The sequence below is a fragment of the Ambystoma mexicanum genome, chromosome 8 (assembly GCF_040938575.1).
Source record: "Ambystoma mexicanum isolate Mex_15411 chromosome 8, UKY_AmexF1_1, whole genome shotgun sequence".
NCBI classification, from domain to species: domain Eukaryota; kingdom Metazoa; phylum Chordata; class Amphibia; order Caudata; family Ambystomatidae; genus Ambystoma; species Ambystoma mexicanum.
The window spans coordinates 51,859,999-51,930,143 of NC_090929.1; the positions used below are offsets into that span (position 1 = coordinate 51,859,999).

Below are 70,145 nucleotides of genomic sequence, written 5' to 3' on the forward strand. Positions count from 1 at the left end.
ATGTTCTACGCCTGGGCCTGCTGTCTATTGACACACGTAGCTCTATGTTCCACACCTGGGCCTGCTGGCTATTGACACACGTACCTCTATGTTGTACGCCTGGGCCTGCTGGCTATTGACACACGTAGCTCTATGTTCTAAGCTGGGCCTGCTGTCTATTGGCACACGTAGCTCTATGTTCCACGCCTGGGCCTGCTGGCTATTGACACATGTAGCTCTATGTTCTAAGCTGGGCCTGCTGTCTATTGACACACGTAGCTCTATGTTCTATGCCTGGGCCTGCTGTCTATTGACACACGTAGCTCTATGTTCCACGCCTGGGCCTGCTGTCTATTGACACACGTAGCTCTATGTTCCACACCTGGGCCTGCTGTCTATTGACACACGTAGCTCTATGTTCCACGCCTGGGCCTACTGTCTATTGACACACGTAGCTCTATGTTCTACGCTGAACCTGCTGTCTATTGACACATGTAGCTCTAGGTTCTAAGCTGGGCCTGCTGTCTATTGACACACGTAGCTCTATGTTCCACGCCTGGGCATTCTGTCTATTGACTCACATAGCTCTATGTTCCACGCCTGGGCCTGCTGTCTATTGACACACGTAGCTCTATGTTCCACACCTGGGCCTGCTGTCTATTGACACACGTAGCTCTATGTTCTACACCTGGGCCTGCTGTCTATTGACACACATAGCTCTATGTTCCACGCCTCGGCCTGCTGTCTATTGACACACGTAGCTCTATGTTCTATGCTGGGCCTGCTGTCTATTGACACACGTAGCTCTATGTTCTAAGCTGGGCCTGCTGTCTATTGACACACGTAGCTCTATGTTCCACACCTGGGCCTGCTGTCTATTGACACACGTAGCTCTATGTTCCACGCCTGGGCCTGCTGTCTATTGACACACGTAGCTCTATGTTCTACGCTGAACCTGCTGTCTATTGACACACGTAGCTCTATGTTCTACGCCTGGGTGGGCCTGCTGTCTATTGACACACGTAGCTCTATGTTCCACGCTTGGGCCTGCTGTCTATTGACACACCTAGCTCTATGTTCCACGCCTGGGCCTGCTGTCTATTGACACACGTAGCTCTATGTTCTACGCCTGGGCCTGCTGTCTGTTGACACACGTAGCTCTATGTTCTAAGCTGGGCCTGCTGTCTATTGACACACGTATGTTCCACGCCTGGGCCTGCTGTCTATTGACACACGTAGCTCTATGTTCTAAGCTGGGCCTGCTGTCTATTAACACACGTAGCTCTATGTTCTACGCCTGGGCCTGCTGTCTATTGACACACGTAGCTCTATGTTCCACTCTTGGGCCTGCTGTCTATTGACACACCTAGCTCTATGTTCAACGCCTGGGCCTGCTGTCTATTGACACACGTAGCTCTATGTTCTAAGCTGGGCCTGCTGTCTATTGACACACGTAGCTCTATGTTCTACGCCTGGGCCTGCTGTCTATTGACACACGTAGCTCTATGTTCCACGCTTGGGCCTGCTGTCTATTGACACACCTAGCTCTATGTTCCACGCCTGGGCCTGCTGTCTATTGACACATGTAGCTCTATGTTCCACGCCTGGGCCTGCTGTCTATTGACACACGTAGCTCTATGTTCCACGCCTGGGCCTGCCGTCTATTGACACATGTAGCTCTAGGTTCTACGCCTGGGCCTGCTGTCTATTGACACACGTAGCTCTAGGTTCTACTCCTGGGCCTGCTGTCTATTGACACACGTAGCTCTATGTTCTAAGCTGGGCCTGCTGTCTATTGACACACGTAGCTCTATGTTCCACGCCTGGGCCTGCTGGCTATTGACACACGTAGCTCTATGTTGTACGCCTAGGCCTGCTGGCTATTGTCACACGTAGCTCTATGTTCTACGCCTGGGCCTGCTGTCTATTGACACACCTAGCTCAATGTTCCATGCCTGGGCCTGCTGTCTATTGGCACACGTAGCTCTATGTTCCACGCCTGGGCCTGCTGTCTATTGACACACATAGCTCTAAGTTCCACACCTGGGCCTGCTGTCTATTGACACACGTAGCTCTATGTTCTAAGCTGGGCCTGCTGTCTATTGACACACGTAGCTCTATGTTCCACGCCTGGGCCTGCTGGCTATTGTCACACGTAGCTCTATGTTCCACGCCTGGGCCTGCTGTCTATTGACACACGTAGCTCTATGTTCCACGCCTGGGCCTGCTGTCTATTGACACACGTAGCTCTATGTTCCATGCCTGGTCCTGCTGTCTATTGACACACCTAGCTCAATGTTCCACGCCTGGGCCTGCTGTCTATTGACACACGTAGCTCTATGTTCCACGCCTGGGCCTGCTGTCTATTGACAAACGTAGCTCTATGTTCCACGCCTGGGCCTGCTGTCTATTGACACACGTAGCTCTAAGTTCCACGCCTGGGCCTGCTGTCTATTGACACACGTAGCTCTATGTTCCACGCCTGGGCCTGCTGTCTATTGACACACGTAGCTCTATGTTCCACGCCTGGGCCTGCTGTCTATTGACACACGTAGCTCTATGTTCCACGCCTGGGCCTGCTGTCCATTGACACACGTAGCTCTATGTTCCACGCCTGGGCCTGCTGTCCATTGACACACGTAGCTCTATGTTCCACGCCTGGGCCTGCTGTCCATTGACACACGTAGCTCTATGTTCCACGCCTGGGCCTGCTGTCCATTGACACACGTAGCTCTATGTTCCACGCCTGGGCCTGCTGTCTATTGACACACGTAGCTCTATGTTCCACGGCTGGGCCTACTGTCTATTGACACACGTAGTTCTATGTTCTACGCTGAACCTGCTGTCTATTGACACACGTAGCTCTAGGTTCTAAGCTGGGCTTGCTGTCTATTGACACACGTAGCTCTATGTTCCACGCCTGGGCCTTCTGTCTATTGACTCACATAGCTCTATGTTCCACGCCTGGGCCTGCTGTCTATTGACACACGTAGCTCTATGTTCCACACCTGGACCTGCTGTCTATTGACACACGTAGCTCTATGTTCTACACCTGGGCCTGCTGTCTATTGACACACGTAGCTCTATGTTCTATGCTGGGCCTGCTGTCTATTGACACACGTAGCTCTATGTTCTAAGCTGGGCCTGCTGTCTATTGACACACGTAGCTCTATGTTCCACACCTGGGCCTGCTGTCTATTGACACACGTAGCTCTATGTTCCACACCTGGGCCTGCTGTCTATTGACACACGTAGCTTTATGTTCTACGCTGAACCTGCTGTCTATTGACACACGTAGCTCTATGTTCTACGCCTGGGTGGGCCTGCTGTCTATTGACACACGTAGCTCTATGTTCCACGCTTGGGCCTGCTGTCTATTGACACACCTAGCTCTATGTTCCACGCCTGGGCCTGCTGTCTATTGACACACCTAGCTCTATGTTCTACGCCTGGGCCTGCTGTCTATTGACACACGTAGCTCTATGTTCTAAGCTGGGCCTGCTGTCTATTGACACACGTATGTTCCACGCCTGGGCCTGCTGTCTATTGACACACGTAGCTCTATGTTCTAAGCTGGGCCTGCTGTCTATTGACACACGTAGCTCTATGTTCTACGCCTGGGCCTGCTGTCTATTGACACACGTAGCTCTATGTTCCACTCTTGGGCCTGCTGTCTATTGACACACCTAGCTCTATGTTCCACGCCTGGGCCTGCTGTCTATTGACACATGTAGCTCTATGTTCCACGCCTGGGCCTGCTGTCTATTGACACACGTAGCTCTATGTTCCACGCCTGGTCCTGCTGTCTATTGACAAACGTAGCTCTATGTTCCACACCTGGGCCTGCTGTCTATTGACACACGTAGCTCTATGTTCTACACCTGGGCCTGCTGTCTATTGACACACATAGCTCTATGTTCCATGCCTCGGCCTGCTGTCTATTGACACACGTAGCTCAATGTTCTAAGCTGGGCCTGCTGTCTATTAACACATGTAGCTCTATGTTCCACGCCTGGGCCTGTTGTCTATTGACACACTTAGCTCTATGTTCCACGCCTGGGCCTGCTGTCTATTGACACACGTAGCTCTATGTTCTATGCTGAACCTGCTGTCTATTGACACATGTAGCTCTATGTTCTAGGCCTGTGCCTGCTGTCTATTGACACACATAGCTCTATGTTCCACGCTTGGGCCTGCTGTCTATTGACACACCTAGCTCTATGTTCCACGCCTGGGCCTGCTTTCTATTGACACACGTAGCTCTATGTTGTACGCCTGGGCCTGCTGTCTATTGACACACGTAGCTCTATGTTCTAAGCTGGGCCTGCTGTCTATTGACACACGTATATTCCACACCTGGGCCTGCTCTCTATTGACACACGTAGCTCTATGTTCCACGCCTGGGCCTGCTGTCAATTGACACACGTAGCTCTATGTTCCAAGCCTGGGTCTGCTGTCTATTGACACACGTAGCTCTATGTTCCACGCCTGGGCCTGCCGTCTATTGACACATGTAGCTCTAGGTTCTACGCCTGGGCCTGCTGTCTATTGACACACGTAGCTCTAGGTTCTACGCCTGGGCCTGCTGTCTATTGACACATGTAGCTCTATGTTCTAAGATGGGCCTGCTGTCTATTGACACACGTAGCTCTATGTTCCACGCCTGGGCCTGCTGGCTATTGACACACGTAGCTCTATGCTGTACGCCTGGGCCTGCTGGCTATTGACACACGTAGCTCTATGTTCTACGCCTGGGCCTGCTGTCTATTGACACACGTAGCTTTATGTTCTACGCCTGGGCATGCTGTCTATTGACACATGTAGCTCTATGTTCTACGCCTGGGCCTGCTGTCTATTGACACACGTAGCTCTATGTTCCACACCTGGGCCTGCTGGCTATTGACACACGTAGCTCTATGTTGTACGCCTGGGCCTGCTGGCTATTGACAAACGTAGCTCTATGTTCTAAGCTGGGCCTGCTGTCTATTGGCACACGTAGCTCTATGTTCCACGCCTGGGCCTGCTGGCTATTGACACATGTAGCTCTATGTTCTAAGCTGGGCCTGCTGTCTATTGACACACGTAGCTCTATGTTCTATGCCTGGGCCTGCTGTCTATTGACACACGTAGCTCTATGTTCCACGCCTGGGCCTGCTGTCTATTGGCACACGTAGCTCTATGTTCCACACCTGGGCCTGCTGTCTATTGACACACGTAGCTCTATGTTCCACGCCTGGGCCTACTGTCTATTGACACATGTAGCTCTATGTTCTACGCTGAACCTGCTGTCTATTGACACATGTAGCTCTAGGTTCTAAGCTGGGCCTGCTGTCTATTGACACACGTAGCTCTATGTTCCACGCCTGGGCATTCTGTCTATTGACTCACATAGCTCTATGTTCCACGCCTGGGCCTGCTGTCTATTGACACACGTAGCTCTATGTTCCACACCTGGGCCTGCTGTCTATTGACACACGTAGCTCTATGTTCTACACCTGGGCCTGCTGTCTATTGACACACATAGCTCTATGTTCCACGCCTCGGCCTGCTGTCTATTGACACACGTAGCTCTATGTTCTATGCTGGGCCTGCTGTCTATTGACACACGTAGCTCTATGTTCTAAGCTGGGCCTGCTGTCTATTGACACACGTAGCTCTATGTTCCACACCTGGGCCTGCTGTCTATTGACACACGTAGCTCTATGTTCCACGCCTGGGCCTGCTGTCTATTGACACACGTAGCTCTATGTTCTACGCTGAACCTGCTGTCTATTGACACACGTAGCTCTATGTTCTACGCCTGGGTGGGCCTGCTGTCTATTGACACACGTAGCTCTATGTTCCACGCTTGGGCCTGCTGTCTATTGACACACCTAGCTCTATGTTCCACGCCTGGGCCTGCTGTCTATTGACACACGTAGCTCTATGTTCTACGCCTGGGCCTGCTGTCTGTTGACACACGTAGCTCTATGTTCTAAGCTGGGCCTGCTGTCTATTGACACACGTATGTTCCACGCCTGGGCCTGCTGTCTATTGACACACGTAGCTCTATGTTCTAAGCTGGGCCTGCTGTCTATTAACACACGTAGCTCTATGTTCTACGCCTGGGCCTGCTGTCTATTGACACACGTAGCTCTATGTTCCACTCTTGGGCCTGCTGTCTATTGACACACCTAGCTCTATGTTCAACGCCTGGGCCTGCTGTCTATTGACACACGTAGCTCTATGTTCTAAGCTGGGCCTGCTGTCTATTGACACACGTAGCTCTATGTTCTACGCCTGGGCCTGCTGTCTATTGACACACGTAGCTCTATGTTCCACGCTTGGGCCTGCTGTCTATTGACACACCTAGCTCTATGTTCCACGCCTGGGCCTGCTGTCTATTGACACATGTAGCTCTATGTTCCACGCCTGGGCCTGCTGTCTATTGACACACGTAGCTCTATGTTCCACGCCTGGGCCTGCCGTCTATTGACACATGTAGCTCTAGGTTCTACGCCTGGGCCTGCTGTCTATTGACACACGTAGCTCTAGGTTCTACTCCTGGGCCTGCTGTCTATTGACACACGTAGCTCTATGTTCTAAGCTGGGCCTGCTGTCTATTGACACACGTAGCTCTATGTTCCACGCCTGGGCCTGCTGGCTATTGACACACGTAGCTCTATGTTGTACGCCTAGGCCTGCTGGCTATTGTCACACGTAGCTCTATGTTCTACGCCTGGGCCTGCTGTCTATTGACACACCTAGCTCAATGTTCCATGCCTGGGCCTGCTGTCTATTGGCACACGTAGCTCTATGTTCCACGCCTGGGCCTGCTGTCTATTGACACACATAGCTCTAAGTTCCACGCCTGGGCCTGCTGTCTATTGACACACGTAGCTCTATGTTCTAAGCTGGGCCTGCTGTCTATTGACACACGTAGCTCTATGTTCCACGCCTGGGCCTGCTGGCTATTGTCACACGTAGCTCTATGTTCCACGCCTGGGCCTGCTGTCTATTGACACACGTAGCTCTATGTTCCACGCCTGGGCCTGCTGTCTATTGACACACGTAGCTCTATGTTCCACGCCTGGTCCTGCTGTCTATTGACACACCTAGCTCAATGTTCCACGCCTGGGCCTGCTGTCTATTGACACACGTAGCTCTATGTTCCACGCCTGGGCCTGCTGTCTATTGACAAACGTAGCTCTATGTTCCACGCCTGGGCCTGCTGTCTATTGACACACGTAGCTCTAAGTTCCACGCCTGGGCCTGCTGTCTATTGACACACGTAGCTCTATGTTCCACGCCTGGGGCTGCTGTCTATTGACACACGTAGCTCTATGTTCCACGCCTGGGCCTGCTGTCCATTGACACACGTAGCTCTATGTTCCACGCCTGGGCCTGCTGTCCATTGACACACGTAGCTCTATGTTCCACGCCTGGGCCTGCTGTCCATTGACACACGTAGCTCTATGTTCCACGCCTGGTCCTGCTGTCAATTGACACACGTAGCTCTATGTTCCACGCCTGGGCCTGCTGTTTTAACTGTAGTGCGGTACCAGGCCTCGATTTCAAAATGGCTACTATTGTCGAAGATCGCACTTTAAATTCTAGTGCAATCCACATCCATTCACATGCTGCCCGACCCATAATGCAGCTTCCTTCTCTGCCCTCTATAACCTCCCCAGGCATCTGCAGCACACTCTACCCTCTTCTGCATTCTCAACCTCTTACGGGGGCTGGGGTGATCACCCCCCACTTCGCAAAGCATTCACTGACTGGCTGGGGCATGACAGGAGCACTTACGGGTAAAGGGTACGTGCCATCATCGGGTCAGAAGGCCCTTTGGGGGAGCCTTTTCTATGGATGTTCCGGGATTGGCCGCTTTTGTACCGGCGCGGTCATTGCCTTGTCTATGATTGTGCCCAGGCGCTCATGGGGCAAAGAGCTGTGTGCAAGACGCTGAATGCATCAGTAAGGAGGTGGAAGGATGAGATTGCCCGGATGGCATCCAGCCAAGGGCATTTCAAGGTGGTGACATCGTCGCGGACGTGTTGCACCACGGGGCGCCCATTTGTGTGAAAGACGGATGAGGGTATTTGGGGAAGTACTGTTGGCTTTCGCCCGGATGGCACAGCGTGGGGACAGGGGTCCAGTCCTAAAAATAAAAGTGGGGGACTCATCAACAAACGCAATGGGATGTGACATTGCCAGGAATTAGCATATCGAGGTGAAGTGTGCACGTTTCATTAAACTGGCTTTGTAGAACCACCCATTTGCCTTTCATAAAATCACACACACACAAAAGCAAGAGAGGATATTTTCTTCTAATAGTGTTTTTGAAAACATCAAAAGTCGTGCATGTTTTAAACTCCAAGAACTAATAGAAATGTTTTCCCTGGAGCATGCAGCACCGAAATGGGGCATTCCACCTTTAGTTGTTTTACTCTGAAAAAAGTGGAGGGGACTCCGTCCACCCGCGTATACCCTTCCTTTAGCCCTGCGTGGGGAGCCGTGGTCCCCTCATCCCCACTCTCCAGAGACCGCACTGGTTCACAGGGCCTGTCATGGGGCCCCGTCTGAGTCTTGGGGCCACTGCATGGAGCCCGGTCTGACTGCAGCAGGGTACTCGCGAGCCCTGCCCGGTGGGACTGGGGTATTTCATGTCGCCCTATACGCCGGTGCCCGTCTCTGTTACCCCCATGTTAGCCAGCCCCCTCCGAACCCCTGAACGCCCCGCACAGAATGAATGAACCCTCAGCTCGAAGACAGGCATTGGGGGAGACCATAACGGGCAAGGGGTGCTCACCTGGCCGTGCTCGCGGGGGGCAGGCTGGGATAACGAACTGGGGGGTTGAGCCAAATGCTGGTTATTTTAGCAGCGGTCTCTGACGCCCATCACCAGGTGGGGTTGGCTGAGCTCGGGGCATCGGTCCGCGAGGGCCCCCCGAGCCCCCGGCACTGGGTCGCGGAGCGCGCATCATAGCGCCAAGAGACCCGCGGAGGCGCATGCAGGGAACTGGGAGAGATGCATAATGGGAGGATGGCAGAAAATAAGAGAAAGGGGGAGAAAAGGCACGAGGGAATAGGGCAGGGAAAACGCAGGGATACAATGCGTAGAAAGGGGGAGACCCCGCAAAATAAATACAAGCGCGGTGTGTTGCGAGAAAAGGTCGGAATGGGTAGAAAGGGAAAAGCAACGGCAAAGAGGGGAGATGAGACGACGATTGGAAATAAAATACGGCAAACGGGCACAACGAAATGGGTTAGAAAAACTGCATATAGGAAAGAAAAAAGCGAATGGAAGGAAAACAGGTAGATGTAAGGAAGGAAAGGCCAAGGCAGCAATTGAAAGAATGCGGACATCCGATCCGAGAGTGGAAGAAAAGAAAAGAACGAGCAGAACGAGGGAGAAAGAAAGAGAAAAACGAGAAATGGAGAAATAAGGAAACGAGGGAGAAAGAAAGAGGAGAAAAGCGAAAGATACAGTGACAGAATGACTTTCCGGCCAAAAGAGAAGCAAGCGAGGCCTGGGAAGAAATGGGAAAGCACGGGATTGAATGACGGGGGAACGGGAGGTAGGGGCGGGAAACTGAGTGAAAACAGGAGATAAACTAGGAACGAGGACGGGTGGGAAGGAAAGAGAGAGTCCGCGAATAACGGGGAAATCCGCGGATCTGCGGGAAGTGGGCGCCCGCGAGAAAAAAACCTGAAATGACAGGAACGCGGCCAGCAGGTGAGAGGGAGGAAGAAGGCAAGGGGTTCCATGAAAGAAGCAGAGAGGAGATTCTGGCAGAGGCCCAGAGAAGGGAGAGGGGAAAGAAGAGACGGGTGAAATGAGGAGAAACACGACTGGGTGACTGAAGAAAGGAGAAGGGGGCGAAAAGGATGGAACCAAAGAGAAGCCAGATAAACCGCGTGGAAGAAAGACAGAGGAAAGGCGGGGAAATAAATAAATAGCCGGCCTTTCGAGGAGAAGATGAAATGCGGAGAAAGAGGTGAGGACCAGGAGAAAGAAAGAAAGAAAGAAAGAAAGAAAGAAAGAAAGAAAGAAAGAAAGAAAGAAAGAAAGAAAGAAAGAAAGAAAGAAAGAAAGAAAGAAAGAAAGAAAGAAAGAAAGAAAGAAAGAAAGAAAGAAAGAAAGAAAGAAAGAAAGAAAGAAAGAAAGAAGAAGGGTGAAGGCAGAAGAGGGGTGAGCAGGTGGAAGGAAGAGGCGATGAAGCGATCGAGCGATGCCGCCGGGAGGGAGAGGGGGCAAGCTGACGGGTACTCAGGTCTGCCCATAACGGTGTCTTTGCCGTCGGCTTCCCACAGGTAAAACACCCAGAACGTGACCCACACAGGGCCCTGGACCGCTGGCCGCATCCCTCACGGCCGAGAGGCTCTAACCCGCTCAGCTGCCCTGGGTGAGCCGGCTATAGACCCCGAGAAACGTGTCTTCGCTGCGGCAGGACCCGAACTTTGAGTTCCCGGACACGCGACCGTCCGGTCTGAGATGAGCCCCCCTTTTATCTGAAAATCCGTTCACTGGCTGTAGACGAAGTCCCGATTTTTGTAAAATCGGATCTGGTGAAAGCCTCCCCGGGGCCGCGATTGAAAGAGAGAAATTGTGAAATAAACGCAGAGGTGTTTAAATACGAACGCCACCGGGACGCACGCGCAAAAAGTCCGCGAATCCACGATTGTCGTTTTGTTTCACTTTACTATTTAAAAGACATCCGATTAGAAAGAAGGATTTCAATTCGCATTATTTGCAAGCATTTGTAAAGTGGTGTTTACACCACCCAACCACATCAAACGGGATCAGGAATATCCTTTGAATCGGTCCCACTAGTGACAAACACGGATCCCCAAGAAAGCGACACTTGGGGTACATCTGCTAAATTCCTTCTTACACATTAGAACGTGGCTTTTCTTCCGGTTTTCATAGTCATTTCACCTCCCGATTTAAGAGCCGAGGCTGTGGAAAAACTGCGAATTAACGGCTGGGCCGGGAATCCGCGCTCAGACTCCGGCCGGGAAACTCCGCACCCAAACGAATTCCGGGGACGAGGGACTCGCGGTCGCCCGAACTATTCGTACAAATGACTAAAGCGCCCCGAACTTCGCGGGAGCTGCTGCGACCAAACGCGGGTGGGTTCTTTTATTTCCCTGAGGATTTCGTTTTCTCTCAATACATTGGAAAGCTCCCGGAGAAGCAGCAGCCGACAGGTAGGTTTTGGGGGCGCAGATTTTGACTGTAGCCTCTCCTTGGCTGTCAGGGATTTCCAGGCGCGCAGCAGGGACCGGAGAAAGCGCTTTATGGAGAAGAGAAGAGCGTTTTGCCGTATTCTTTGGCCGGTCTCGCTGAAGATTTTCCTTGGGCATTTTATACGTTGAACGTGTTTTTTCGGGGTACATACGTTGCCCTTTTCACCACAGTCCCACCCTCGTCAAAGAACCCCTCCGTCCGGATTTGTCTTATGCTGGACAAGGGGCTCTGTGTCATAGCGCGGGGGGCATGGGGCGACCTGTGTGCTGCTGCAGCAGGTGTCCAGAACAGGCCCTTTCCCTCTCTCTCTCCACAAGTGGGCTCCTGCAAGCCCCCCTCCCCAGCTCTCTACTCCATGACTTCCCCTCCCTCCTCCTCCTCCCAGGGGAGGGGGCAGCTCTGAAGGTTTGGCTCTTTCTGGCTGAACAAGCCTTATCTGACAACGTCAGGGGGGTTATTACCGTCCAATTAGGAGGGTCATTCAGGCTCGTATATAAGGGGGGGCTGAGCCTCTGCCAAGGGAAACACTGCCAGAGCTCCCGACTGGAAGAGGCAGGCTTTGCGCGCGCGGAGAGAGCACTCCCAACCTCACCCGGCCTGCTCACAGCGCCCCAAAACTTTCCGCGCCACCCCCAGCAGCGCAGTAGAACCCGACTGAGTCCGTGCGCCCCAAGGCTCGGAGGCCAGCCACGGTGGGGCTCATGATGGGCTCGGTGCTGCCCGCGGAGACCCTGATGCTGAAGGGGGGTCTGAAGCCGGGCCAGGGGCTGTCCCTGGCCGAGATGATCACGTCGGACATCCTCCACAGCTTTCTGTACGGGCGCTGGAGGAACGTTCTGGGGGAGCAACTCTTCGAGGAGAAGAACACGCACAGCGCCCCGAAGACCGCCTTCACCGCCGAGGTGCTGGCGCAGTCCTTCTCAGGAGGTGAGTGCCGCCCCCGCCCCAGGGAGCCCAGGGAAATAGGTGGCCCAGCTCAAGGGCCCCCCAGGGGAGCAGCCAAGCCCGCCTCCCAAAGGGGGCAAACAAGCGCCACTCCGGGGAGGCAAGAGGGCCCAGCTCCAGGGGGCCCAGATAGCACACGCTATCCCCCTTACACTAGGCGCCCCGAGTGTCCCTTCGCGGCCCCAACTGAGCATCACTTAAAGGGCCAATGGAACCTACCTCCAAGGGGTCCACGAGGCCACCTCCAAGGGCCAACCCTGCTCCCTTCCAAGGGACCCACTGAGCCCTCTTCTAAGCGCCCCCCCCCCAGCTTTCTTCCAAGGAACCCCTCCATCCCTTCTTCCATCGATGCATCAGAGGCCCAGACATGCCTGTTTATTTATTTCAATTCTTATAGAGCGCTACTCGCCCGAAGGCCTCAGGGCGCTTCCAGGGGACCCACTGAGCCCTGCTTCGGGCTCTGCTAAACCCTTCTCCAGGGGGCCTTTTGAGCCCCCCTCCAAGGAGCCCGCCAGTAAGGGGCAAAGAAGACCTCATCCTCGAAGGCCCACAAAGCCACCTCCCAGGTGCCCTCCAACCCCTCATCCTCGCGCCCACCCACCTTTCCTCCAAGGAACCCACCAAGCCCTCATCCTAGCGCCCACCCACCTTTCCTCCAAGGAACCCATCAAGCCCTCATCCTAGCGCCCACCCACCTTTCCTCCAAGGAACCCACCAAGCCCTCATCCTAGCGCCCACCCACCTTTCCTCCAAGGAACCCACCAAGCCCTCATCCTAGCGCCCACCCACCTTTCCTCCAAGGAACCCATCAAGCCCTCCTTTGATTGACGCACGAGCTCCCCTCTAAGAGGCCCACCCGCACATGCCCCCTCCAGGTAAGCCTTTCTCCGTGGGGCCCGCAAAAGGGTTCAAGAGAGCCCCCCCCCAAAGGAGACCAGCCAGCCCTCATTCAAAGGCCTTTTTAAGGGCCTCACAAGCCCTCCTCTCAGGGGCCCATCAATGTGCCCCACTAGGGGCCCACCAAGCCCTCCTCCAAGCGACCCACTCGGCTATCCCCGAGGTCTCAATTTACATTTAATGGGGGGTGGGGGAATAACCCCAAACAAAGGGGGTCCCATCAGCCCTCAGGAGATATACAAATAACCATAGGAACTGCAGGGGAGGGTTTAGGCGGGCTCTTGGGCCCCCAGCAACTCGCCACTCCTTGAGCCAGCAGGGCCTTTTACGCAGGCTTTTGGCTGAGACTGCACCCAGCGCCAAGAAACCACGCTATGTACGTGAGTCTCCAAGTGGCAAGAGGGAACAGCATTAGGCCGACCGGCTCCCCACAAGGGCCACCCCACCCGGCTCAGGGACCCGACGTAAAGAGCAAGTGTTCATCCGGCCAGGATCCCACCAAGCCCAGCTGCAGGGTCCCACTCCGCGCGCCCCGAGGTTACATCCATTAAGCAAAGGTGGCCGCTGAGTCCCCACCTCTGGGGACCCCTTTTAGGGAGGAAATGGCTGCCGGGGTCCCGCACACATGTCAGCTCTCAGGGAAGAGGGCGCGGTTCACGGTCTGAGTGAGTGGGAGTCCCGGGCAGGGAGCGCACCCAGTATCAAGGGACTGTGGGATTTTCCCCGAGAAGGCCCAGTCCCTGCGCCCCGCCCCCCTTCTCCCGACCACCACTCTTCCATTGCCCGCTTCCCCTCTCCCAGGGCTGCCCCCCACCCCTCCGGGGTCTCTCTGAAGGCATTACGAGGCATGTAATATCAGTTGACTGCCAGAAGCAGGGCCTTTTAAACATTCATTTAGTTAAGTCGGGCTTGACCTGAGAAAGTTTCCCCGGCAGCCCATGAATTTATAAGAAGGGGGCAGAGGGGGGCTGCGCCCGACTCTGCCTTTTCACGGGGCTGTGTCGGCCTCCATTCATGCCAGTCTGCGCGCCCTGGCACCCCCATCGGGAGCCTTCTCCCAGCCCGGCTCCTGTCTTCATTTGCTGCGGGGACTAATTCGCCGCCATTCACCTCTTGTCACCCGCCTAATCTGCCCTTTGGGGCCGGCATTCCTGCGCCCCCGTTCTCCCAGGGTAATGAATTTGAAATGAGCGCCTCTGAGCGCTGTGACAAATCGCCCCGCACTGAAAGCCGCACCATTTAACCCCCATCTCTTCGGGCTCAGTTCCTGGGGGTTTTGTTCCCAGGTACCGGCTCCCCCTGCCTCTGGAGTGGACCTGTTGCGGGGGAAGGGGGGGAGGCGTTTTTCCCCTCAGCTTTTTGTGTGTTCTCATTCAGCCCCGCGGATCCCCCGTTCTCAGTGTCTTTTCCCAGGCGGGATTTAGGGGCGATTCTGAACTCTTTACCCTTCCGGAATTAGCCCTCGCTGGTGGTGCAGGGCTGGAGAGGGGCGGGGGGCGAGCGCTTGGTTTGGGGGGGGGGGCAGCTAGGAGTGATACATCGACGCTGGAGAAGTGGGGGGCGAAGGGGAAAGTGGGTACATTCCTGCTTCGCTGGAAAAGGCAGCGTCTTTAAAAGGGTTGCACAGACGTTTCTCTCTCCCGGACTTGTGCCCCCACCAGCCCAGAGAGAGGCATGAGTCATGGGGTCGGGTCCATATTTCAGTGGGGTTTTAATAGGAAAGTCAACGTTTCCCACGCCCTAATAGCGCCTGCCCCAATTCACAGAATTCCGCCGCGCCTTCCCAAACATCGGAGTCTTTTCTTTAAAAAAAAAAAAAAAGTTTAAAGCACATTCACGAAAAGGGTCCAAAGCACCATAAAAAAAAAAACTTTTATAGTAGAAAACGCAAGTACACCTCTGTCTGAGATGCACCCACAAATCGCTAGAGACGCCTATATAATAAGGTGCCCTTTATAAGACGTGAGACATATCTTAGCATCCATTTCTCTCCTCCAGCAGAGCAAGGTCCGGGTACCCCTCCTGCGGGTATCCGCCCCCCCCGCCCCCCCCCACACCCCACACACACGCACGTCAAGGAGAGTCCTAGGCGCCCTGAGACGGCTGCGGTGGCGATTTGGCGCTATGGAAAAGCAGATTAGCATAGCACATGAACAGGGCTGTGCAGCGTGAACACGTGCAGGCGTGCCTGGGTGTCCACTCGCGCACACGTGTGTATCAGCCGAGCTCTGGCCAGGTGGGGAGTCGCTGGCTACTAAACCTTCCCCGCTCAGTGCCGCAGAGAGGCCTCTCTGCTGTGCACACGAACCCTTCCATCGTGTATATTGGGCTCACTCGGAGCGTTTGGGGGATGAGAGCGGCGGGTGGGGCCGCAGGGGTCCACGCTGTCCGGCTCCGCGCTAAGACCATCTACACATACTTGGGATTTCAGAAGTAATTCCGCCCGCGTCATGCCCGCTGGAGCTCTGGGTGAGAAAGGGCCCCCGGCAATGGCCTTCGAGCTGCGGAGCTGACGCCCCACGCCCTCTGGGGCCCCAAAGGATGTCCGGGAGGGTGGGGGGGAGAGCTTAAGAGAAAATACAAGTATTTCCTAAAAATTAGAAGCCGTCTGGCCGGGGGAGGAGGGGGGGGGGGCAATATGTTTCGAGATCGGCAATGGGCAATGTATTCTGATGGCTCTGGGGGTGGGAAGGTTGTGCGCGCGGGGTGGGGGGCACCACGCAGCAGAACTGACCAGCCTCCCCCCCTCTCTCTCTTTGCAGAAGTGCAGAAGCTGTCCAGCCTGGTGCTGCCCTCCGAGGTCATCATCGCCCAGAGCTCCATCCCCGGCGAAGGCCTGGGCATCTTCTCCAAGACCTGGATCAAGGCGGGCGCCGAGATGGGGCCCTTCACGGGCCGGGTCCTCTCCCCCGACCACGTGGACCTCTGCAAAAACAACAACCTGATGTGGGAGGTAAGGGGCCCGGCGCAGGCGCGGCACCTGCCAGCGCGCGCCCACCTGTGAGGGACACGCGCCTGTAGAGGGGCGCACACCTGCAGAGGGACACGCCCTTATAGAAGGGTACACGCGCACACCTGTGAGGGACACGCGCCTGTAGAGGGGCGCACACCTGCAGAGGGACACGCACCTACAGAAGGGTACACGCGCACACCTGTGAGAGACACGCGCCTCTAGCGGGGCGCACGCGCACCTCTAGAGGGGCCCACACCTGCAGAAGGACACGCACCTGTAGAGGGGCGCACACCTGCAGAGGGACACGCCCCTATAGAAGGGCACACGAGCACACCTGCAGAGGGACACGCCCCTATAGAAGGGCACACGCGCACACCTGCAGAGGGACACGCACCTACAGAAGGGTACACGCGCACACCTGTGAGAGACACGCGCCTCTAGCGGGGCGCACGCGCACCTGTAGAGGGGCCCACACCTGCAGAGGGACACGCCCCTATAGAAGGGCACACGCGCACACCTGCAGAGGGACACGCACCTGTAGAGGGGCGCACACCTGCAGAAGGATACGCACCTGAAGAGGGGCGCACACCTGCAGAGGGACACGCCCCTATAGAAGGGTACACGCGCACACCTGCAGAGGGACACGTCCCTATATAAGGGGACACGCGCCTGTAGAGGGGCGCACACCTGCAGAGGGACACGCACCTACAGAAGGGTACACGCGCACACCTGTGAGAGACACGCGCCTCTAGCGGGGCGCACGCGCACCTGTAGAGGGGCCCACACCTGCAGAAGGACACGCACCTGTAGAGGGGCGCACACCTGCAGAGGGACACGCCCCTATAGAAGGGCACACGCGCACACCTGCAGAGGGACACGCCCCTATAGAAGGGCACACGCGCACACCTGCTGAGGGACACGCACCTACAGAAGGGTACACGCGCACACCTGTGAGAGACACGCGCCTCTAGCGGGGCGCACGCGCACCTGTAGAGGGGCCCACACCTGCAGAAGGACACGCACCTGTAGAGGGGCCCACACCTGCAGAGGGACACGCCCCTATAGAAGGGCACACGCGCACACCTGCAGAGGGACACGCACCTGTAGAGGGGTGCACACCTGCAGATGGACACGCCCCTATAGAAGGGTATACGCGCACACCTGCAGAGGGACAAGCCCCTATAGAAGGGTACACGCGCACACCTGCAGAGGGACACGCACCTGTAGAAGGGCACACACGCCTGCAGAGGGACACGCGTCTCTAGCGGGGCACACGCGCACACCTGCAGAGGGACACGCACGCACCTGCAGAGGGACACGCGCCTCTAGCGGGGCACACGCGTACACCTGCAGAGGGACACGCGCACACCTGCAGAAGGACACGCACCTGTAGAGGGGCGCACACCTGCAGAGGGACACGCAGCTATAGAGGTGCACACGCACGCATCTGCAGAGGGACACGCGCCTCTAGCGGGGCACACGCGCACACCTGCAGAGGGACACCTGCCTCTAGTGTGGCACAAGCGCACACCTGCAGAGGGACACGCGCCTCTAGCGGGGCACACGCGCACACCTGCAGAGGGACACGCACCTGTAGAGGGGCGCACACCTGCAGAGGGACACGCAACTATAGAGGGGCACACGCACGCACCTGCAGAGGGACACGCGCCTCTAGGGGCACATGCGCACATCTGCAGAGGGACACGCAACTATAGAGGGGCACACGCACGCACCTGCAGAGGGGCACGCGCCTCTAGCGGGGCACACGCGCACACCTGCAGAGGGACACCCGCCTCTAGCGGGGCACACGCGCACACCTGCAGAGGGACACGCAACTATAGAGGGGCACAAGCACGCACCTGCAGAAGGACACGCGCCTCTAGCGGGGCACACGCGCACACACCTCTAGAGGGAGACGCTCCCCCGGAACCCCCGCAGACTGACACCCACCTGCAGAGGGGCAAATAAAAACACATGGGGAGGGCGCACACACACACACAAACACACAGAGAGGGGCGTACGCACACCTGCAGAGGGGCACGCACCTATAGGGGGAGAGAGCACGCAAATAAAAACACATGGGAGGAGGACTTGCACACACCTACAGAGGTGCGCACGCACACCCCTGCAGAGGAAAACACACCGATGGGAGGGGGGGGCGCGTACCCACATAAACAAACACACACAGAGGGGCGCGCACACACACACCGACAGAGGGGCACGCACGCACATACCTGCAGAGTGGCACAAACACAGGCACCTACAGAGGGGCACAAACACACACAGAAGGGTCACACACCGGGGCAGAGGGGCGCACGTACACGGTGAGTGGCAATAGTTCCTTTATGAGGCCTCATTAACAATGTCAGGAAATCCCGGGGTGGTGGAATACAGAGAAGCGTATCTACGGGTAGGGCACATACAGGGGCAGGCAGGTGGCAGCGGTGGCGTGCACCCTCCCCCGTGTGCAGGCATGTGGGCTGCGCCGAATATCACTGTCAGATGTATCAAGTCCACAGCCTCTGTGTACAGCCCGGGTACACCTCTGTGGGCGGCCCGTGTGCCAGGCCCCCGGGTACACCCCTGTATACGTCAGCGCCGCACAGCCTCCGTGTACAGGCCGGGTACACCTCTGTGGGCGGCCCGTGTGCCAGGCCCCCGGGTACACCCCTGTATACATCAGCGCCGCACAGCCTCCGTGTACAGCCCGGGTACACCTCTGTGGGCGGCCCGTGTGCCAGGCCCCCGGGTACACCCCTGTATACATCAGCGCCGCACAGCTCCCGAATACAGCCCGGGTACACCTCTGTGTATATCAGCGCCGCACAGCCTCCGTGTACAGGCCGGGTACACCTCTGTGGGCGGCCCGTGTGCCAGGCCCCCGGGTACACCCCTGTACACATCAGCGCCGCACAGCCTCCGTGTACAGCCCGGGTACACCTGTGTGCGCGGCCCGTGTGCCAGGCCCCCGGGTACACCCCTGTAAACATCAGCGCCGCCCAGCCTCTGTGTGCCAGGCCCCCGGGTACACCTCTGTGGGCGGCCCGTGCGCACAGCCCCTGTGCGCGGCTCAGCATGTGTACACAGGCCCTGGATACCCGCTGCTTCAGCCCAAGCACAGGGTCTCTGTGCACAGACACTGCCCACCCGCATATGCAGCCTCTGTGCCTTACTTCTCCATATGACCCCTGTACGCGGCCCCTGCACTGCACGCCTTTACACAGCACCCTGCGTACTGCCTCCGCATAGTACCCCTGTGTGCCCCCCACTCTATGCAGCCCCCGTACCCCTCTGTGCATACTCTGCAGCTAGACCCTGGATAAGGCCCCTGCTTCCGATCTCCCAGCGCCCGGGGGCGGCGGGGGTCTCCAAGCCCCGAAGCTTCAGATGTGTGGGTTGCAGAGGGACGCGGGGGTGCCAGAGGGACCCCTGGGGGCTGCTAATGGGAGTAAATGAATTCTCCGAGGAAGCCGCGCGCCCAGTGTTCACTCACGCCGAGGGGACCCCGGACACACGGGGGCCTGCAGACAGCTAAGACCGTTCAGCAGAGACGGAAAATCCTCGGGGACTGGAGACTGCTCAGGGGGCTGAGAGACTGCACCTGTTGTAGGAGACTGCTCAGGGGGCTGAGAGACTGCAGAATGAACAGGGGGGGGGGGGTCAGAGACCGCTCAGAGGGCCGGTAGGCTGGAGACTGAATAAGGGGGTGTGCCTGCTCAGAGTATGGGGGTTTGGAGGCTACTCGGGTGGCTGAGCAGAGAGACAGGTCTGGACCTGTCCAGGGCTGTGTAGATACAGGCTGGACTCTGCTGGCGGGAAGGAAGGCCTAAGACCCGAGGATACAAGAGACAGGCTGGGCACGGTCAGGAGGGATGGGCCGAAGAACGTGAGACTGCTGTGAATGGGTCCCCTGTGGACAAAAGAGGACTATGCATGAGGCTTGATCAAGATTTGGAAAAGAAGCCCCAGGGGTTGGGCACCAGAAGACCCTCACCAGGATCTGGAAGGGTTCCTTGGGGAGGGGAGAGATGGAGCCCTCGGAGTGGAGAGGGGTCATGGGGAAGCCTCAGGGGATGGGAACCAGAAGACCCTCACCAGGATCTCGAAGGGTTCCTTGGGGACGGGAGAGATGGAGCCCTCGTAGGTGGAGAGGGGTCATGGGGCAGCTCCTTGGGGTTGGGCACCAGAAGACCCTCACCAGGATCTGGAAGGGTTCCTTGGGGAGGGGAGAGATGGAGCCCTCGGAGTGGAGAGGGGTCATGGGGAAGCCTCAGGGGATGGGCACCAGAAGACCCTCACCAGGATCTGGAAGGGTTCCTTGGGGAGGGGAGAGATGGAGCCCTCGGAGTGGAGAGGGGTCATGGGGAAGCCTCAGGGGATGGGAACCAGAAGACCCTCACCAGGATCTGGAAGGGTTCCTTGGGGAGGGGAGAGATGGAGCCCTCGGAGTGGAGAGGGGTCATGGGGAAGCCTCAGGGGATGGGAACCAGAAGACCCTCACCAGGATCTCGAAGGGTTCCTTGGGGAGGGGAGAGATGGAGCCCTCGTAGGTGGAGAGGGGTCATGGGGCAGCTCCTTGGGGTTGGGCACCAGAAGACCCTCACCAGGATCTCGAAGGGTTCCTTGGGGAGGGGAGAGATGGAGCCCTCATAGGTGGAGAGGGGTCATGGGGAAGCCTCAGGGGATGGGCACCAGAAGACCCTCACCAGGATCTCGAAGGGTTCCTTGGCGAGGGGAGAGATGGAGCCCTCATAGGTGGAGAGGGGTCATGGGGAAGCCTCAGGGGATGGGCACCAGAAGACCCTCACCAGGATCTCGAAGGGTTCCTTGGGGAGGGGAGAGATGGAGCCCTCGTAGGTGGAGAGGGGTCATGGGGCAGCTCCTTGGGGTTGGCAGAGAAGATTTTTTGATGATTACGGTTTTGCTGGTTTGGGGAAGCTCCAGGGATTGAAAGAGGAGACACTCTTGGGGGAGTCACACAAAGTCCTTGAGGATTAAAAGAACAGCCGTTAGAGAATGAGGATGATGGAGAACAGCCGTTAGAGAATGAGGATGATGGGGAACAGCCGTTAGAGAATGAGGATGATGGAGAACAGCCGTTAGAGAATGAGGATGATGGAGAACAGCCATTAGAGAATGAGAATGATGGAACAGCCGTTAGAGAATGAGAATGATGGAGAACAGCCGTTAGAGAATGAGGATGATGGAACAGCCGTTAGAGAATGAGGAAGATGGAGAACAGCCGTTAGAGAATGAGGAGGATGGAGAACATCCGTTAGAGAATCAGGGTGATGGAGAACAGCCGTTAGAGAATGAGGATGATGGAGAACAGCCGTTAGAGAATGAGAATGATGGAACAGCCGTTAGAGAATGAGAATGATGGAGAACAGCCGTTAGATAATGAGGATGATGGAGAACATCCGTTAGAGAATGAGGAGGATGGAGAACAGCCGTTAGAGAATGAGAATGATGGAACAGCCGTTAGAGAATGAGGAGGATGGAGAACATCCGTTAGAGAATGAGGATGATGGAGAACAGCCGTTAGAGAATGAGAATGATGGAACAGCCGTTAGAGAATGAGAATGATGGAGAACAGCCGTTAGAGGATGAGAATGATGGAACAGCCGTTAGAGAATGAGAATGATGGAGAACAGCCGTTAGAGGATGAGGAGGATGGAGAACAGCCGTTAGAGAATGAGAATGATGGAACAGCAGTTAGAGAATGAGGATGATGGAGAACAGCCGTTAGAGGATGAGGAGGAGGGAGAACAGCCGTTAGAGAATGAGAATGATGGAACAGCCGTTAGAGAATGAGAATGATGGAGAACAGCCGTTAGAGGATGAGGAGGATGGAGGGCAGCCGTTAGAGGATGAGGAGGATGGAGAACAGCCGTTAGAGGATGAGGAGGATGGAGAACAGCCGTTAGAGGATGAGGAGGCTGGAGAACAGCCGTTAGAGGATGAGGAGGATGGAGAACAGCCGTTAGAGAATGAGGATGATGGACCAGCCGTTAGAGAATGAGAATGATGGTGAACAGCCGTTAGAGAATGAGGATGATGGAGAACATCCGTTAGAGAATGAGGAGGATAGGGACGTGTGTTGAGGTTAACAGATACACTGTTAGGATTCGATGGAGCAAATATTTAATCTCGTGGGGGAAGTTGTGGATGGATGGCCGAAGCAGATGCGGGCTGACAGAGACTGCAGAGGTTTGACTGAGAAGCTGTTGATCTTTGACTGACAAGCTATTCATGGTTGAAAGAGAAGCTGTTGAAATATGACATAGAAGCTGTTGCGAGTGACAGAGAAGCTGTTGCACTTTGACGAAGATGCTGTTGAGGGATGGCAGGGCATGTATTCTGGGTGGCACAGAAGCTTTTGTGGTACGCTGAAGGAGGTCCTGGCGGATGTCTGAAACTATGGCAACGCTGTTGGAGGTTGATGAAGGAGTCGCTGGGGGCTGATGGAGAAGCCACTGTGGGCAGATGGAGACGAGGTTGATTGAAATGCTCGCTTTAGTTGACATAGAAGCTGTTGAAGGGTGACAGAGAAGATGTCAAGACGAGGGTTAATAGAGAAGCTGCTTATGGTTCACAGAGGACCGGTTTGGGGTTAAGGGTGATGCTGTGACAGGTCAATGGCGAGGTTGATGGGGGTTAATAAACACTGTTGCCGGCTGACAGAGATGTCGATGAGGGTTGAGGAAGTAACAGTTGCAGGGATCATAGAGGAGGTGGTTGGGGGTTGACAGAGAATCTACTGGGGAGTTGATGGAGAACCGCCGCAGATGCTCACAGTGGTTAATAAACACAATCTTGGGCCAGGGAAGCAGGGAGGTAGTCAATGCTTTTGGGGTGTCTGCTTCGCAGCTATGCTATGAGCTTCGAAAGGGAAGGGGTACACAGTGCATAAAACTTGGTTGGTGTGGTGCCATGAAGGGGCTGCCATGCTTCAGAACATGGGGCATGTTCTGACTAGTGGGGGGACACTGTCCAGAGCTCGTGGGATTCTTCCCCAGACGGGCACTGCAACAGATTGTTGACTATGTGGTACCCAAATACCTTCTCGGCGTAGTGGGCCAATCTATGGGCACCCAGCCGAGGCCGAAGAGCCATGACTCTTGGCCTCATAGAAATCATTCCTCACAAATGTTGGCCTTTTCCCCAAATATGCTGGTCCTGGGAGCAGTACATCGGCTCTTTGTTTATTCCGCACATGTTGCGCCTGTTCCTATTTCCTGGGGATTTGTTTTAGTGGTGGGCTGACATTTTTAGGGGATCTCTGCTGAGCGTGAATGACTTCAATTATCCACACGTATTATGAGTTTCTTTATATATATGGGTAACATTCAAATACACATTATAGACATAATACAGACCGATTTCACATTATCTTATAATATAGACCACTTCCATGTTATACTATAAAATAGAGCACTACCAGGCCACGGAGAAAGATACACTGTAGCGTAGATTCTTCCATGCACTTTTTGATATTCACCCACATGATGCAGCCCGCTTCCAGCAACCTTCAATACTTATTATAGACTGCCTCCATGCCCCTGTAACCTTCAGTAATTATTATGGACCCTCCCATGCTCTGTGTAAGCTTCAATACTTATTATAGACCCCTCCCATGCTCTGTGTAACCTTTAATACTTAATATAGACTGCCGCCATGCCCCTGTAACCTTCAATACTTATTATAGACCCTCCCATGCTCTGTGTAAGCTTCAATACTTATTATAGACTGCCTCCATGCCCCTGTAACCTTCAATACTTATTATAGACCCTCCCATGCTCTGTGTAAGCTTCAATACTTATTATAGACTGCCTCCATGCCCCTGTAACCTTCAGTAATTATTATGGACCCTCCCATGCTCTGTGTAACCTTCAATCCTTATTATAGACTGCCTCCATGCCCCTGTAACCTTCAGTAATTATTATGGACCCTCCCATGCTCTGTGTAACCTTCAATACTTATTATAGACTGCCTCCATGCCCCTGTAACCTTCAATACTTATTATAGACCCCTCCCATGCTCGGTGTAACCTTCAATATGTATTATAGACTGCCGCCATGCCCCTGTAACCTTCAATACGTATTATAGACCCTCCCATGCTCTGTGTAAGCTTCAATACTTATTATAGACTGCCTCCATGCCCCTGTAACCTTCAGTAATTATTATGGACCCTCCCATGCTCTGTGTAACCTTCAATCCTTATTATAGACTGCCTCCATGCCCCTGTAACCTTCAGTAATTATTATGGACCCTCCCATGCTCTGTGTAACCTTCAATACTTATTATAGACTGCCTCCATGCCCCTGTAACCTTCAATACTTATTATAGACCCCTCCCATGCTCGGTGTAACCTTCAATATGTATTATAGACTGCGCCATGCCCCTGTAACCTTCAATACGTATTATAGACTGCTTCCATTCCCCGTGTAACAGCCATTATAATATAGACTGCTTCTATGGGACTTCATTTACATAATAGAGACTACTTCCATGTACCAGGTAAAAATCAAATACTTAATATAGACCCATTCTGTGCCCTGTCTAACATTCACACGCATAATGTAGTCCACTTCCATGCCCCATGTAACATCCATATAACATAGCTTGCTTCCGTGCAACCATAACCTTAAAATACATCATTTAGACCACCTGGATACCATCCATCATAATTTAGAGAACTTCTGCAAATGGCAGTGGCGTGCTGTAGTTTACCATAATGTGTACATGATATAGACCACGTCCATGTACTGTACAACCGTGATATACATCACTCCAGTATTTAAATATATACTATATACCACTTCCATGTACTGTATAAGTATTTAAATATATAATATATACCACGTCCATGTACTATATAACCGTAATATACATCACTCCAGTATTTAAACACATATCATAGACCGCTTCCATGTTCTGTATGGTAAAAAGGAAATACGCTATATAGTGCTGTCATGCACCGTGGCATTTTGAAATATTTAAGAGATCGCTTCCATGCCCCACGTGACATCCAAACAGGTAATATAAACCACCTCCTGGGACACAGAGCCCCGCAGGTTCAAAGAAGAGAATGCGCCGGGAGCGGCAGCAGCTCTTTGCACTGGTATTTTGTATTTATGTCAAGAGCAGATGTCAATTTCGATTGGAAATGACTTACAATAACATGTACAGATTGTGGAGGCACGCTGCTCAGCAGCACGCACTCAACCCACCTAGCTGCCTCCCTGGCTCTTGGGAGCCTATTTTGCGGATGGGCCATTGATAGCGCCTTGGTGTCCTCATATCCGGGAACACACATCGGTTTTATAAAGCGCCACGATGGAACGTACACGTTTAAAAAGCATGTTGCCCGTGCCAATCTAGTGCCTATGTGCAAAGCCCGGGGCTTGCAAAATAGATACAGGTTTGCATTTATTTCTGTTCACAGAAATAGGAAGTCAGCCGGAGAGCGTGGACGGGTCCAGAAATGTTCTATTTATGGAGACTATTGTTCTGTGCAAAAAGACATGATCGAACCTTAGCCGTCCCGCACGGCAAGACTACACGTGGAAAGGCAACAGGAAAGCCGCGGTGCGACCTGAACGCGTGTGCTCCTGGAGCTGCCAGCATGCACTGTATAAAGGCAGGCGTGCACCCATCGGGTGCGTGCACAGCGTGTGCTCCGGGGGCTGCCAGCATGCACTGTATAAAGGCAGGCGTGCACCCATCGGGTGCGTGCACAGCGTGTGCTCCGGGGGCTGCCAGCATGCACTGTATAAAGGCAGGCGTGCATCCATCGGGTGCGTGCACATAATCGCATGTGTGAAAGACATTGGCATTCACCAAAACATTTTTTTTTTAAAAAATGCACGTTACATTGTGGCGGCATTACAGGGCCCACCTCAGTTCACCTCAGTTCACTAGCCTGACATTAAGGCACAACATATTGCACCATCGCCAAAATAGGCTTCCAAGAGCCAGCGAGACAGCTCCGTGGGTTGAGTGCGTGCTGCTGAGAAGCGTGAATTCATTATCACAGCGCTTGAACGCAGCATATCGTCCTTCCAAGGTCGCTGAAAGGAGGGCCATTAATTGCAATAAGCGCTGGCAGTGAGAGCCGGGTGAGGGTTACGCTGTAATCGCCAATCACGTAAAGCCATTGATGATACAAAGAGGTTAACGGCACCCCTCACAGCTCTAGAATCACCTGCCATTTAATTATAGTCAATCAATTAAAGGATTAGTGGCATTCTGACAAAACGTGAGGTTCCGGGTCACGTTCTGCACAACAAGCTCGTGTGGCGGAAAGGCCTAATTTCTCATTGCGTCTGAGGCTTCAGCCGAGGCTGCCCCTCTCTTCTCCCCTCTCTTCTCCCCTCGCTTTTCCCCTCTCTTCTCCCATCGCTTCTCCCCTCTCTTCTCTCCTCACTTCTCCCCTCTCTTCTCCCCTCGCTTCTCCCCTCTCTTCTCGCTTCTCCCCTCTCTCCTCCCCTCTCTTATCCCCTCGCTTCTCCCCTCTCTTCTCCCATCGCTTCTCCCCTCTCTTCTCCCCGCTCTTCTCCCCTCTCTTTGCCCCTCTCTTCTCCCCTCTCTTCTCTCATCGCTTCTCCCCTCTCTTCTCCCCTCTTCTCCCCTCGGTTCTCCCTCACTTCTCCCCTCTCTTCTCCCCTCTCTTCTCCCCTCTCTTCTCCCATCGCTTCTCCCCTCTCTTCTCCCATCGCTTCTCCCCTCTCTTCTCCCCTCGCTTCTCCCTTCTCTTCTCCCATCGCTTCTCCCCTCTCTTCTCCCCTCACTTCTCCCCTCTCTTCTCCCATCGCTTCTCCCCTCTCTTCTCCCCTCTCTTCTCTCCTCTCTTCTCCCCTCGCCTCGCCCCTCCCCTCTCTTCTCTTCTCGCTTCTCCCATCGCTTCTGCCATCGCTTCTCCCCTCTCGTCTCCTCTCACTTCTCCCTTCTCTTCTCCCATCGCTTCTCCCCTCTCTTCTCCCATCGCTTCTCCCCTCTCTTCTCCCCTCTCTTCTCCCATCGCTTCTCCCCTCTCTTCTCCCCTCTCTTCTCCCATCGCTTCTCCCCTCTCTTCTCCCCTCGCTTCTCCCCTCTCTTTGCCCCTCTCTTCTCCCCTCTCTTCTCCCCTCTCTTCTCTCATCACTTCTCCCCTCTCTTCTCCCCTCGCTTCTCCTCTCACTTCTCCCATCGCTTCTCCCCTCTCTTCTCCCATCGCTTCTCCCCTCTCTTCTCCCATCGCTTCTCCCCTCTCTTCTCCCCTCGCTTCTCCCTTCTCTTCTCCCATCGCTTCTCCCCTCTCTTCTCCCCTCACTTCTCCCCTCTCTTCTCCCATCGCTTCTCCCCTCTCTTCTCCCCTCTCTTCTCTCCTCTCTTCTCCACTCGCCCCTTCCCTCTCTTCTCTTCTCGCTTCTCCCCTCGCTTCTCCCATCGCTTCTCCCCTCTCTTCTCCCATCGCTTCTCTCCTCTCTTCTCCCCTTTCTTCTCCCCTGTCTTCTCCCCTCTCTTCTCCCCTCGCTTCTCCCCTCTCTTCTCCCATCGCTTCTCCCCTCTCTTCTCTCCTTACTTCTCCCCTCTCTTCTCCCCTCACCTCTCCCCTCTCTTCTCTTCTCGCTTCTCCCCTCTCTTCTCCCATCGCTTCATCCCCTCTCTTCTCCCCTCTTCTCCCATCGCTTCTCCCCTCTCTTCTCCCCTCTCTTCTCCCATCGCTTCTCCCCTCTCTTCTCCCCTCTCTTCTCCCATCGCTTCTCCCCTCTCTTCTCCCCTCTCTTCTCCCATCGCTTCTCCCCTCTCTTCTCCCCTCGCTTCTCCCCTCTCTTCGCCCCTCTCTTCTCCCCTCTCTTCTCCCCTCTCTTCTCTCATCGCTTCTCCCCTCTCTTCTCCCCTCGCTTCTCCCCTCACTTCTCCCATCGCTTCTCCCCTCTCTTCTCCCATCGCTTCTCCCCTCTCTTCTCCCCTCGCTTCTCCCTTCTCTTCTCCCATCGCTTCTCCCCTCTCTTCTCCCCTCACTTCTCCCCTCTCTTCTCCCATCGCTTCTCCCCTCTCTTCTCCCCTCTCTTCTCTCCTCTCTTCTCCCCTCGCCCCTCCCCTCTCTTCTCGCTTCTCCCATCGCTTCTCCCCTCTCTTCTCCCATCGCTTCTCCCCTCTCTTCTCCCCTCTCTTCTCCCCTGTCTTCTCCCCTCTCTTCTCCCCTCGCTTCTCCCCTCTCTTCTCCCATCGCTTCTCCCCTCTCTTCTCTCCTTACTTCTCCCCTCTCTTCTCCCCTCACCTCTCCCCTCTCTTCTCTTCTCGCTTCTCCCCTCTCTTCTCCCATCGCTTCATCCCCTCTCTTCTCCCATCGCTTCTCCCCTCTCTTCTCCCATCGCTTCTCCCCTCTCTTCTCCCCTCTATTCTCTTCTCGCTTCTCCCCTCTCTCTCCCATCGCTTCTCCCCTCTCTTCTCCCCTCTCATCTCCCCTCGCTTCTCCCCTCTCTTTTCCCCTCGCTTCTCTTCTGAAAAACCTTTCCCCAGAAAATGTACCTTTGTGGCTCATTTAGTATGTTTAATATTGTACCCTCCACCCCTCGAGTGATAGCGCTTTCCACTAGACGGAGTCGAGGCACTACTCGTGAATCTGGAGCGGTGTCCTTGTGCTACCGTCTCACTATTTCTTTCACAGGCCCTCGCGAATTCTAGCATCCTCCTCCGCTACATGCCACATCTCAGACCCCGGTCCTCCCAGGGGGTTCAGCCCGCGGCACTTTGAGGCCATACCAGTGGCATTAGGCGCTATACAACTGCCATCATTTCTTAGGAGAAGCTCAGAATTCTAAGCCTCACACCCTTCTGCCCGTTGACTTGGCCCCATCTCATAAGCTGGCCCACTCCATCACCTGAAGGTCATCCAACCTTCACTGGCGAGCGCCCCCGAGGGGCAAAGGTGCTGGCCAGCCAACACTGCAGTAGTATACCTCTGGGGTGCCGGTGAAGCTAAGCTAGTCCTTAAACCCGTGACCTTCACCGTCATGAGCACACTCAGCTCGGAGTCAGAGACGTACGCCAACTCCACCAGCTTCAAAGTCCCCGAAGTAAAGAGAATTTAGGCTACGCTTGCAATTGCACCAGCCCAAAGGGAATCAGGGCGACCTTGAGAGACGTATGCGCCCCCAACTGTTTAATACTTGACGGTATTTCCACGGTCCTTCAGTCAGACCGCAGCATTTCTTTTTTATGAATTGTATGTATTTGTATTTTGTATTTTATTCGTGTTTTCATAGCGCTTTGCGCCAAAGCGCTGATATAACGATGTATAGCGCCTTTTTGCTGTGTGGACTTGGAAAGACAGGGAAATAATAGTTTCAGGAGCTGTAGCTGATTAGGACAGGCCTGCGTGCATAGCATGTACTCTCCATTGAGGGTGAGGCTGGAATGGGAACTTGTAGAGAGTGAGGCCTGCGTGCATAGCATGCACTCTCCATTGAGGATGAGGCTGGAAGGGAACTTGTAGAGAGTGAGGCCTGCGTGCATAGCATGTACTCTCCATTGAGGATGAGGCTGGAAGGGAACTTGTAGAGAGTGAGGCCTGCGTGCATAGCATGTACTCTCCATTGAGGATGAGGGTGGAAGGGAACTTGTAGAGAGTGAGGCCTGCGTGCATAGCATGCACTCTCCAATGAGGGTGAGGCTGGAAGGGAATTAGTAGAGAGTGAGGCTTGTGCCATAGCATGTACTCTCCAATGAGGGTGAGGCTGGAAGGGAACTTGTAGAGAGTGAAGCTTGCGCGCATAGCATATACTCTCCAATGAGGGTGAGGCTGGAAGGGAACTTGTAGAGAGTGAGGCTTGCGCGCATAGCATGTACTCTCCAATGAAGGTGAGGCTGGAAGGGAACTTGTAGAGAGTGAAGCTTGCGCGCATAGCATGTACTCTCCAATGAGGGTGAGGCTGGAAGGGAACTTGTAGAGAATGAAGCTTGCGCGCATAGCATATACTCTCCAATGAGGGTGAGGCTGGAAGGGAACTTGTAGAGAGTGAGGCTTGTGCCATAGCATGTACTCTCCAATGAGGGTGAGGCTGGAAGGGAACTTGTAGAGAGTGAGGCTTGTGCCATAGCATGTACTCTCCAATGAGGGTGAGGCTGAAAGGGAACTTGTAGAGAGTGAGGCTTGCACGCATAGCATATACCCTCCAATGAGGGTGAGGCTGGAAGGGAACTTGTAGAGAGTGAGGCTTGCGTGCATAGCATGTACTCTCCAATGAGGGTGAGGCTGGAATGGGAACTTGTAGAGAGTGAGGCCTGCGTGCATAGCATGTACTCTCCATTGAGGATGAGGCTGGAAGGGAACTTGTAGAGAGTGAGGCTTGCGCGCATAGCATGTACTCTCCATTGAGGGTGAGGCTAGAAGGGAACTTTTAGAGAGTGAGGCCTGCACGCATAGCATGTACTCTCCAATGAGGGTGAGGCTGGAAGGGAACTTGTAGAGAGTGAGGCTTGCGTGCATAGCATGTACTCTCCATTGAGGGTGAGGCTAGAAGGGAACTTTTAGAGAGTGAGGCCTGCACGCATAGCATGTACTCTCCAATGAGGGTGAGGCTGGAAGGGAACTTGTAGAGAGTGAGGCTTGCGCGCATAGCATGTACTCTCCAATGAGGGTGAGGCTGGAAGGGAACTTGTAGAGAGTGAGGCTTGCGCGCATAGCATGCACTCTCCAATGAGGGTGAGGCTGAAAGGGAACTTGTAGAGAGTGAGGCTTGCACGCATAGCATGTACTCTCCAATGAGGGTGAGGCTGGAAGGGAACTTGTAGAGAGTGAGGCTTGCGCGCATAGCATGTACTCTCCATTGAGGATGAGGGTGGAAGGGAACTTGTAGAGAGTGAGGCCTGCGCGCATAGCATGTACTCTCCATTGAGGATGAGGCTGGAAGGGGACTTGTAGAGAGTGAGGCTTGCGTGCAGCCTCATAGCATGTACTCTCCATTGAGGGCGGAAAGGAATTTGTATAGTCAAGATTTGCTGTTGCAAAGTCCCAAGAAGAGGCTAGGCTATCTCGGTTTTGTGGGGTTCCCCCTTGAAATCTGCACCATTGTCTTTGCGAAAGAAACCAATGTGTAATGCCAACACAATCGTGGGCACTCTCTCAGTCAACTGGCATGGCGCTGCTCAAGCTTGCATGGTCCGATAACAGCACCCTTGAGCCCACTTGGTGCCCTAAAAATACCCATAACATGACATAAGCACTGTGTTCATGCCAGTCGACCGTCCACTCATGGCGCCTGTCTGCCTTGCTCCTCTAGGTGTTCAATGAAGATGGCACAGTGCGTTACTTCATCGATGCCAGTCAGGAAGACCACCGCAGCTGGATGACCTATATTAAGTGTGCGCGGAACGAGCAGGAGCAAAATCTGGAAGTGGTCCAGATTGGGAGCAGCGTCTTCTACAAGGCCATTGAGGTAGGACCATGCACCAAGCATACCCCTCTTGACACCACATTCACTGCGTGCACAGCTACGCCATGCTTGTGGAGGCACTCCATGCGTATGTGTACACACATTCAGGCCACACGTTCAATATGTGATGTGATGAAAACATATTTCGTATGTATTTTAGTGGTAGTAAACTGTGATCAAAAACCTGTGACATGGCGCCCAAACTAGGACAGGGCTAAATTCTCTCAATAGGAGCCATGGTGGGAAACTCTTAGGTGGTGCCCCCCCAGCAGCTGCATGCAGTCAGCCCCACAACACACAGTGATGTAATTCTATATAGACTGCTCTTTGGTGGGGTCCATTGTATGAGGGCAGTTCTTTGGCGGGCCCTGATTTACAGGGATGAGTCATTTGAATGTGTGCCGGTCGCTCTTTGGTCGGGGTTGTTTTATGGCGGGCAGTGACGGGTTGAGTCTGACTGGATAGCTCTTTCGTCTATTCCATCTGATAAGTGCCCGAGAGAGCATTCGCCTGCATGAAGGCCTCTTTCCTGGGCTATTGAGCCTTTATGGATCGCTCGTTGGTGGGATCCATCCGTTGAGCGTGACCAGATGGCTCTTTGATGGGGTCCATTAGTTGAGCCTCTAACATAGTTTTTTTTGGTGGGATCTATTCTATAAGTGGCAATGTTTCATTAAGTGAGTCTGTATGGATGTCTCTTTAATGTCCTCCATTCTATAATGGGCGAAGACTGAGTAAGTGTGCTCTTTGGAGTATGTTGTATCATGGGAGGAAATTGATTGAGTCTATATGGGTGATGCTTCAGTGGTCAAGAGGCTTCCATGTTCTCTTACATCACGGGTCTGCAACCTGTGGCTCTCCAGGGGATTTGGATTATGATCCCCTTTGACTACGCTGGCTGGGGCTGATGGGAGTTGTAGTCCAAAACGTCTGAGCCAAAGGTGGCAGGCCTCCTGTCTTATCGCGTGGGCAGTAACCATGCGTGCATGCGTGTGTCTTTGAGACTGCTCCATGGCAAACAGTGCTCGAGGATGCACATGCCAGACTTGGGGAGGGGCCCTGCTGTGAAGTGCAGTATGTGACTCTTTGATGGAGCCCGGTGGATACCTGGCCCACATTTTATGATGGCATCTGACCGTCTCAATGCATAGCGCTTGGCAGGGCATATCTATGTATGTGTGACTCTCAGAAGGACCTGAGCATTCCTGTATGGCCTGCTCCAGAATGCAGGGGGGGGGGGCTCTGCACCTGTAAGGGCGAGTCTGCGCCTGCTCCGGCAGCCTGTATGGTGTTTTCCTGCGGGCTGCTTGAGGATGTACACATGATCAGCGGGTCGCTGTGGTATATTGCATGATGGCCGCCAGTCAACCTCCATGGGTAGATGTAAACCATGAGAGCATCCGGGACACATCAGTTCTAGGAGGTGTGGGGGGGTTCTGTTATTGACTTTGTCCTGGATCATTCTGGGCTCTAGTTGGAGGCACACTGGCCGAGTAGAAGAAACTCCTGCTGTGCTCCCTATGTGAGGAAACAACTTCTGACACCCAAACGGCTCTTTCCCACAATCCTGTCTATGGCTTCCCTGAAAGCAGAGCCATCATGTCGCGGGAGGATAGCTCAGGGGCAACGCGCTCGCCTCAGAAGCAAGATGACACAGAGCACCACAGGTTCGATCCCCGGGTCCGCGCGTAGAAACCTCTGGGTATTACGCGCGTTATAAATAACATATCATATCATGTAGCCCGCAGCCCAAGCGCCCTGGAGACCCGCGGAAGACATCTGGTGCCATGTCACAGGAGGTTTGCGGGGTGATGTGTTCAGGCGACATTGGCAAACCTGGGGCCCGGGGATCTTTCTAAACGCAGGCTCCGCCTGTCACGAGCAGAGTCCGCAGTAATAAGCAGCTTAGGAGGGCAGAGGTTGGCCCTTATATATATGGTAATGGACCCCCGCTGTGGAGTACAGGCGCTGAGCGAGAGGCACTCTGACCTGTGGCCCGTGAGGCTGGAGAGAGGGCAGCACACCCTCCCACGGCAGGGGTGGCACACACCTGGACCTGGACCTGCGCCCTGCGCCCAGAGGGCTGGGTTTGGAGGGGGGGGGGGCTCCTTAACTGCGTGTAGGAAGGAGCTGGAGAGAATGGCCGGCAGGTGTTCACAGCCCCACAACAACTGCCGAGTAAGAAGGGGAGGCGAGGCCCCGAGACCCCGCAGTCTCCAGGAGCTGCGGGGGCGTTGGGGGGGGGGGGGGTGAGCAGAGTCAGACACTCTGTCCCCAGGTCCCGTCGGGAGAGAGGGGGGGGGGCAGTCCCGCTCTTTCTTGTTAATGGGAAACAATCATAAACTAAGCGTTATTGGGTTTTCAGAAGGTTGTCATCTGAGGATGGCTTAGAATCCCAGAAGCCATATGGGTCACCAAGTCAGGCCGAGGAACGCGTAAATAGCCAGGCGCCGTGTCACGCAGACCAACAGCGTTATGATATCTAGTTATGCTGAAAAGTAACCTTACTGTTCTTACCATAGCGTAAGTCACCGTGTACTGCCTTCCTAGCGCCGTGAGACCTCCGGGTCTGGGCGCTACCAACAAGTACAAAAGAAATACATCAATGATTGATCAGCTTTTCTGATTCATGCAATGATTTGCGTGTAAAACGGGGATTTGCGCGCCTTTCTGCCCGCACAGGCGCGCAAATCCCCGTTTTACACGCACATAATTCTGTGAATCGGGGCCTAAATGCCAATAACAATCAAGTTCATTGGATACACATACCATGACATTATTAAATCAGTATTTCTTAAAATATGTCAGGCTTCTTATGTGCGCGCCGCTGTCCACAGTCAGAACCGCACCATTTTTATGGCAATCCCTTGGAATTGGGGGAGGGGGTCAGTGAGAGGGCTAGTCCTTCTTCTATGTTGTGCGCCATCCCGCTTTTTTAATCTTGCCTTTTTTAATCTTGCATATCTGTTCACCCCGAGCTCCGCGGCAGAGCAGAAGGAGACACGTGGTTTCCCAAGGGACATCTCCAGGTGGGGGCCTCTACTCCGGGCCGAGCCTCCTTTCGGGGACGCTTGGCTCTAGCGGGAACTGCCCCTTTTGCTCGTAGACCCAGTGTGTGACTCTCAGAAGGAAGTGGGCAGACTAGATGCACTCTGCACCCACCCCCCCCCATCCAGGTGCACGGTGCAACCTCCATCCCGACTTTCCATGCCCCCCCTCTCATCCAGGTGCACTCTGCAACCTCCATCCCGACTTTCCATGCCCCCCCTCTCATCCAGGTGCACACTGCAACCTCCATCCCGACTTTCCATGCCCCCCCACCCATCCAGGTGCACTTTGCAACTTCCATCCCGTCTTTCCATGCCCCCCCCTCTCATCCAGGTGCACGGTGCAACCTCCATCCCGACTTTCCATGCCCCCCTCCCATCCAGGTGCACTCTGCAACCTCCATCCCGACTTTCCATGCCCCCCCTCTCATCCAGGTGCACACTGCAACCTCCATCCCGACTTTCCATGCCCCCCCACCCATCCAGGTGCACTTTGCAACTTCCATCCCGTCTTTCCATGCCCCCCCCCTCTCATCCAGGTGCACGGTGCAACCTCCATCCCGACTTTCCATGCCCCCCTCCCATCCAGGTTCAGACTGCAACCTCCATCCCGACTTTCCATGCCCTCCTCCCATCCAGGTGCACGGTGCAACCTCCATCCCGTCTTTCCATGAGCCCCCCTCCCATCCAGGTGCACTCTGCAACCTCCATCCCGTCTTTCCATGAGCCCCCCTCTCATCCAGACGCACTCTGCAACCTCCATCCCGTCTTTCCATGAGCCCCCCCTCCCATCCAGACGCACTCTGCAACATCCATCCCGACTTTCCGTGCACTTTAATCACCCCTCCTCCCCGTCCCCCACCATTCATGTAGACACTGTGGCCCTTTATTGTGTCTTTCTATGCGTTTTACCATCCTGGCCAATCCAGGTGCACGCCGCCCCCCTCCCACACCTCATCCTGCCCTTTACCATCCTGGCCCTGCAAGCAGACACGCCCACTGTTGGCACCACCCGCGGCTGCTCCGCGTGCTATCAACATACATGGGGGTTAAAGCTGCAGCTCCCACTGGCGTATTGTTTTCACGAGAGGTGTGATTTGCAAATCCCACTACATGCACATCCCACACTCGCGTCTTTAAACACGAGCATCATTGGCTTCTGGCTCTGATTCTGTAGGTGTTTATTACGTGACTGGCAGTTGCACATCCCAAACAGTCTGAGACAATGGCAAGCCCCCGCTGCACCCCCAGACATGAAGCAATGCTGCACCCCCCTGGCTAGCGCAGGCCGGGAGGCCAGGGCGCATTCCCAGGATGGACGTTTCTTTCCTCTGCTCGCTCTACCCAGCATCTGCGCCCCCCCCCCCGCCCGCCCCCGGGGAAGCTGCGGGGGGCTGGAGCGGAATTACAGCCCGAGGTTTGCTCCCCGGGCCCTGAAAGGGAAGTGATTTCCTTGCGCCCGGTGCGCAGATTGCTTCGCGCCTCGGTCGCCGTGTTTAGACACACACTTACCGTAATTATATGGGGGCTCTGCGAAGGGCCGCATTATGCGTGTGCGCTTAAATGGATACCTGTGGGCCCGACATTTACCAGAAGAGTCATCATCGCCGGCATTGTGTGCACGACATTTTAGCAGCTCGCGCAGTCCAACAAATCACACATCTAAGAAGCCATTTGGGGAAGTGTGACACACCCCCTGCTGGGATAAGGACCGCTATCCGCGCATATGTTCTGCAGTGATCCCCAGACACGCGCAGCAAAGTGCTGGTGCGATAAAGGGAGGCGCCTCGGGTCCAGAGAGGCACAGGTCCAGGTGGTCTGTGGGGCAGCTCGCAGCCAGTCCCCGGAGGACCAAACGGCAACGCCCAGAACCCCAGGCGGTCTAAAGGGCGACTCTCAGCAACCCCCAGAAAGTCTAGAGTGCAACGCCCAGACGCCCAGGAGGCCTAAAGGGCAACGCGCAGACACCCAGGACGTCTAAAGGGAACTCTCAGACACCACCAGAAGGTTTATAGGGCAACGTGCAGATGTCTCGGAGATCTATAGGGCAACGTGGAGAGACCCAGTTACGGTGGACTTTGCAGGGTCCCCGATATGCAGGCCTGCATGCAGGGTCCCCATGCACTGTTTGAAGAGTGTGTGTATTCACACCCGGGGGTGCACGCAAAGGTAGCAGCTGTTCGGGCTGTTTTTGCTTGTGGCAGAGGCGTGTTGGGGACGTTCCAGACGACTTGCGTATATGGTTACTTTGAGCAGACAATTCCATGAATCCGCAGAGTGCGCATTTTTATTCTTCACGCAGTCTCGTTCTCGGCGCGCAACAATTGCAGGAGAAATGCAGACCTTTCCATGAATCAGGCCCTTAAAGAAGGGGCAGGAGGAGTGGTAAAAAAGGCGCTTGCTGCCAGCTCACTCTGCCTCCGTGAGGGGTACGAATGATAATGTCTGCTCCCAGTCGCCTGAACCACACCTTTAGACATTATTAAGTGCCTGAGGCGAAGCCTTTGGCCACACGGGGATGTTAACTACTGACTGTCGCCACCCCTCACCCGGGGGCTCTGCCTCCTTCCGGCAAGTGTTTCCATTTGCGAACCCTGCTTTCTCTCCTGTGTAATCCACCTGTTCCTAACTCCAATTCGCTGGTGTCCCCCACCCGCCTTCGAAATTCTTCCCTTGTGTTGTGCCCCCAGACTAACAATTATCCTGTGCCGCCTCCTTCACTGCGGCTGCACCAAATGTCGCAATGTGAAAAAAAATGAGGGGGGGGGTGGGCGCATTGTGGGGCTGCTCCCTGCCTACCTGTCTCCGCTTCTTAACGCCTTGTCCCTTTCACTACACAGCCTCTTGCTAATCCGGGGCCAAAGGCGGTGGGAACTCACAGCTCTGGGAGATCTGTGCAGAAACTCACAGCCCAGGAAGATATGTGCAGAAACTCATAGCCTTGAGTGATGTGTGCGGAAACTCACAGCTCTGGGAGATCTGTGCAGAAACTCACAGCCCAGCAAGATATGTGCAGAAACTCATAGCCTTGAGTGATGTGTGCGGAAACTCACAGCTCTGGCAGATCTGTGCAGAAACTCACAGCCCAGCAAGATATGTGCAGAAACTCATAGCCTTGAGTGATGTGTGCCGAAACTCACAGCTCTGGGAGATCTGTGCAGACACTCACAGCCCAGGGAGATTTGTGCAGAAACAGGCAAAACGATTGCCCTAGCATATAGGTGGTATATTCGTTTGGGGGCACCACGCCCCCTAAAGAACCTATGGGGCAATCTGCAGGCCTTCAAAATCTATATGGGGAAGCCCACAGCCCTCATGGAGATGTGTGGGGCAACGCACTGCCCTTCGGGAGGTATGTGGGCAAATCAGAGGAAATGCACAATAGCTGAGGGGCAGCTCATGTGTACCTGATTACTTTCACAATCACACCAGTGGTAGAAGTGTACCAAAAAAGTAGCGGAACTGTACCCCCGGTGGGGGGCAGAGTAGGCAGGAAGGGGCACACATGCAACTCATTGTTCATTGGTTGCAACCATGCTGGCTGACAGCCAATCGAGTTGAAACAGATTTCAGTTCAGTTGTAACTGCTAGTGGGTGGTAAAGCAGAGAAGTGTGATTTAAGTTCACAAACAACAGTTCCGGAATGGTGAAAAGGGTTGCAAAAAAGTATTGCAACTGTTAATAGTAAAGAAATAAAAGTAGTGGAACGCCGCTCCTGACCGTTCCTGCTCACTACGACCACTGAATCCTACCAATGATATCTGTAAGAACACTTCACAGAGCCCTTGGAATCTTATTGGAAAATGTCGGACCCACCAGAGGACAACCGTGGAACTTCACCACTGCCACCCCAATATATCATCGAGGCGCTTTCACGAGTACCCCTGAATACTTGTGAAGCTCGTGGACCCTCAAGATCTTTATGAGCCAACTACACCTACTGCAGAACACGTGTGGGGACACCAACATGAATTAATCTGTTATTACGTGCTTAATACCAGAAACCACTTTCCAAGCGCGGGACCAGGATCCGAACCTGTGTGGCTCTGTGTTGTGTTGCTTCCAAGACAAAGGTGTTGACCTGAGTTATCTTCAAGCCCCACCTGTCGCTGCAATTCTGCGGGCACCTGGGACAATGTGGGCCAAGATAAAGCAGAAAGCAGATGTGGCAATCATTTGGGCCCCTGGGTCTGGTTGAGGGTTGGGCATAACGACTGTTAGGGGCACTGGACTGGGCCCTCAGGCACAGGGCAATGGAAGAGGGTGGGCCTGGGTTCCTGGGGGAGCACAACCCATGTCATATTATTGGTTGGACGTGAGTTTCAGGATGTGGGATGGAAGGGCAGGGATAAACACCACCCGGCCCCACTGTTTTATAGGAATTGTTCAGAGGGTCTGAGTGATCTGCGCTTGACATTTGTTTAATAACAGTTACCAAAAGGGTTTCCAAAGGAACCTGTGCCTAAGCCTCTCCTTTCTGACATTACTCCGAGCGGTGCAAAGCCAACATGTCCCCTGATCTATGAAGCCAAGTCCTGCAGATTGCAGGAGAAATGCCGCCTAACATTGGAATCGCTCCAACTTCAGGGGGAATGGACTGCCGTGAAGTGTGAGATGTGTCCGTGGCAGCCGTTGCCAGTCTGCTCTGTGCCCGTGCACTGATGCCATCGAACACACCCACTTCCAGCCTTGTGGCCCCTTCCTGCTTTCTCTCTTAGCAGCTGCAATCAATCTGGCTACCAGCGCTATATCAGGATAGCACTGAAGGACCACAATCTGATTTCCCCCCATATTGGACCTCTTGGGCCCCTTCTTAGACCCAGTGATGATCCTGGCTGCTTTCCACTTTTAAGTTTGCGGTTGAAAGGTTTTTCCAAGGATGTGATGGCTTCTTTCCACCGCCTCTAATGAAGGAAATTCCGCCACGCATTGTAAAAGGTGCTTTTATGTTTCAGGCAGCCCTTAGCCCCATAGGACTTCTGTCCCTTTCCGCAGCGCTGCTAATACAGTATGTGTTTCCCTACCAGGCCCTTTTCAGCCACCTGAGCCACTCTCTCTGCGCTTCCCTTCCTCCCCTGTATGTGACAGGGGCTCTGCAGGGGGGGTGTCCCCAGGGGAAGAGGGACCAGTCTAGACGCATTCCTTTGGAGGCCATTCCGGCCACATTTTATTACGCAGCAAACCATAAGTCCAGCGGTGGCGATGTCTCGGGCCAGGCGGCAGGAGCACGGCGGCGAGAATACCCCAGGAGGGCGATGCAGAGAAGCGTGCCCTCCTCGCCATCCTTTTATGAGGAATATTCACGCCGCCCCACCTCCCATGCCGGCCCGAGTCCGCAAAGCCGACCAGCTCCCACCAGGACCCGCTGGGGGAACCAGTGTCTACTGGCATCCACCAGACAATTTTCCCGCCCGGTCCACCCAACCGGGCATCCCCGCAATGTACGGGTCCTTTGCCTTTGTATGCCCCTGAAATTAGGTGCTGTGGTACTAGCCGCCACCACTTGAGACTGCATGGTCTCTGCACCGCCCAGGCCCCCAGTGCGGTATCTCTTGCAGGCCCCGCGCTGCTCAGCCCCTGGAGCCAGCACCCCTGGACCTCTGCTTTGGCAGCAGTTCAAGCCCTGCCCTCTGCCCATTGTCCCCAAGAGCCCATCCTGAAAGCAGGCCACAAGAGAACACCTTCTGTATTCAGAGGCTTTTCCCCCTCTGGCGGATTGTTTATTGAAACATGTAACGCGGCCTCTATTCACGGGAGAGCTGGCCTTGGTAACTAGGCAATTGGGCTTTTCATGAGCTGGGATGCGGAGGAGAGCGCCCACAAACAAGGTGGCTCTGTGGCAGGAAAAATCCTGCTCAGGTTTGCGGTGCAGATGTGGTACAGGAACCGAAGCGGGGAAGGGGGGTCTATTACCCCCAGGGTACTGTAGGCACTCACAGTTAGATCTAAGAGATTGGGCTCCAGTGATCCAGGACTGTCACCTGGGGTCAGAATATCTAACATTTGCACCAATGCCAACAACTGAGCAAATGCTTTGAACAAACACAATGGAGCAAACACATGATGTCAAAAGCTTTGCACTGGGACAGACTTGGATCCTGTTTCCCAGCTACGTCGCTGCACCCACGGCTTTGGGCGCACAAGAAATGCAATAAATACATATTTTTGATTTATAACATAAAAAGAAATCTCTCTACTACATAAAATAAAACAGCATGCTTCCATTTTTCCCGGTGAAAGCGGCCTTAATTGCTGCTAAATTCATTTGTTCTGCTTTTTTTGCACAAGTGCAAAGCTTTGATAACCTGGGCCCAGGTCATACATGGCTCGGTACCCATCAGAAGCAGATCTCCTCTCAATATATGGTAGGGAGAACAGGGACCTGGAGTTCAGTCCCATCGTCCAGGTCCCTTTGACGTGGGAGTTCAGTCGCATCCTCCAGGTCCCTTTGACGTGGGAGCTCAGTCGCATCGTCCAGGTCCCTTTGGCGTGGGAGCTCAGTCGCATCGTCCAGGTCCCTTTGACGTGGGAGCTCAGTCACATCGTCCAGGTCCCTTTGGCGTGGGAGCTCAGTCGCATCGTCCAGGTCCCTTTGACGTGGGAGCTCAGTCGCATCATCCACGTCCCTTTGGCGTGGGAGCTCAGTCACATCATCCAAGTCCCTTTGGCGTGGGAGCTCAGTCGCATTGCCAGATCCCTTTGGCGTGGGAGCTCAGTCGCATCATCCAGGTCCCTTTGGCGTGCATTGTCCAGGTCCCTTTGGCATGGGAGCTCAGTCGCATTGCCCAGATACCTTTGGCGTGGGAGCTCAGTCGCATTGTCGATATCACTTTGGCATGGGAGCTCAGTCACATCGTCCAGGTCCCTTTGGCGTGGGAGCTCAGTCACATTGTTGAGGCACCTTTGACGTGGAAGCTCAGTCGCATTGTCCAGATCCCTTTGGCATGGGAGCTCAGTCGCATTGTCGATATTCCTTTGGTGTGGGAGCTCAGTCACATTGTCGTGGGAGCTCAGTTGCATTGTCGATATACCTTTGGCATGGGAGCTCAGTCACATCGTCCAGGTCCCTTTGGCGTGGGAGCTCAGTCGCATTGTCGATATACCTTTGGCGTGGGAGCTCAGTCGCATTGTCCAGGTCCCTTTGGCATGGGAGCTCAGTCGCATTGTCCAGGCCCCTTTGACGTGGGAGCTCAGTCGCATTGTCCAGATCTCTTTGGCGTGGGAGCTCAGTCGCATTGTCGATATACCTTTGGCGTGGGCGCTCAGTCGCATCGTCCAGGTCCCTTTGGCGTGGGAGCTCAGTCACATTGTCCAGGTCCCTTTGGCGTGGGAGCTCAGTCGCATTGTCCAGATCCCTTTGGCGTGGGAGCTCAGTTGCATTGTCGATATACCTTTGGCGTGGGAGCTCAGTCACATTGTCCAGGCCCCTTTGACGTGGGAGCTCAGTCACATTGTCGATATACCTTTGACGTGGGAGCTCAGTCACATTGTCCAGGTCCCTTTGGCGTGGGAGCTCAGTCGCATTGTCCAGATCCCTTTGGCGTGGGAGCTCAGTCGCATTGTCCAGGTCCCTTTGGCGTGGGAGCTCAGTCGCATTGTCCAGATCCCTTTGGCGTGGGAGCTCAGTCGCATTGTCCAGGTCCCTTTGGTGTGGGAGCTCAGTCGCATTGTCGATATACCTTTGGCGTGGGAGCTCAGTCACATTGTCGATATACCTTTGGCGTGGGAGCTCAGTCGCATTGTCCAGATCCCTTTGGCGTGGGAGCTCAGTCGCATTGTCCAGGTCCCTTTGGCGTGGTTGCTTTTGCAGCTTAGGAGTGTTTGTGCCAGAGAATGAAAGGCAACAATGCAGCTGCAGCACATCCGGCATGTGGAGCCGCAAGATGTCCATGCAGCAGAAAAAGCTAAAGTGCAACAATGACTATGTGCCTAGAAACAAAATAATACAAGGACATGTCATTCTGCAGTGTCCAGACCTCTAAGCTCTTTAAAGCTATGGACCATTGTCGCGGAGCGCGGGGCGCGTAATGATACATGATCTCGTTTATTATGAGTATAAAGAGATTGTACAAACCTTTTACATGGTTAAACACTGCATGCATTGACACAACAAATATACATATACCATATTCTTCCAAAACATCCAAGACCGGAGCAATGACGGCCTCATCGGTGGCTTCCCAAAACGGTCCCAAAATCGTAAAGTTGCCAAACTCAATGTGCCCCTCCCCCCATCAGCGTTAACCATCATTCTATCCCTTCCAACCCACAATTCCACAAGGACCTCTGCCAGGCTGCACCGAGCACCTCACAGATGTGGCACACTGGCACACGACTGGCCTTTCTTCCATGTCCGGAATTTACCCCCAGGTAAAGCGTTTTGCCTCCCAGCACCAATGATTCCATCGATTGGCAACACATTATACCACCTTCTCGTGAAGGATCAGCATTTTTAATGAACGAATCTAATTATCTATATATTTATTGGTGAAAGTGTGTTTGTATGTTCAGTGTTGGCTCAACGCCACCATACAGTTGGTGGGCTGAAAGTTTGGCCCACAGTCGCTATACCAGTCTGGAGTGTACTGGCGATGGTGACATCTGACCAACCCACCCATTCCCCCTTTTTCAATAATAGGAAGTTGTAACACAATGAAATACACACAAGGCTATAGCAGACCCCCACGTAAGTGTCAGCTACAGACGTGGCAAAGTGTCAGCTACAGACGCGGTGGGAGCGCTAGTCATTTAATACCGGAGAGGAGTCTCTAAGCAGAGGACCAGGATTCAAGACAGTGTTGCTCTGCGTTGTCTTGCTTCCAAGACAAACATGTTGACCCTCAGCTATCCTCCCAGCCCCTCGCCTCCATTTCCTAGGGTATCGCCTTTCACACCCCACTCGATAACCTTCTAAAATTGTAATTTCCTGCCCTGCACACCAGGAAAGCTTTCTAAAATTCGCCCGCTTTCCCCACTCAGCTAAGCCACCCACATTATATTCGGATCCGCCAGAGCGCTTGGAGGCCATGGTATGGATCCTAGTAAAATAGCATAACGTTTGGCCACAGGTGAAATGCGCGTTTCAAGCAAAGGTGTGTATGTATGGGTTTGTTTTAGCGCATGCCTAGCTTGTATGCAATGGAGGGGCTGCACAAAAAAGGGAGCATTCAGAGAGAGAATGGCAGAGTTAGGCAGGCGAGGGGTGAAGGAGACAGGCAAGAGGTGGTGAGGGGGAGGAGGCCTTTTAGAGTGGGGTTTTCACACCCTTCCTGAAGTGGGGGAGGGATGCCCTGGCACAGGTACTGTTTCTGAGGGGCAAATTGCGATGACTCGTCCTGCGGAGTATTCCATTGCAGGGGGGGCGTGGGTGGTGGAAGCCCCCGGACCCTGAGGGGAGCTTTCATCAGACAGATGACTAGGTTCAAGCAGGGGTTGGGGAGATGGAGGTGTAGCAGCACCCTTCAGACTCAAACCTCGCCAGGATCTGAGGGGTGCTTCCGTTCCATGATAGCCCCTATAGTAATAACGAGGGTTGGCTGTGATCCGTCGGCTGTGCAGGCCTCCTCCCTGGGCAGCAGCCTGCATGGCACTGCCAGGACTGGTAGGGGGTGAAGCCCCCTTACAACTCCTCCGGGTTCACCCACTTCCTGGTCCTGTCTTCCTTTCCTGCCCTGGTGCCTTGCAGCGTGTACTGTGTATTCTACCAACCTCTCGTATTCCTGGCTTCCTCTGTATAGCGCTGAAGTGCCACTTAGGAGACAACATGAACGGTGCTGCTCAAAGTTGCAAACATCAGGCAAACGTATGTAGCCTCGCTAGGTGGCGCTTAAGCAACACCTGTGAGCCAAAACTAATGGTGGCACAGCAAAAGCTGATGGCCTCACTAGGCCAGAACTCTGTACCATAAGGGCACCCGCAACACTATCCTTTTTCCACAACGGCATGCCTCCCTGGACACACACAAACATACACACACCACAGCAATATGTGTGCCTCGATGTGAGCTTATCTGGAAAGACATACACAAATAAATAATTAAGCTGCATCTGTATGAAAATATTGTGAGGTCATTTACACCTGATGGGTTTGCTCGAACACAAAGTCCCTTCTGTTTTTGGTCCAAAATGTTCTGGGCTGTGTATTAGTCCAGAAGCTGGTCAGGATATCCTTTGTCCCTGGATGGGCTCTGCAGGGGGGGATGTCCCCAGGGGAAGAGGGACCAGTCTAGACACATTCTTTTTGGATGCCATTCCGGTCACATTTTATTACACACCAAAACATACTCCAACACAAAATGTGTAATAACGACAATGTAATACAACTTCTTTCTACTGATAAGGGATCCAGGCGCACCATGGCTGTCGCCCCCAAGGGGGCGGTTCATGGGGGGGTGGAACCACGCCAGAATCCCCCGGAAGGGGATCTCAGTGTCCTCTTGGTGCTCCCTCACCTGCCACAGAGGCGCGGACCCACCGGTCTGTGACACTCCCCACCTGTACCAATGTTCTTATTATGGCCAAAAAGGTCTGCAGAAATAGTTCTGTACCGAATTGAGATAAATGTACCCCGCCTTGATGACACATCCCAGGGCCCCTCAACAGGCCATTCTTCACGGTTCGCAGACACCCGTGGTATGCGGACAGCCGGGCGAGTTTGTTGTTTAGTTTCCACGCTGAACTGTTCAATGGGCGTTTCGATCCCGGCCGCCACCAATCCAAACCTGGAATGATCTGAGACCAGGCGAGCAAAGCTCTGGGCGGCCCCGGCCGCCAACAATCCAAACCTGGAATAATCTGAGACCAGGCGAGCAAAGCTCCGGGCGGCCCTGGCTGCCACCAATCCAAACCTGGAATGATCTGAGACCAGACGAGCAAAGCTCCGGGTGCCCCGGCCGCCACCAATCCAAACCTGGAATGATCTGAGACCTGGCGAGCAAAGCTCCAGGCAGCCCTGCCCGCCACCAATCCAAACCTAGGATGATCTGAGACCAGACGAGCAAAGCTCTGGGCAGCCCTGGCCGCCACCAATCCAAACCTAGAATGATCTGAGACCAGGCAAGCAAAGCGCTGGGCGGCCCCGGCCACCACCAATCCAAACCTGGAATGATCTGAGACGAGGCGAGCAAAGCTCCGGGCGGCCCTGGCCGCCACCAATCCAAACCTGGAATGATCTGAGACCAGGCGAGCAAAGCTCCGGGCGGCCCTGGCCGCCACCAATCCAAACCTGGAATAATCTGAGACGAGGCAAGCAAAGCTCCAGGCGGCCCTGGCCACCACCAATCCAAACCTGGAATGATCTGAGACCAGACGAGCAACGCTCCGGGCGGCCTTGGCCACCACCAATCCAAACCTGGGATGATCTGAGACCAGACGAGCAAAGCTCCGGGCGGCCCCGGCCACCACCAATCCAAACCTGGAATGATCTGAGACCAGGCAAGCAATGCTCCGGGCGGCCCTGGCTGCCACCAATCCAAACCTGGAATGATCTGAGACCAGGCGAGCAAAGCTCCGGGCGGCCCTGGCCGCCACCAATCCAAACCTGGAATGATCTGAGACCAGACGAGCAAAGCTCCGGGCAGCCCTGGCCGCCACCAATCCAAACCTGGAATAATCTGAGACCAGGCGAGCAAAGCTCTGGGCGGACCTGGCCGCCACCAATCCAAACCTCGAATGACCTGAGACCAGGCGAGCAAAGCTCCGGGCAGCCCTGGCCGCCACCAATCCAAACTTGGAATGATCTGAGACCAGGCGAGCAAAGCTCCGGGCGGCCCCAGCCGCCAACAATCCAAACCTGGAATAATCTGAGCTCCGGGCGCCCCCGGCCGCCACCAATCCAAACCTGGAATGATCTGAGACCAGGCGAGCAAAGCTCCGGGCGGCCCTGGCCGCCACCAATCCAAACCTGGAATGATCTGAGATCAGGCGAGCAAAGCTCCGGTGGCCCTGGCCGCCACCAATCGAAACCTGGAATAATCTGAGACCAGGCAAGCAAAGCTCCAGGCGGCCCTGGCCACCACCAATCCAAACCTGGAATGATCTGAGACCAGACGAGCAAAGCTCTGGGCGGCCCCGGCCGCCAACAATCCAAACCTGGAATAATCTGAGACCAGGCAAGCAAAGCTCCGGGCGGCCCTGGCTGCCACCAATCCAAACCTGGAATGATCTGAGACCAGACGAGCAAAGCTCCGGGCGCCCCGGCCGCCACCAATCCAAACCTGGAATGATCTGAGACCAGGCGAGCAAAGCTCCGGGCGGCCCTGCCCGCCACCAATCCAAACCTAGGATGATCTGAGACCAGACGAGCAAAGCTCTGGGCGGCCCTGCCCCCCACCAATCCAAACCTGGGATGATCTGAGACCAGACGAGCAAAGCTCCGGGCAGCCCTGGCCGCCACCAATCCAAACCTGGAATGATCTGAGACCAGGCAAGCAAAGCTCTGGGCGGCCCCGGCCACCACCAATTCAAACCTGGAATGATCTGAGACGAGGCGAGCAAAGCTTCGGGCGGCCCTGGCCGCCACCAATCCAAACCTGGAATAATCTGAGACCAGGCAAGCAAAGCTCCGGGCGGCCCTGGCCACCACCAATCCAAACCTGGAATGATCTGAGACCAGACGAGCAACGCTCCGGGCGGCCCCGGCCGCCACCAATCCAAACCTGGAATGATCTGAGACCAGACGAGCAAAGCTCTGGGCGGCCCCGGCCGCCACCAATCCAAACCTGGAATGATCTGAGACCAGGCGAGCAAAGCTCCAGGCGGCCCTGCCCGCCACCAATCCAAACCTGGGATGATCTGAGACCAGACGAGCAAAGCTCCGGACGGCCCCAGCCACCACCAATCCAAACCTGGAATGATCTGAGACGAGGCGAGCAAAGCTCCGGGCGGCCCTGGCTGCCACCAATCCAAACCTGGAATGATCTGAGACCAGACGAGCAAAGCTCCGGGCGGCCCCGGCCGCCACCAATCCAAACCTGGAATTATCTGAGACCAGACGAGCAAAGCTCTGGGCGGCCCCGGCCGCCACCAGTCCAAACCTGGAATGATCTGAGACCATGCGAGCAAAGCTCCGGGCAGCCTTGGCCACCACCAGTCCAAACCTGGGATGATCTGAGACCAGACGAGCAAAGCTCCGGGCGGCCCCAGCCACCACCAATCAAAACCTGGAATGATCTGAGACCAGGCGAGCAAAGCTCCGGGCGGACCTGGCCGCCACCAATCCAAACCTGGAATGATCTGAGACCAGGCAAGCAATGCTCCGGGCGGCCCCGGCCGCCACCAATCCAAACCTGGAATGATCTGAGACCAGGCGAGCAAAGCTCCGGGCGGACCTGGCCGCCACCAATCCAAACCTGGAATGATCTGAGACCAGGCGAGCAAAGCTCCGGGCGGCCCTGGCCGCCACCAATCCAAACTTGGAATGATCTGAGACCAGGAGAGCAAAGCTCCGGGCGGCCCTGGCCGCCACCAATCCAAACCTGGAATGATCTGAGACCAGACGAGCAAAGCTCTGGGCGGCCCCGGCCGCCACCAATCCAAACCTGGAATAATCTGAGACCAGGCGAGCAAAGCTCCGGGCGGCCCCGGCCACCACCAATCCAAACCTGGAATGATCTGAGACCAGGCGAGCAAAGCTCCAGGCGGCCCCGGCCGCCACCAATCTAAACCTGGAATGATCTGAGACGAGGCGAGCAAAGCTCCGGCGGCCCTGGCTGCCACCAATCCAAACCTGGAATGATCTGAGACCAGGCGAGCAAAGCTCCGGGCGGCCCTGGCCACCACCAATCCAAACCTGGAATGATCTGAGACCAGACGAGCAAAGCTCCGGGCGGCCCCGGCCGCCACCAATCCAAACCTGGAATGATCTGAGACCAGGCGAGCAAAGCTCCGGGCGGCCCCGGCCGCCACCAATCCAAACCTGGAATGATCTGAGACCAGACGAGCAAAGCTCTGGGCAGCCCCGGCTGCCAGCAATCCAAACCTGGAATGATCTGAGACCAGGCGAGCAAAGCTCCGGGCAGACCTGGCCGCCACCAATCCAAACCTTGAATGATCTGATACCAGGTGAGCAAAGCTCCGGGCAGCCCCGGCCGCCACCAATCCAAACTTGGAATGATCTGAGACCAGGAGAGCAAAGCTCTGGGGGAAAAAAGTCCAAACCAAGAAAAGAGGGACAATAGGTGTTCAATTAAAACCTTTCTCCCCAAATGTGCCAAGCCGTTGCACCCCACGTATAAAATAACCAAAGCAGGGTCTGCCAACCCCTTCCTGCAGGAACAATGGAGGATAAAGGAAGCGAAGACAGGGATCACAGCTTGGGTCAGGCGACAATCCCCTAGAGAACTGTGCCATCCTCATCCCCAGCTCCCTCTTTTATGGGGAAATATTGGTGCTGCTGTGCCCCCCCACCTTGCCGTTAAAACTGGCGTCCAGCGATCACCTCCGTACCAGGCCAAACCCCACCGCGCCGACCTGACATCCCTGCAATGGCGGGTTCTTCCCCTTCATGGCCCCTAGCCACTTGGCTGGCACCTGCTACCTTGTGTCATGGGCCAGGGGTTACCTTGTGTTCTGGGCTGTGCATTAGGCCAGAAGCTACTGTTGTCCCAGGATGTATACTAGGCCACCTGCTACCTTGTGTCATGGGCTGGGGATTACCACGTGTTCTGGGCCTTCGCATTAGGCCAGAAGATACTGTTGTCCCTGGATGTACACTAGGCCACCTGCTACCTTGTGTTCGGGGCTGTGCATTAGGCCAGAAGCTACTGTTGTCCCAGGATGTACACTAGGCCACCTGCTACCTTCTGTCATGGGCCGGGGGTTACCTTGTGTTCTGGGCTGTGCATTAGGCCAGAAGCTACCGTTGTCCCCGGATGTACACTAGGCCACCTGCTACCTTGTATTCTAGGCTGTGCACTAGGCCAGAAGCTACTGTTGTCCCAGGATGTACACTAGGCCACCTGCTACCTTCTGACATGGGCCGGGGGTTACCTCGTGTTCTGGGCTGTGCATTAGGCCAGAAGCTACTGTTGTCCCAGGATGTACACTAGGCCACTTGCTACCTTGAGTCTTGGGCTGGGGATTACCTCGTGTTCTGGACTGTGCATTAGGCCAGAAGCTACTGTTGTCCCAGGATGTACACTAGGCCACCTGCTACCTTGTGTTCTGGGCTGTGCATTAGGCCAGAAGCTACTGTTGTCCCAGGATGTACACTAGGCCACCTGCTACCTTCTGTCATGGGCCAGGGGTTACCTCGTGTTCTGGGCTGTGCATTAGGCCAGAAGCTACTGTTGTCCCAGGATGTACACTAGGCCACTTGCTACCTTGAGTCTTGGGCTGGGGATTACCTCGTGTTCTGGACTGTGCATTAGGCCAGAAGCTACTGTTGTCCCAGGATGTACACTAGGCCACCTGCTACCTTGTGTTCTGGGCTGTGCATTAGGCCAGAAGCTACCGTTGTCCCCAGATGTACACTAGGCCACCTGCTACCTTGTATTCTAGGCTGTGCATTAGGCCAGAAGCTACTGTTGTCCCATGATGTACACTAGGCCACCTGCTACCTTCTGTCATGGGCCGGGGGTTACCTCGTGTTCTGGGCTGTGCATTAGGCCAGAAGCTACTGTTGTCCCAGGATGTACACTAGGCCACTTGCTACCTTGAGTCTTGGGCTGGGGATTACCTCGTGTTCTGGACTGTGCATTAGGCCAGAAGCTACTGTTGTCCCAGGATGTACACTAGGCCACCTGCTACCTTGTGTTCTGGGCTGTGCATTAGGCCAGAAGCTACTGTTGTCCCAGGATGTACACTAGGCCACCTGCTACCTTCTGTCATGGGCCGGGGGTTACCTCGTGTTCTGGGCTGTGCATTAGGCCAGAAGCTACTGTTGTCCCAGGATGTACACTAGGCCACTTGCTACCTTGAGTCATGGGCAGGGGATTACCTTGTGTTCTGGGCTGTGCATTAGGCCAGAAGCTACTGTTGTCCCAGGATGTACACTAGGCCACCTGCTACCTTGTGTTCTGGGCTGTGCATTAGGCAAGAAGCTACTGTTGTCCCAGGATGTACACTAGGCCACCTGCTACCTTCTGTCATGGGCAGGGGATTACCTCGTGTTCTGGGCTGTGCATTAGGCCAGAAGCTACTGTTGTCCCCGGATGTACACTAGGCCACCTGCTACCTTGTGTTCTGGGCTGTGCATTAGGCAAGAAGCTACTGTTGTCCCAGGATGTACACTAGGCCACCTGCTACCTTCTGTCATGGGCCGGGGGTTACCTCGTGTTCTGGGCTGTGCATTAGGCCAGAAGCTACTGTTGTCCCAGGATGTACACTAGGCCACTCGCTACCTTGAGTCATGGGCAGGGGATTACCTCGTGTTCTGGGCTGTGCATTAGGCCAGAAGCTACTGTTGTCCCAGGATGTACACTAGGCCACCTGCTACCTTGTGTTCTGGGCTGTGCATTAGGCAAGAAGCTACTGTTGTCCCAGGATGTACACTAGGCCACTTGCTACCTTGAGTCATGGGCAGGGGATTACCTCGTGTTCTGGGCTGTGCATTAGGCCAGAAGCTACTGTTGTCCCCGGATGTACACTAGGCCACCTGCTACCTTGTGTTCTGGGCTGTGCATTAGGCAAGAAGCTACTGTTGTCCCAGGATGTACACTAGGCCACCTGCTACCTTCTGTCATGGGCCGGGGGTTACCTCGTGTTCTGGGCTGTGCATTAGGCCAGAAGCTACTGTTGTCCCAGGATGTACACTAGGCCACTCGCTACCTTGAGTCATGGGCAGGGGATTACCTCGTGTTCTGGGCTGTGCATTAGGCCAGAAGCTACTGTTGTCCCAGGATGTACACTAGGCCACCTGCTACCTTGTGTTCTGGGCTGTGCATTAGGCAAGAAGCTACTGTTGTCCCAGGATGTACACTAGGCCACTTGCTACCTTGAGTCATGGGCAGGGGATTACCTCGTGTTCTGGGCTGTGCATTAGGCCAGAAGCTACTGTTGTGCCCGGATGTACACTAGGCCACCTGCTACCTTGTCTTCTGGGCTGTGCAAAGGGACCGGTGTTAGCTTATGGTCCCGGTTCATGTCAATCACTACCTATGTTCTGGCTCAGAGGCTAGCCTGACCTGGCCAGGTTCTAACTGGTGTTCTGGGCTCTGCATGGGGTAATCTTGCAATGTTGTACAGGCCTGCACACTTGTAGGTTTTCACTTTGCAGTAGAGTGCACCGATGCTGCACCTTGCTGAGTGCGCCAGAAAAACCTCCATCTTTTCTTCTCTCTACTTGCAGACGATCCCCCCTGACCAGGAACTGCTGGTGTGGTATGGAAATTCGCACAACACCTTCCTCGGCATTCCAGGCGTCCCGGGCCTCGAGGACGAACAGAAGAAATCCAAGAACGGTAATTGCAAGCCCTATTCCCTGCTCGCGCGCTTAGGGGGTCCCTGTCTGCTTAGGGGGTGAGGGATCACATGCAGCGCGTCTGCTGAAGCCTGCCCACAGCACAGGCCTGGCTCCCCAACAGCAATGCGCCCACTGACAAACCCCAAAACAGTGTGTCCACACGTGCACAGGCACAACTGTATTCTCTTAGGGTAGCAAGGAGAGCACATAAGCAAGCCCGGAGAGAGCACATGAGCAAGCCCAGCGAGAGCACATGAGCAAGCCCGGCGGATGGGGCATACCCGTGCAAGGAGAGCACATGAGCAAGCCCGGCGAGAGCACATGAGCAAGCCCGGCGAGAGCACATGAGCAACCCCGTGCAAGGAGAGCACATGAGCAAGCCCGGCGAGAGCACATGAGCAAGCCCGGCGGATGGGCCATACCCGTGCAGGGAGAGCACATGAGCAAGCCCGGCGGATGGGCCATACCCGTGCAGGGAGAGCACATGCGCAAGCCCGGCGGATGGCCCATACCCGTGCAGGGAGAGCACATGAGCAAGCCCGGCGAGAGCACATGATCAAGCCCAGCGGATGGCCCATACCAGTGCAAGGAGAGCACATGAGCAAGCCCGGCGGATGGGCCATACCCGTGCAGGGAGAGCACATGAGCAAGCCCGGCGAGAGCACATGAGCAAGCCCAGCGGATGGGCCATACCCGTGCAGGGAGAGCACATGAGCAAGCCTGGTGGATGGGCCATACCCGTGCAGGCAGAGCACATGAGCAAGCCCGGCAGATGGGCCATACCCCTGCAGGGAGAGTACATGAGCAAGCCTGGCGGATGGGCCATACCCGTGCAGGGAGAGCACATGAGCAAGCCTGGCGGATGGGCCAGAACCGTGCAGGCAGAGCACATGAGCAAGCCCGGCGGATGGGCCATACCCGTGCAGGGAGAGCACATGAGCAAGCCCGGCGGATGGGCCGGAACTGTGCAAGGAGTACATGTGCAAGCCTGGCGGATGGGCCATACCCGTGCAAGGAGAGTACATGAGCAAGCCCGGCGGATGGGCCATACCCATGCAGGGAGAGTACATGAGCAAGCCTGGCGGATGGGCCATACCCATGCAAGGAGAGTACATGAGCAAACCTGGCGGATGGGCCATACCCGTGCAGGGAGAGCACATGAGCAAGCCTGGCGGATGGGCCAGAACCGTGCAGGCAGAGCACATGAGCAAGCCCGGCGGATGGGCCATACCCGTGCAGGGAGAGCACATGAGCAAGCCCGGCGGATGGGCCGGAACTGTGCAAGGAGAGTACATGTGCAAGCCTGGCGGATGGGCCATACCCGTGCAAGGAGAGTACATGAGCAAGCCCGGCGGATGGGCCGGAACTGTGCAAGGAGAGTACATGTGCAAGCCTGGCGGATGGGCCATACCCATGCAGGGAGAGTACATGAGCAAGCCTGGCGGATGGCCCATACCCGTGCAAGGAGAGTACATGAGCAAACCTGGCGGATTGGCCATACCCGTGCAAGGAGAGTACATGAGCAAACCTGGCGGATTGGCCATATCCGTGCAAGGAGAGTACATGAGCAAACCTGGCGGATGGGCCATACCCGTGCAAGGAGAGTACATGAGCAAGCCTGGCGGATGGGCCGGAACCGTAGCAGGGTGCCTTACACGACACCAGTAGTAGCAGGGCTGGGTGCATTACCAGGGTTTAGGAGGGGGGCAGCAAGACACTGGCTGACTGGAAACCTTAAAGATCCACAAAACAGGATGGACAGCGTAGGTTATTTCATATAGGACATGATTAATCTATGCTTCCTGTGAGTCTTCAGTCTAAGGCTTACCATGCAGACCTCTTGAGTCCCGAGTCTATGCATCTTCCCGTGAGTCTTCAGTCTAAGCCTTACCATCCACACCTCATGAGTGCCGAGCCTATGCATCTTCCCGTGAGTCTTCAGTCTAAGCCTTACCATCCACACCTCATGAGTGCCGAGCCTATGCATCTTCCCGTGAGTCTTCAGTCTAAGCCTTACCATCCACACCTCATGAGTGCCGAGCCTATGCATCTTCCCGTGAGTCTTCAGTCTAAGCTGTACCATCCACACCTCATGAGTCCCGAGCCTCTTCATGTGAGTCTTCAGTCTAAGACGTACCATCCACACCCCATGAGTCTCGGGCCTATGCTTCCTGTGAGTCTTCAGTCTAAGACTTACCATGCAGACCTCTTGAGTGCCGAGGCTATGCATCTTCCCGTGAGTCTTCAGTCTAAGCCTTACCATCCACACCTCATGAGTGCCGAGCCTATGCATCTTCCCGTGAGTCTTCAGTCTAAGCCTTACCATCCACACCTCATGAGTGCCGAGCCTATGCATCTTCCCGTGAGTCTTCAGTCTAAGCCTTACCATCCACACCTCATGAGTGCCGAGCCTATGCATCTTCCCGTGAGTCTTCAGTCTAAGCCTTACCATCCACACCTCATGAGTGCCGAGCCTATGCATCTTCCCGTGAGTCTTCAGTCTAAGCCTTACCATCCACACCTCATGAGTGCCGAGCCTATGCATCTTCCCGTGAGTCTTCAGTCTAAGCTGTACCATCCACACCCCATGGGTCTCGGGCCTATACATCTTCCCGTGAGTCTTCAGTCTAAGCCTTACCATCCACACCTCATGAGACCCGCGCCTATACATCTTCCTGTGAGTCTTCAGTCTAAGCCTTACCATCCACACCTCATGAGTGCCGAGCCTATGCATCTTCCCGTGAGTCTTCAGTCTAAGCTGTACCATCCACACCCCATGGGTCTCGGGCCTATACATCTTCCCGTGAGTCTTCAGTCTAAGCCTTACCATCCACACCTCATGAGACCCGCGCCTATACATCTTCCTGTGAGTCTTCAGTCCAAGCCTTACCATCCACACCTCATGAGTCCCGGGCCTCTTCATGTGAGTCTTCAGTCTAAGACGTACCATCCACACCCCATGAGTCTCGGGCCTATGCTTCCTGTGAGTCTTCAGTCTAAGACTTACCATGCAGACCTCTTGAGTGCCGAGGCTATGCATCTTCCCGTGAGTCTTCAGTCTAAGCCTTACCATCAACACCTCATGAGTCCCGGGCCTATACATCTTCATGTGAGTCTTCAGTCTAAGCCGTACCATCCACACCCCATGAGTCTCTGGCCTATGCTTCCTGTGAGTCTTCAGTCTAAGACTTAGCCTCCAAACATCTTCCCACACACCTGACTCCACAGCCAGAGCCCTAACTTTAGTACACTGCTGAACGGGGTCCGCACCAGTCTCAATGAGGTGTCCCGGCTGTGCTGTGAATGGGCTGAGGTCAGGCCTACTGGCGATGACTGGCTGTAGTGAGCATCTTCTGGCTCCCTTTTATATTGCCTTCTTGTCTTTCCCATATTTGCTCTCATGTCCTCTTTCTTCTGTTTACTTTTCCCGTATTTCCTTTTACGATTCTTGTCTTCGGTTGGTTTCTGATGTTTCCTGTTCGGTTTTACTACCGTGGTTCACTTTTCTGTGTCCTCAGATTTGTTTAATCTTTTATATTTCTTTTTATATCCGTATATAAAATGTGTAGTTTGTTTCCGTGCTAAGTTTTACATTAATTGGGGTGATTTTTCTGTTTCCTATCTTCTGTTGTGCTGTTTTTTGGGTTTCCCTTATTTTACTTTTTGTATCTGAATCGGTTTGTATCTGATCCATTGAGTTGTCTAGCTCCTATGAGTGGTTGTGTGTTTTCTATGTGCTGTTTTAAGATTGTGTGTCCATGTTTTGCGCACGTGACTTCCTCCAGCTGTGTGGCAATCCTAGTCATTACGCCTCTTAATGTGAGCGAACTCTTTTTTTTCTTGCTACAGATGACTTCAACCCAATGGATCCGGCCTGTTCCGCCACAGGGCGCATGCGCTGCGTCATCTGCCACCGCGGCTTCAACTCGCGCAGCAACCTGCGCTCGCACATGCGCATCCACACCCTGGACAAGCCCTTCGTGTGCCGCTTCTGCAACCGGCGCTTCAGCCAGTCGTCCACCCTGCGCAACCACGTGCGCCTGCACACTGGCGAGCGGCCCTACAAGTGCCAGGTGTGCCAGAGCGCCTACTCGCAGCTGGCCGGACTGCGGGCCCACCAGAAGAGTGCCCGGCACCGGCCCCCCAGCGGCTCGCTGCAGTCCCACTCGCCCAGCTTGCCTGTGCCGCACCCGGCCTCCCTGGCCCACCACATGCCCACGCTGGTGCTCTGAGGGCCAGCTTGTCCAGGCGCCACCGTGAACTCACCGAAGCATAGACTGTGCAAAGGGGGTGACCCTGGAGCAGGGTGTGAAGGGACGGTACAGTGATGCAGCGTGTCCTAGCTTTGCGGACACCCACCTGCTGCTCAGCATTCACAGTGTGCGTGGGGGGAGCAGGGCTGGGCAAGTGCAGAGTACGCCAGGCTAGAGGGATGCAGGGGAGCAGGGGGTCCGCACACCGCCACCCGCCCTCTGTAAGGGGCAACCTTTCATGTGGCTCCCAGAAGTTCAGGAGCTTTCATTCTGATCTCCCCGAGCAAGTCTCACCCAGATGCTTTTCAAGGCTTTCCTTAAAGGTGGGCAGAGAACGCTGCCAAGAAGTGTGCAGCCATAAGAAAGAACCATATTGGCACAACTGAGCTCCAGCGGAGGCCAAGCCTCGCCTCAAGTGAGTTACACAGCAGAGTCTCCCCCCAGCCTCAAGGACGAACGCAAACCACACAAGCACAAGAGAACTAACTGCCTGGGGCTCATGTACTCTGACAAGCAACACAAGCAGCCAGTGGGATAAGTAGCCAAACTCTGCTTGGATCACCCAGCGAGTGGGCATCAGTTCCAACCTATCCAGTCTCCATGTTTAAGAGATCCATGGAAAAGATCAGTGATCGACTTGCTCAATATTGATGTACGAGTGATGGACATAGTCAAAGAGAAACCCTCTCCTTTCTCTCTCTCTCTCTCTCTCTCTCTCACCTCTCTCTCCTCTTTCTCTCTCTCTCTCCTCTCTCTCCCCTTTCTCTCTCTCTCTCATCTTTCTCTCACTCCTCTCTCCCTGCCTCTCTCTCTTCCTCTCGCCCTATCTCCCTCTTTCTCTCTCTCCTCTCTCGCTCTTTCTCTCTCTCTCTCCTCTTTCTCCCCCTCCTCTCTCCCTGCCTCTCTCTTTTTCTCTCTCCCCCTCTCCTCTCTCTCCTTTCTCTCACTCCTCTCTCCCTGCCTCTCTCTCTTTCTCTCGCCATATCTCCCTCTTTCTTTCTTTCTTTCTTTCTCTCTCTCTCTCTCTCTCTCTCTCCCCCTCTTCCTCTCTCTCTCTAGTTCTGCCCGTCTACCATCTGTCAGATTTGTGAAACATTTGAAGTGAATATGAGGCCTGCTGGGAGCCTGTCACCAAGGCTGTTATCCCCCGCACAGTATCTCTGGAAGGAGGGGGTGAACTGCCTGTCTGTGGCAACAAACATGCAACGTCTGCTGGCCACTTTCAACACCCGCCTGCACATTTATTTCCGAACAGACTCTGCGCCCATGGAGCAAAGCCCATGTCCTGAAACCATTAAACCATTGATGATGAATTTTGTTTTGTACAAATAAAATATAAATATATATATATATACATATATAAATCTATAAATAAATATACGATTAAAGTTTAAAATATTGAGTTTTCTCAGACTGTGCTCTACTTCCAGAAACGTGTCACTTTAACTTTGTAAATATGTACGTAAAGTCTTTATTTACAAAACGCTGAAATAGTGTTTAATTGTATCTATCAAACCTGTAAATAATTTTTACTTTGAGCTCTTCCGTTTATTCAAAATAAAGTCACAGGAAACTTTCTTAGCGTGTGTCAGCGTTGACGCTTTCAGCCTGTGTGCCAGTGTTGGAGATTTCAGTCTTTGTGTGAGTGTTGGAGGTTTCAGCTTGTTTGTCAGTGTTGGAGGTTTCAGCCTGTGTGTTAGCATTTGCGCTTTCAGCCTCTGTGTCAGCGTTGGAGGTTTCAGCCTGTGTGTCAGCGTTGGCGCTTTCAGCCTGTGTGTCAGCGTTGGTGCTTTCAGCCTGTTTGTCAGTGTTGGTGCTTTCAGCCTGTTTGTCAGTGTTGGTGCTTTCAGCCTGTGTGTCAGCGTTGGAGCTTTCAGCCTGCGTGTCAGCGTTGGAGCTTTCAGCCTGCGTGTCAGCGTTGGCGCTTTCAGCCTGTGTGTCAGCGTTGGAGGTTTCAGCCTGTGTGTCAGTGTTGGAGGTTTCAGCCTGTGTGTCAGCGTTGGCGCGTTCAGCCTGTGTGTCAGCGTTGGAGCTTTCAGCCTGCGTGTCAGCGTTGGCGCTTTCAGCCTGCGTGTCAGCGTTGGAGGTTTCAGCCTGTATGTCAGCGTTGGCACTTTCAGACTGTGTGTCAGTGTTAGTGCTTTCAGCCTGTGTGTCAGTGTTGGTGCTTTCAGCCTGTTTGTCAGTGTTGGTGCTTTCAGCCTGTGTGTCAGAGTTGGAGCTTTCAGCCTGCGTGTCAGCGTTGGAGCTTTCAGCCTGCGTGTCAGCGTTGGCGCTTTCAGCCTGTGTGTCAGCGTTGGAGGTTTCAGCCTGTGTGTCAGTGTTGGAGGTTTCAGCCTGTGTGTCAGCGTTGGCGCGTTCAGCCTGTGTGTCAGCGTTGGAGCTTTCAGCCTGCGTGTCAGCGTTGGCGCTTTCAGCCTGTGTGTCAGCGTTGGAGGTTTCAGCCTGTATGTCAGCGTTGGCACTTTCAGCCTGTGTGTCAGTGTTGGAGCTTTCAGCCAGTGTGTCAGTGTTGAGGTTTCAGCCTGTGTGTCAGTGTTGGAGGTTTCAGCCTGTGTGTCATTGTTGGAGGCTTCAGCCTGTATGTCATTGTTGGAGGTTTCAGCCTCTGTGTCAGTGTTGGTGCTTTCAGCCTGTGTGTCAGTGTTGGCGCTTTCAGCCTATGTGTCAGTGTTGGCGCTTTCAGCCTGTGTGTCAGCATTGAGGTTTCAGCCTGTGTGTCGGCGGTGGCGCTTTCAGCCTGTGTGTCAGCGTTGGAGCTGTCACCCTGTGTGTCAGCGTTGGCGCTTTCAGCCTGTGCGTCAGTGTTGGAGGTTTCAGCCTGTGCATCAGTGTTGGAGCTTTCAGCCTGTGCATTAGTATTGGATGTTTCAGCCTGTGTGTCAGCCTTGGAGGTTTCAGCCTGTGTGTCAGCGTTGGTGCTTTCAGCCTGTGTCAGCGTTGGTGCTTCCAGCCTGTGCGTCAGCGTTGGAGGTTTCAGCCTGTGCGTCAGCATTGGCACTTTCAGCCTGTGTGCCAGTGTTGGCGCTTTCAGCCTGTGTGTCAGTGGTGGAGGTTTCAGCCTGTGTGTCAGCTTGGCTCTTTCAGCCTGTGTGTCAGTGTTGGGGGTTTCAGCCTGTGTGTCAGCGTTGGAGGTTTCAGCTTGTTTGTCAGTGTTGGCGCTTTCAGCCTGTGCGTCAGTGTTGGAGCTTTCAGCCTTCGTGTCAGTGTTGGAGGTTTCAGCCTGTGTGTCAGCGTTGGCGCTTTCAGCCTGTGTGTTAGCATTTGCGCTTTCAGCCTCTGTGTCAGCGTTGGAGGTTTCAGCCTGTGTGTCAGCGTTGGCGCTTTCAGCCTGTGTGTCAGTGTTGGTGCTTTCAGCCTGTTTGTCAGTGTTGGAGGTTTCAGCCTGTGTGTCATTGTTGGAGGTTTCAGCATGTGTGTCATTGTTGGAGGCTTCAGCCTGTATGTCAGTGTTGGAGGTTTCAGGCTGTGTGTCAGCGTTGGCGCTTTCAGCCTGTGTGTCAGCGTTGGCGATTTCAGCCTGTGTGTCAGCGTTGGAGCTTTCAGCCTGCGTGTCAGCGTTGGAGCTTTCAGCCTGCGTGTCAGCGTTGGCGCTTTCAGCCTGCGTGTCAGCGTTGGAGGTTTCAGCCTGTATGTCAGCGTTGGCACTTTCAGCCTCTGTGTCAGTGTTGGAGCTTTCAGCCAGTGTGTCAGTGTTGAGGTTTCAGCCTGTGTGTCAGTGTTGGAGGTTTCAGCCTGTGTGTCATTGTTGGAGGCTTCAGCCTGTATGTCATTGTTGGAGGTTTCAGCCTCTGTGTCAGTGTTGGTGCTTTCAGCCTGTGTGTCAGTGTTGGCGCTTTCAGCCTATGTGTCAGTGTTGGCGCTTTCAGCCTGTGTGTCAGCATTGAGGTTTCAGCCTGTGTGTCGGCGGTGGCGCTTTCAGCCTGTGTGTCAGCGTTGGAGCTGTCACCCTGTGTGTCAGCGTTGGCGCTTTCAGCCTGTGCGTCAGTGTTGGAGGTTTCAGCCTGTGCATCAGTGTTGGAGCTTTCAGCCTGTGCATTAGTATTGGATGTTTCAGCCTGTGTGTCAGCCTTGGAGGTTTCAGCCTGTGTGTCAGCGTTGGTGCTTTCAGCCTGTGTCAGCGTTGGTGCTTTCAGCCTGTGCGTCAGCGTTGGAGGTTTCAGCCTGTGCGTCAGCATTGGCACTTTCAGCCTGTGTGCCAGTGTTGGCGCTTTCAGCCTGTGTGTCAGTGGTGGAGGTTTCAGCCTGTGTGTCAGCTTGGCTCTTTCAGCCTGTGTGTCAGTGTTGGGGGTTTCAGCCTGTGTGTCAGCGTTGGTGCTTTCAGCCTGTGTGTCAGTGTTGGAGGTTTCAGCCTGTGCATCAGTGTTGGAGCTTTCAGCCTGTGTCAGTGTTGGAGCTTTCAGCCTGTGTGTCAGTGTTGGAAGTTCCAGTCTGTGTGTCACCGTTGGCGCTTTCGGCCTGCGTGTCAGAGTAAGAGGTTTCAGCCTGTGCGTCAGTGTTGGCGCTTTCAGCCTGTGTGTCAGTGTTGGAGCTTTCAGCCTGTGTGTCAGTGTTGGAGGTTTCAGCCTGTGTCAGCGTTGGAGCTTTCAGCCTGTGTGTCAGTGTTGGAGGTTTCAGCCTGTGTCAGCGTTGGTGCTTTCAGCCTGTGCGTCAGTGTTGGAGGTTTCAACCTGTGCGTCAGTGTTGGAGCTTTCAGCCTGTGTTTCAGCATTGGAGGTTTCAGCCTGTGTGACAGCGTTGGAGCTTTCAGCCTGTGCGTCAGTGTTGGAGGTTTCAGCCTGTGTGTCAGTGTTGGAGGTTTCAGCCTGTGCGTCAGCGTTGGAGGTTTCAGCCTGTGTGTCAGCGTTGGAGGTTTCAGCCTGTGAGTCAGCATTGTAGCTTTCAGCCTGTGTGGCAGAGTTGGTGCTTTCAGCCTGCGTGACAGCATTTCAGGTTTCATCCTGCATGTCAGCGTTGGTGTTTTCAGCCTGTGTGTGTCCGCGTTAGTGTTGGAGCTTTCAGTCTGTGTGTCAGTGTTGGAAGTTCCAGTCTGTGTATCAGCGTTGGCGCTTTCGGCCTGCGTGTCAGAGTTAGAGGTTTCAGCCTGTGTGTCAGTGTTGGCGCTTTCAGCCTGTGTGTCAGTGTTGGAGCTTTCAGCCTGTGTGTCAGTGTTGGAGGTTTCAGCCTGTGTGTCAGTGTTGGAAGTTCCAGTCTGTGTATCAGCGTTGGCACTTTCGGCCTGCGTGTCAGAGTTAGAGGTTTCAGCCTGTGCGTCAGTGTTGGCGCTTTCAGCCTGTGTGTCAATGTTGGAGCTTTCAGCCTGTGTGTCAGCGTAGGCGCTTTCAGCCTGTGTGTCAGCCTGTGTGTCAGTGTTGGAGGTTTCAGCCTGTGTGTCAGCATTGGCGCTTTCAGCCTATGTGTCAGCGTTGGAACTTTCAGCCTGTGTGTCAGCGTAGGCGCTTTCAGCCTGTGTGTTAGCGTTGGTGCTTTCAGCCTGTGTGTCAGCGTTGGAGGTTTCAGCCTGTGTGTCAGCGTTGGAGCTTTCAGCCTGTGTGTCAGCGTTGGTGCTTTCAGCCTGTTTGTCAGTGTTCGAGGTTTCAGCCTGTGTGTCATTGTTGGAGGCTTCAGCCTGTATGTCAGCGTTGGAGGTTTCAGGCTGTGTTTCAGCGTTGGAGGTTTCAGCCTGTGTGTCAGCGTTGGCGCTTTCAGCCTGTGTGTCAGCGTTGGTGCTTTCAGCCTGTTTGTCAGTGTTGGAGGTTTCAGCATGTGTGTCATTGTTGGAGGCTTCGGCCTGTATGTCAGCGTTGGCGGTTTCAGGCTGTGTATCAGCGTTGGAGGTTTCAGGCTGTGTGTCAGCGTTGGCACTTTCAGCCTTTGTGTCAGCATTGGAGGTTTCAGCCTGTGTGTCAGTGTTGGAGGTTTCAGCCTATGTGTCAGCGTTGGCGCGTTCAGCCTGTGTGTCAGCGTTGGAGCTTTCAGCCTGCGTGTCAAAGTTGGCGCTTTCAGCCTGCGTGTCAGCGTTGGAGCTTTCAGCCTGTGTGTCAGTGTTGAGGTTTCAGCCTGTGTGTCAGTGTTGGAGGTTTCAGCCTGTGTGCCATTGTTGGAGGCTTCAGCCTGTATGTCATTGTTGGAGGTTTCAGCCTGTGTGTCAGTGTTGGTGCTTTCAGCCTGTGTGTCAGTGTTGGGGGTTTCAGCCTGTGTGTCAGCGTTGGAGGTTTCAGCCTGTGTGTCAGCGTTGGCGCTTTCAGCCTGTGTGTCAGTGTTGGAGGTTTCAGCCTGTGCATCAGTGTTGGAGCTTTCAGCCTGTGTCAGTGTTGGAGCTTTCAGCCTGTGTGTCAGTGTTGGAAGTTCCAGTCTGTGTATCAGCGTTGGCGCTTTCGGCCTGCGTGTCAGAGTAAGAGGTTTCAGCCTGTGCGTCAGTGTTGGCGCTTTCAGCCTGTGTGTCAGTGTTGGAGCTTTCAGCCTGTGTGTCAGTGTTGGAGGTTTCAGCCTGTGTCAGCGTTGGCGCTTTCAGCCTGTGCGTCAGTGTTGGAGGTTTCAACCTGTGCGTCAGTGTTGGAGCTTTCAGCCTGTGTTTCAGCATTGGAGGTTTCAGCCTGTGTGACAGCGTTGGAGCTTTCAGCCTGTGCGTCAGTGTTGGAGGTTTCAACCTGTGCGTCAATGTTAGAGTTTTCAGCCTGTGTGTCAGTGTTGGAGGTTTCAGCCTGTGTGTCAGTGTTGGAGGTTTCAGCCTGTGCCTCAGCGTTGGAGGTTTCAGCCTGTGTGTCAGCGTTGGAGGTTTCAGCCTGTGAGTCAGCATTGTAGCTTTCAGCCTGTGTGGCAGAGTTGGTGCTTTCAGCCTGCGTGTCAGCATTGGAGGTTTCAGCCTGCATGTCAGCGTTGGTGCTTTCAGCCTGTGTGTGTCAGCGTTAGTGTTGGAGCTTTCAGTCTGTGTGTCAGTGTTGGAAGTTCCAGTCTGTGTATCAGCGTTGGCGCTTTCGGCCTGCGTGTCAGAGTTAGAGGTTTCAGCCTGTGTGTCAGTGTTGGCGCTTTCAGCCTGTGTGTCAGTGTTGGAGGTTTCAGCCTGTGTGTCAGTGTTGGAAGTTCCAGTCTGTGTATCAGCGTTGGCACTTTCGGCCTGCGTGTCAGAGTTAGAGGTTTCAGTCTGTGCGTCAGTGTTGGCGCTTTCAGCCTGTGTGTCAATGTTGGAGCTTTCAGCCTGTGTGTCAGCGTAGGCGCTTTCAGCCTGTGTGTCAGCCTGTGTGTCAGTGTTGGAGGTTTCAGCCTGTGTGTCAGCATTGGCGCTTTCAGCCTATGTGTCAGCATTGGAACTTTCAGCCTGTGTGTCAGCGTAGGCGCTTTCAGCCTGTGTGTTAGCGTTGGTGCTTTCAGCCTGTGTGTCAGCGTTGGAGGTTTCAGCCTGTGTGTCATTGTTGGAGGCTTCAGCCTGTATGTCAGCGTTGGAGGTTTCAGGCTGTGTTTCAGCGTTGGAGGTTTCAGCCTGTGTGTCAGCGTTGGCGCTTTCAGCCTGTGTGTCAGCGTTGGTGCTTTCAGCCTGTTTGTCAGTGTTGGAGGTTTCAGCATGTGTGTCATTGTTGGAGGCTTCGGCCTGTATGTCAGCGTTGGCGGTTTCAGGCTGTGTATCAGCGTTGGAGGTTTCAGGCTGTGTGTCAGCGTTGGCACTTTCAACCTGTGTGTCAGCATTGGAGGTTTCAGCCTGTGTGTCAGTGTTGGAGGTTTCAGCCTATGTGTCAGCGTTGGCGCGTTCAGCCTGTGTGTCAGCGTTGGAGCTTTCAGCCTGCGTGTCAAAGTTGGCGCTTTCAGCCTGCGTGTCAGCGTTGGAGCTTTCAGCCTGTGTGTCAGTGTTGAGGTTTCAGCCTGTGTGTCAGTGTTGGAGGTTTCAGCCTGTGTGCCATTGTTGGAGGCTTCAGCCTGTATGTCATTGTTGGAGGTTTCAGCCTGTGTGTCAGTGTTGGTGCTTTCAGCCTGTGTGTCAGTGTTGGCGCTTTCAGCCTGTGTGTCAGTGTTGGTGCTTTCAGCCTGTGTGTCAGCGTTGGAGGTTTCAGCCTGTGTGTCAGTGGTGGCGCTTTCAGCCTGTGTGTCAGCGTTGGAGCTGTCAGCCTGTGTGTCAGCATTGGCGCTTTCAGGCTGTGCATCAGTGTTGGAGGTTTCAGCCTGTGCATCAGTGTTAGAGCGTTCAGCCTGTGCGTTAGTTATGGATGTTTTAGCCTGTGTGTCCGCATTGGAGGTTTCAGCCTGTGTGTCAGCGTTGGCACTTTCAGCCTGTGTCAGCGTTGGTGCTTTCAGCCTGTGCGTCAGCGTTGGAGGTTTCAGCCTGTGCGTCAGCATCGGCACTATCAGCCTGTGTGTCAGCGTTGGTGCTTTCAGCCTGTATGTCAGTGTTGGAGGTTTCAGCCTGTGTGTCAGCCTTGGCTCTTTCAGCCTGTGTGTCAGTGTTGGAGGTTTCAGCCTGTGTGTCAGTGTTGGAGGTTTCAGCCTGTGTGTCAGCGTTGGCGCTTTCAGCCTGTGTGTCAGTGTTGGAGGTTTCAGCCTGTGCGTCAGTGTTGGAGGGGTCAGCCTGTGCGTCAGTGTTGGAGCTTTCAGCCTGTGCGTCAGTGCTGGAGGTTTCAGCCTGTGCGTCAGATTTGGAGGTTTCAGCTTGTGCATCAGTGTTGGTGCTTTCAGCCTGTGCGTCAGTGTTGGAGCTTTCAGCCTGTGCGTCAGTGTTGGTGCTTTCAGCCTGTGCATCAGCGTTGGATGTTTCAGCCTGTGTGTCAGCGTTGGAGGTTTCAGCCTGTGAGTCAGCATTGTAGCTTTCAGCCTGCGTGTCAGCGTTGGCGCTTTCAGCCTGCGTGTCAGCATTGGAGGTTTCAGCCTGCATGTCAGCGTTGGTGCTTTCAGCCTGTGTGTGTCAGCGTTGGAGCGTTCAGCCTGTGTGTCAGCGTTGGCTTTTTCAGCCTGTGTGTCAGTGTTGGAGCTTTCAGCCTGTGTGTCAGTGTTGGAGCTTTCAGTCTGTGTGTCAGTGTTGGAAGTTCCAGTCTGTGTATCAGCGTTGGCGCTTTCGGCCTGCGTGTCAGAGTTAGAGGTTTCAGCCTGTGTGTCAGTGTTGGCGCTTTCAGCCTGTGTGTCAGTGTTGGAGCTTTCAGCCTGTGTGTCAGTGTTGGAGGTTTCAGCCTGTGTGTCAGTGTTGGAAGTTCCAGTCTGTGTATCAGCGTTGGCACGTTCGGCCTGCGTGTCAGAGTTAGAGGTTTCAGCCTGTGCGTCAGTGTTGGCGCTTTCAGCCTGTGTGTCAGTGTTGGAGCTTTCAGCCTGTGTGTCAGTGTTGGAGGTTTCAGCCTGTGTCAGCGTTGGCTCTTTCAGCCTGTACGTCAGTGTTGGAGGTTTCAGCCTGTGCGTCAGCATTGGAGGTTTCAGCCTGTGTGTCAGTGTTGGAGGTTTCAGCCTATGTGTCAGCATTGGCGCGTTCAGCCTGTGTGTCAGCGTTGGAGCTTTTAGCCTGCGTGTCAGCGTTGGCGCTTTCAGCCTGCGTGTCAGCGTTGGAGATTTCAGCCTGTGTGTCAGCCTTGGCACTTTCAGCCTGTGTGTCAGTGTTGGAGGTTTCAGCCTGTGCGTCAGGGTTGGAGGTTTCAGCCTGTGTGTCATTGTTGGAGGCTTCAGCCTGTATGTCATTGTTGGAGGTTTGAGCCTGTGTGTCAGTGTTGGTGCTTTCAGCCTGTGTGTCAGTGTTGGCGCTTTCAGACTGTGTGTCAGCGTTGGCACTTTCAGCCTGTGTGTCAGCGTTGGAGGTTTCAGCCTGTGTGTCAGTGGTGGCGCTTTCAGCCTGTGTGTCAGCGTTGGAGCTGTCAGCCTGTGTGTCAGCGTTGGCGCTTTCAGGCTGTGCATCAGTGTTGGAGGTTTCAGCCTGTGCATCAGTGTTAGAGCGTTCAGCCTGTGCGTTAGTTATGGATGTTTCAGCCTGTGTGTCAGCATTGGAGGTTTCAGCCTGTGTGTCAGCGTTGGCACTTTCAGCCTGTGTCAGCGTTGGTGCTTTCAGCCTGTGCGTCAGCGTTGGAGGTTTCAGCCTGTGCGTCAGCATCGGCACTATCAGCCTGTGTGTCAGCGTTGGTGCTTTCAGCCTGTATGTCAGTGTTGGAGGTTTCAGCCTGTGTGTCAGCCTTGGCTCTTTCAGCCTGTGTGTCAGTGTTGGAGGTTTCAGCCTGTGTGTCAGTGTTGGAGGTTTCAGCCTGTGTGTCAGCGTTGGCGCTTTCAGCCTGTGTGTCAGTGTTGGAGGTTTCAGCCTGTGCGTCAGTGTTGGAGGGTTCAGCCTGTGCGTCAGTGTTGGAGCTTTCAGCCTGTGCGTCAGTGCTGGAGGTTTCAGCCTGTGCGTCAGAGTTGGAGGTTTCAGCTTGTGCATCAGTGTTGGTGCTTTCAGCCTGTGCGTCAGTGTTGGAGCTTTCAGCCTGTGCGTCAGGGTTGGTGCTTTCAGCCTGTGCGTCAGCGTTGGAGGTTTCAGCCTGTGTGTCAGCGTTGGAGGTTTCAGCCTGTGAGTCAGCATTGTAGCTTTCAGCCTGCGTTTCAGCGTTGGCGCTTTCAGCCCGCGTGTCAGCATTGGAGGTTTCAGCCTGCATGTCAGCGTTGGTGCTTTCAGCCTGTGTGTGTCAGCGTTGGAGCTTTCAGCCTGTGTGTCAGCGTTGGCGTTTTCAGCCTGTGTGTCAGTGTTGGAGCTTTCAGCCGGTGTGTCAGTGTTGGAGCTTTCAGTCTGTGTGTCAGTGTTGGAAGTTCCAGTCTGTGTATCAGCGTTGGCGCTTTCGGCCTGCGTGTCAGAGTTAGAGGTTTCAGCCTGTGTGTCAGTGTTGGCGCTTTCAGCCTGTGTGTCAGTGTTGGAGCTTTCAGCGTGTGTGTCAGTGTTGGAGGTTTCAGCCTGTGTGTCAGTGTTGGAAGTTCCAGTCTGTATATCAGCGTTGGCACTTTCGGCCTGCGTGTCAGAGTTAGAGGTTTCAGCCTGTGCGTCAGTGTTGGCGCTTTCAGCCTGTGTGTCAGTGTTGGAGCTTTCAGCCTGTGTGTCAGTGTTGGAGGTTTCAGCCTGTGTCAGCGTTGGCGCTTTCAGCCTGTACGTCAGTGTTGGAGGTTTCAGCCTATGTGTCAGCATTGGCGCGCTCAGCCTGTGTGTCAGCGTTGGAGCTTTTAGCCTGCGTGTCAGCGTTGGCGCTTTCAGCCTGCGTGTCAGCGTTTGAGATTTCAGCCTGTGTGTCAGCGTTGGCACTTTCAGCCTGTGTGTCAGTGTTGAGGTTTCAGCATGTGTGTCAGTGTTGGAGGTTTCAGCCTGTGTGTCATTGTTGGAGGCTTCAGCCTGTATGTCATTGTTGGAGGTTTCAGCCTGTGTGTCAGTGTTGGTGCTTTCAGCCTGTGTGTCAGTGTTGGCGCTTTCAGCCTGTGTGTCAGTGTTGGCACTTTCAGCCTGTGTGTCAGCGTTGGAGGTTTCAGCCTGTGTGTCCGTGGTGGCGCTTTCAGCCTGTGTGTCAGCGTTGGAGCTGTCAGCCTGTGTGTCAGCGTTGGCGCTTTCAGGCTGTGCATCAGTGTTGGAGGTTTCAGCCTGTGCATCAGTGTTGGAGCTTTCAGCCTGTGCGTTAGTTATGGATGTTTCAGCCTGTTTGTCAGCGTTGGCGCTTTCAGCCTGTGTGTCAGTGTTGGAGGTTTCAGCCTGTGCGTCAGTGTTGGAGGGTTCAGCCTGTGCGTCAGTGTTGGAGCTTTCAGCCTGTGCGTCAGTGCTGGAGGTTTCAGCCTGTGCGTCAGAGTTGGAGGTTTCAGCTTGTGCATCAGTGTTGGTGCTTTCAGCCTGTGCGTCAGTGTTGGAGCTTTCAGCCTGTGCGTCAGTGTTGGTGCTTTCAGCCTGTGCGTCAGCGTTGGATGTTTCAGCCTGTGTCAGCGTTGGAGGTTTCAGCCTGTGAGTCAGCATTGTAGCTTTCAGCCTGCGTGTCAGCGTTGGCGCTTTCAGCCTGCATGTCAGCATTGGAGGTTTCAGCCTGCATGTCAGCGTTGGTGCTTTCAGCCTGTGTGTGTCAGCGTTGGAGCTTTCAGCCTGTGTGTCAGCGTTGGCGTTTTCAGCCTGTGTGTCAGTGTTGGAGCTTTCAGCCTGTGTGTCAGTGTTGGAGCTTTCAGTCTGTGTGTCAGTGTTGGAAGTTCCAGTCTGTGTATCAGCGTTGGCGCTTTCGGCCTGCGTGTCAGAGTTAGAGGTTTCAGCCGGTGTGTCAGTGTTGGCGCTTTCAGCCTGTGTGTCAGAGTTGGAGCTTTCAGCCTGTGTGTCAGTGTTGGAGGTTTCAGCCTGTGTGTCAGTGTTGGAAGCTCCAGTCTGTGTATCAGCGTTGGCACTTTCGGCCTGCGTGTCAGAGTTAGAGGTTTCAGCCTGTGCGTCAGTGTTGGCGCTTTCAGCCTGTGTGTCAGTGTTGGAGCTTTCAGCCTGTGTGTCAGTGTTGGAGGTTTCAGCCTGTGTCAGCGTTGGCGCTTTCAGCCTGTACGTCAGTGTTGGAGGTTTCAGCCTGTGCGTCAGCATTGGAGGTTTCAGCCTGTGTGTCAGTGTTGGAGGTTTCAGCCTATGTGTCAGCATTGGCGCGTTCAGCCTGTGTGTCAGCGTTGGAGCTTTTAGCCTGCGTGTCAGCGTTGGCGCTTTCAGCCTGCGTGTCAGCATTGGCGTTTTCAGCCTGTGTGTCAGTGTTGGAGCTTTCAGCCTATGTGTCAGTGTTGGAGCTTTCAGCCTGTGTGTCAGTGTTGGAAGTTCCAGTCTGTGTATCAGCGTTGGCGCATTCGGCCTGCGTGTCAGAGTTAGAGGTTTCAGCCTGTGTGTCAATGTTGGCGCTTTCAGCCTGTGTGTCAGTGTTGGAGCTGTCAGCCTGTGTGTCAGTGTTGGAGCTTTCAGCCTGTGCATCAGTGTTGGAGCTTTCAGCCTGTGTGTCAGCGTTGGAGGTTTCAGCCTGTGTGCCAGCGTTGGAGCTTTCAGCCTGTGTGTCAGTGTTGGAGGTTTCAGCCTGTGCATCAGTGTTGGAGCTTTCAGCCTGTGTGTCAGTGTTGGAGGCTTCAGCCTGTTTGTCAGTGTTGGAGGCTTCAGCCTGTGTGTTAGTGTTGGAGGTTTCAGCCTGTGCATCAGTGTTGGAGGTTTCAGCTTGTGCGTCAGTGTTGGTGCTTTCAGCCTGTGCAGCAGAGTTGGTGCTTTCAGCCGATGCGTCAGTGTTGGAGGTTTCAGCCTGTGTGTCAGCGTTGGATGTTTCAGTCTTTGTGTCAGCGTTGGAGGTTTCAGCCTGTGTGTCAGCGTTGGTGCATTCAGCCTGTGTGTCAGCATTGGAAGTTTCAGCCTGTGTGTCAGTGTTGAGGTTTCAGCCTGTGTGTCAGTGTTGGCGCTTTCAGCCTGTGCGTCAGTGTTGGAGCTTTCAGCCTGTGTGTCAGCATTGGAGGTTTCAGCCTGTGTGTCAGCATTGGAAGTTTCAGCCTGTGTGTCAGTGTTGAGGTTTCAGCCTGTGTGTCAGGGTTGGCGCTTTCAGCCTGTGTGTCAGCGTTGGAGCTTTCAGCCTGTGTGTCAGCACAGGCGCTTTCAGCCTGTGTGTCAGCCTGTGTGTCAGTGTTGGAGGTTTCAGCCTGTGTGTCAGCATTGGCGCTTTCAGCCTGTGTGTCAGTGTTGGAGCTTTCAGCCTGTGTGTTAGCGTAGGCGCTTTCAGCCTGTGTGTTAGCATTGGCGCTTTCAGCCTGTGTGTCAGCGTTGGAGGTTTCAGCCTGTATGTCAGCGTTGGCGCTTTCGGCCTGTGTGTCAGTGTTGGAGGTTTCAGCCTGTGTGTCATTGTTGGAGGTTTCAGCATGTGTGTCAGCGTTGGAGGTTTCAGGCTGTGTGTCAGCGTTGGCACTTTCAACCTGTGTGTCAGCATTGGAGGTTTCAGCCTGTGTGTCAGTGTTGGAGGTTTCAGCCTATGTGTCAGCGTTGGCGCATTCAGCCTGTGTGTCAGCGTTGGAGCTTTCAGCCTGCGTGTCAAAGTTGGCGCTTTCAGCCTGCGTGTCAGCGTTGGAGCTTTCAGCCTGTGTGTCAGTGTTGAG

At 54.5% G+C, this 70,145-nt stretch overlaps 1 protein-coding gene across 1 annotated transcript; it reads left to right on the top strand.

The window, feature by feature from the left end:
* Positions 1-11,715: 11,715 nt before the first annotated feature.
* PRDM12 (PR/SET domain 12) lies at positions 11,716-57,710 on the top strand. The gene is made up of 5 exons (XM_069609268.1): positions 11,716-12,139; positions 15,817-16,007; positions 31,280-31,435; positions 51,766-51,877; positions 55,729-57,710. The coding sequence occupies exons 1-5, from the start codon at positions 11,914-11,916 to the stop codon at positions 56,109-56,111; spliced, it is 1,068 nt and encodes a 355-aa protein (XP_069465369.1). The 5' UTR covers positions 11,716-11,913; the 3' UTR covers positions 56,112-57,710.
* The last annotated feature ends 12,435 nt before the right edge of the window (positions 57,711-70,145 follow it).

Coding starts and splice junctions, on each gene's coding strand:
- PRDM12 (XM_069609268.1), top strand. CDS start 11,914: ATGATGGGCTCGGTGCTGCCCGCGGAGACCCTGATGCTGAAGGGGGGT. Junction 12,140..15,816: donor GGCGCAGTCCTTCTCAGGAG/GTGAGTGCCGCC, acceptor CTCTCTTTGCAG/AAGTGCAGAAGCTGTCCAGC. Junction 31,436..51,765: donor TCTTCTACAAGGCCATTGAG/GTAGGACCATGC, acceptor CTCTACTTGCAG/ACGATCCCCCCTGACCAGGA.